The 72,089-nt window shown below is 39.1% G+C and overlaps 1 protein-coding gene across 3 annotated transcripts; it reads right to left on the reverse strand.

Annotated features, from left to right (window-relative positions):
• Positions 1 to 2,910: 2,910 nt before the first annotated feature.
• On the reverse strand, positions 2,911 to 47,419 carry PDPN (podoplanin). Of its 3 annotated transcripts, none has more exons than XM_012545642.3 (6): positions 46,939 to 47,419; positions 15,764 to 15,849; positions 11,456 to 11,579; positions 7,159 to 7,194; positions 5,941 to 6,046; positions 2,911 to 5,299 (listed from the first exon to the last, which is right to left on the reverse strand). In XM_012545642.3, the coding sequence occupies exons 1-6, from the start codon at positions 47,003 to 47,005 to the stop codon at positions 5,293 to 5,295; spliced, it is 426 nt and encodes a 141-aa protein (XP_012401096.1). In that variant the 5' UTR covers positions 47,006 to 47,419; the 3' UTR covers positions 2,911 to 5,292. The 3 variants fall into 3 exon arrangements, with proteins under 3 accessions (XP_012401096.1, XP_012401095.1, XP_012401097.1); XM_012545641.3 differs by having other exon boundaries at positions 5,935 to 6,046; positions 46,939 to 47,417; XM_012545643.3 differs by lacking the exon at positions 7,159 to 7,194 and having other exon boundaries at positions 5,935 to 6,046; positions 46,939 to 47,405.
• Between the last annotated feature and the right edge of the window lie 24,670 nt (positions 47,420 to 72,089).

The following is a 72,089-nucleotide window of genomic DNA, read 5'->3' on the forward strand; positions in this document are numbered from 1 at the left end:
AAGTGTTTATTTATTGAATGATTTGATCCTTACACAAAACCTTTAAGGTTAGATGTTATATTATAATATAAAGTACATAATGAGTATATGTATGTATAAATTAAACATACATATACAAGATTATACTATCACTCCTGATGGATGTGGCTCTCTTCAACAATGAGATGATTCAGACCAGTTCCAATGAGGTTGTCATGAAGAGAACTATCTGTATCCAGAGAGAGAATTGGGGGACTGAGTGTGGTTCACAACATAGTATTTTCACTTTTTTGTTGTTGTTTGCTCACATTTTATTTTCTTCCTCATTTTTTCCTTTTTGAGTTGATTTTTCTTGTGCAGGAAGACAATTGTATAAATATATATGCATATATTGGATTTAACATATATTTTACCAAGTTTAACATATATTGGATTACTTGCCATTTAGGGGAGGGGGGGAAAGGGGAGGAAATTGGAACACAAAGTTTTGCAAGGCTAAATGTTGAAACATTACCCATGCATAGTTTTTGAAAATAAAAAGCTTTAATAAAAAATATAAAATATACAAAATAAAATATTTACTGATAATAAATCAGAATTTTGAGACCCTTCCATTCAGTTATGAGATCTCATGTGGAGCCTCATAGTTTAAGAAGATAGGTAATATAATATAATATATATATTCCATGTACTATATTGCATTATATATGACATCATATTATACTATATAATAATGCTATATGATAATATATTATAGTATGTATTATTACCATTTTACAATTTTAAAAACCGTAAGGTTCAGAGATTGTTGTGTCTTGTCCATGATTATGTATTAAGTATCACAGAAAGTCAGAGCTGGAAGGGACTTATAGGCCATTTAGTCAAAATCATACCTAAAGAAGAATCCTCTCTATTTCTTGCCTGACAGCCAGCATCTTTCTGAAGACTTCCAGTGAGGAGGCCATTCCTATTGAACTAGGACTTTGGGAGAGATCTATCAAAAAGATTTTTCCTTATTTTTAACCTAAATCTGTCCCACTGTAGCTTCCTCTCATCACTCCTAGTTATACCCTCTGAGATCAGGCAGAGCAAGGGCAATTCCCTTTTCCAACCTGGTGACATGACTCCTGAACCATACATTGGTCGTTTCCGCCCTGCCAAAGGGATGGAAACATTTTGTCAGGAAGCTAAACTCCATCCCAACATCCTCTCTCTGTGTCTATTTCCACCTCTGCCCAGACTGTTCCAAATATCATAAATCTTCTGATATGACACATGTAGAACTTTGTAGAGATTCCAGTCATTGGACAGAAAGGTGTGATGTTTGGGGACCACCAAGAAGAAAATGATGTATGAACATTTCACTTGGAAAACAAAATGTTGACCTGGAGGGGGTGGGTCTGTTTGAAGAAACTCTCCTTCAGGAGGCAAAAATCACAGAACCCCAGGATTTCAGACCTGGAGAAGATCTCATCCAAATCATACTTAAATAAGATTTCTCTCTAAAGATTGATCATCCAACCTGTGTTTGATGAGCTCCAGTAAAGAAAATTCTCCTATTTCCCAAGACAGCCCACTTTACTTAGGATGTTTCTCATTATTAGGGCATTTTCCTTTATATCAAACCTAAATTCACCTCTTCCCAACTTCTCTAGGTTATTTTTGCCCTCTAAGGTTAAATAGAAAAAAAAAACCTGATTATCCTGCTATGTGACAAACCTTTCAGATGAGATATTTATTATGTCTCTTTTTCTGCAACCTGGGTTTCCCCCATAATAACTCTAAGTCTCCTTTTCCCCAAGCCAAACAACCCCAATTCCATCCACTGTTTTTTATATCATATTGAATTAAGAGCCTTTAATCATTCAAAGTCCTTCTGTAAGATTTTCTAGCTTTTTGATGACTTTCCTAAATTGTGGTCCCCAGAATGAAATTATCTATGTATCTATGTATCGCTTTATCAATCTATTGATCTATCAGTCTATCTATCCATATATGTATATATGCACACATACAAATATGTACATATATGTATATTTACATATACATAGTAGAGATAAGGATATAGGAGAGTTGGTAAATTTAGAACCCAGATCTTATTATCTCCCAACCTTTTATGGAAGTCTACTCAATAGCAAATAAGTAAGCCTCTGATATTTTAATTGAATGAATTGAGATGAAAATGAGCCTCTGATATTTTAATTGAATGAATTGAGATGAAAGTATAATTGAAGAGAGAGAACCTGTAGAGGATGGTATCAGAGAGATCAAGGAGCTCAAGGAGCTATGTCAATTTAACTAGCAGTTTAACTTACTAGGAGTTAAGCAAACAAAATAGTTTGTGTCCTAAAATATGCTACATTCTACTGAAAGGAAATATATAGTCTGACTTGGGCCTTTTTATTAGAGATATAACTAAGACAGGACAACTGAGGCTTTGACACAAAGTAATGAAATTTAGAGCGTACCAGTTTATATATATCTGAGCCTCGTGCCTTAGCTAGCAAAAACTGTCAGTCAAAATATCAAACTTGCATATTAAGTGATTCTAACTTTTCCACCAAATAAAGAGATGTCCAAATTACTACCATCCTCTTCTGTCTTTTGATCGGGTTTTAATATGGGATCTGGCTCACATCCTGGAATATTGTTGGCTTGGTAGACCATGATGTAAAACTTCCCATATACCTTGCTTCCTTTACTCAGTGGAGTGAGACCTAGACAATAGGCTTGGTGAAATGTCCTTTTGGATATTTTTGGCTTCTTAAAGGCATATAAATTTGTCCCATTCCATGATTACAAATGATAATTTGATTTCTCCAATTAACATGGCAAATTGTAATGTCATTCATAATTTTATTCTGAGATAGTCCCAAGAGTGACTCCCTCCCACTCAAAACTCCATGGCGATTCCCAATAAATACACAAATCTCCACCATACATAACTATTTGCTTTATTTGAAAATATCTACACTGTGTTAAACAGTGTTAAGAAACCCACTGTCCTGTCCCAGCAGGCACTGGGTCCAGTGTATAACTTGAGATGGACTCTTTTATTTTTTCACGGAGTGGGGAAGAGAAGAAGAAGGGAGAAGTGGTAGGAAACAAAAATTTTAAGGGAATTGTTATAAATCACTAACCAGAAATGTGAAGGGTGGGGGAGAGGGAGATAACTCGAAAGACATAGTGTTTATAAGTTCTTCTTTCAACCACACTTTATTAGAGCATCTGCTCCCATCTCTTGTGTGCTTAATTTGTAATACGTTGGTGATAGATAGATTTACCCCAGAGTAGATTATATAAAATAACATCCAAATGTTGGCACAAAACCAAAAACCTGGGAGAGGAACAAGCTAAATTTCTCAAGCAATAACTTCTCATTCTACATCAATTTACTGGACAAGTTGAAGAGCCTAGGTTTGAAACTATATCCAGTCATTCCAAGATGAGTGTCAATGAATAAGGATGTCTTTAAAAAAAAAAATTAACTCAATTGACCTTCAGAAAAGGGTGTGCTGCATTTGTCAGTATTGAGATGATGAGTTCTAATGAGGAAATTTAACTCACTTCTCAATATGTGAGGTCAACAAATGAAGGACTGGGAAAGCTTTTTTCATTTGAATTTTATATGCTTTGAAATCTTACAGCTATTTAAAATTCGACTCTCGCTACACTCATTTTCCATTTCATACATTTCTCCAATGTGATAAAAGTCAAGGAGGCAAATAAATGTAGGAAGACTGGTACATTCTGCTGCTTACAGTGTACGCCAGTACAAGGGTCCTTCATGTTTTAGAGATATGTAGCAAACTATTTTTAAACTTGAGTCATGTTAGCTACTGGCAGCTTTATGGCTGCAATGTATGATCTAGCCCAGCAGGGCCACATGCTAAGGATCAGAGGGGTTATAGTGATGTGGTATTGGCAGGCAATCAGAAGCCAACCTTCCTTTAACTAGAGAACCACCCTGGGCTCATTCATTTCAAAGCTACAGAGGTGGAAGGCAGTCAGCTCATAACATCGAGCCAGCAATTCCTCACTGGAGAAACTTCTTAAGCAGCCCAGGAGGCCTTGGGGAGTGATGGGGGAAGGACTGTCTTTCCAGAATCATGGTTTTCCTGTTTACTAACTCCAAAGGCTGACTCCATGAGGGAGTCTTTGAAGTACTTTGTTCCAACCAAGTAGAAACAGCTGTTCCCTAGATCACAAAGGCTTAAGATGCTTTTTGATCACTGCTTGTTCCAAATTCTAAAGAATAAGGAATATAAGGTTTTATGCACCTCAGTCCACCAGAGAATCTAAGAACACCTGTTGGGAAACAGCATGGTACAGTGGAAAGAGTTTTGAATTTGGAATTTGGAACCCCCACCTGGCTTCAAATTCTAGAGCTGTCATCACTTATTACTTTGTGTAATCTTGAGTAACTCTCTTGACCACTCTGAGCCTCAGTTCCCCCACTATGAAATGAGGGGGTTGGGCTAGGTAGCCTCTAAGAATGATTGCTGACATTTCTAAGGTTTGCAAAATGATTTACCTACATTTTCTCATTTGATCCTCATAACTGGCTTAGTCAATGATATAGGTAAGCATTAGCCTGGGAAATTCAGTTGACCTCAGTTTCCTCATCTGTAAAACGAGTAAGTTGGACTAGGTGACCTCTATGCCTCCTGCTTTCTAAGTCTATGACTCTATTTTCTCATTTTAATAAGGAAACTGAGGTTTAAAAAGATGAAGTCATTTGCTCGTGGTCACATAGCTAGTATCAGAGGTGGGGTGCAAACACAGGGTTCTGTCCATCCTGCCCCACTGACCCCACAGGTATTTCTCTACTTCTAGAACTATGATCCAATGACCCATTTACAAGCAGTACAACTTGAGTAGAGTAAATATTTCCACATTCCTTTTTGCTTTCGATGGCAACCCTCAGGTCGGGGTTCCAAATTCCAAATTCAACAACTTTCTAGCATCCTAGATTCGCATGCTGCTATTTTGGTTGCATATGGACTCATCAATCATTGTTTCCTTATTTCCTATCCACTGTTAGTTTTTTTTTAGCCATGTCACCTACTTTTACAAAGTGTATATATAAAAATAAAAAATGATTTCAAAATAAGATAGATTTGGAATCACAGGCTGTAGGAGCCTTCTTGTTTTCAGCTCAGGAACCCTTGCAGAGTTTTAGGATCACCACGGATTTAGAACTGGAGGAGCAGCTCTTCCATGGATCATTTTCTCATGTGGGTACAGAAGCTAAAATAGGAGCTCTCTTCAAAAAATAAAATAGTTGGCAGAAGGACATAATTCTCCAGTCATCTATGGCCTATGGAAAAATAAGAACAAAGAGATTGTCAAAGAGATTGGCCGATTGTGAGTATACCAACTAACCTATAAATAGAGAGTTGAATTTGGACTCAAAAAGACCTGGTTCAAATGTTGCTTCTGATAGTGACTTAGGTAAATGACCCTATTCAAATCATTTCTCTTCTGAGGGTCTCAGTTTCCTTATTTGTAAAATGAGAACATTTGACTAGATTACCTATGGTTTCTTCTATTATTATATAATCCACATGATCTCTTTCTTCACTAATTATCTATTGTCTGATACTATGCCCTCCATGCCTTATTTCTGATACTTGGTCATATACCAACCAAACAGTGAAAAATTTCCAGGCCCTCAAAATAATAAATTCAGAGGAAACTTGGGCAACTGGATAGCACAGAGAAAAGAGTACCAAAAAGGTCCTTTTGTCTCCATTTTTATAGAATGGAAAACCAAAGCTTAGAGGAGCTAAGGGATTTGCCCCAAATTATATAACTAGGAAATTTCAGGGACAGAATTCAAAAGCAGGTCTCTTCCAAATCCAAGCCCAGTATTCTTTCTACTTCACCCCAGGGATCTTTAAATAATTACACTAATCACACACATATCATGTCAGTGTATATATATTTACTTACGAGTACCTGCCCGACATTTTCCTCACTACTGCAATGATGATTCCAGCAATGATACCAATGGCGATCACGATTCCCAAAATGATTCCCACTAATGTTACAGTTTCCAAACCTCCTAACATAGAGAAATAGAAGCAAAAAAAGAAGCAATATTGGTAATTTATCCAGAACAAGATGGAGAAGAATAATATCCATGCACTAGCAATATATTGAGTAAACATTCTAGTCCAAAGCGTGGATGGATTTATATTAAATTACATGTGGTAGGATGTTAGGTTCACAGGTAATCATAGCAGCAAATTTCCAAAATGTGTTATTGTCCTCTTGTCACCCATGTTGAGATTGAAAATTGGGGCATAATACAATGGCTGACCTTGAGCTATAACAAGATTCTTACGAAATAGGCTTTTGTCTATTGAGTTTAAAGAACAGTATCTCAACTCTGCTATTAATTATTAGGAAGAATTTTTATAGGGCTATTAAAATAACCCTGATTCTCTAATAACCAAAAACTATCATCTTGGGCATTTAAAGCTGTTTCACATCTGGCTTCTGTTTAACCTTGGAGACTTATTTCACGTTATTCCCCTTTATATTCACTCCTTATTCCAGCCAAATAACCCCATCTGCTATTCCCTGAACTAAACATTCTATCCCCATCTCTGACTTCTATACCTTTGCTCAGGCTGACCCTATGTGTAGAATACACTTTCACCTCAACCTCTTAGAATTCTGAGCTTATTTTAAGTCTCATCTGTGGTACCAGCTCCTACAGGAAACCCTTTAGTAGTCTTTTTCTTTTTCCTGAAATGAGTTTATATTTACTTATCTGTGCAAATGTTCCATCCCCCAATGGAGTATGAACTCTTTGAGGACAGGGTCTTTTTGGTCTTTGGAGCCTTCCATACTTAGCACAAAGTCTCAAACAAGAATCAAGTCTTGAACTGCTTGACTAGCCCTCACTGTAATGGTTTGAATTGAATTATTGAATTCACAACAGCTGCCACAAAGCAGAAAGATTTTAAAATCTTCTAACTTGTCTTTTGATTAAAAATATAACTACCCAGAATTTGCTTTGTTTCTTTTCTGCCATTCAAATGATCTTTCTTCCAAAGGGTAAATCTTGCCTTTATAGATGCTCTAATGTGCTTCTGTTGATAAATACAGCTTATGAATATAGATGATGACAAGAATAGTGGTTTCTTTGAGTAACCCTTTCTAGCCTACCTTTCTCAGTTGTCTTTGTCTCTCCACCCACTTTCTCTGTAAAGAGAGAGATGTAACAACAGAGTGATGTTAGAAAAAACTGGGATTTAATCATAATTAGAGAAGAAATTTACTTCAGAGCTTTGCAGATTAGGTAGAAGACAACAAAAACAGGAGTGAGGAAAACATTTGCTAAGGAAAGTGCAATGGTAATTTTAAAAGTATGTTACCATTCATTACTGGTCTTAATTATTAATGATTTGAATTAATCACAAATGATTAATGATTTACAGTTTATAAGATTTAAAACTAGAATGAACATTAGAACATGAGAGTGACATTAAAACATGAATACCAGAGGTAAAAGGACACTAAATGACAAAGGGAGAAAGGATGCTTGAATGTGAAATGTCTGGGAGGACCTTAGACTTAGACTTAGAACTTGAAGGAACCTAAAAACATAGAACATCAGAACTGTTCTGTCTTAAATTATAAACTGTTCTAGCAGGGGATTAAGTAATTTACTCCCTTCATTTTCCTTTCTTAAGGAGTTTTTCTTCCTAAAAGCTGATAATCCTTTAAATTATACGTTGTTTATTCTCAACTATTTTAGAAGGTAGGACAATAAATCTAGCATATATTTTATTGTTTGATTTTTTTAGAGTTAAAAAAAGAAGCCATAGAAGTGGTCATTAATTTTCAAGGTCATATAATATTTTTGGCAAACAGGACTTAGAAACTACATCTCTTGAATAAAACTCATCATCACTAATAGAATTCTCACTTTTTGAGGTATGAAGTTTTAAATTCCCATAGTGGGAGATAAGGGAAAAATTAGAAAATCCAATTCTTCCCCTTGAGATTATTAATATAATAATAACTGACATTTTTTAAAAAATTAAATTTCCAAAGAATATTACTTTTATTTTCTTGTTTAAGCCTTTCAACAATGCTGTAAAACCTTATAAGTGTTACTACCTCCATTTTACAGATAGGGAAACTGAATAATACTAAGAGGGGTTAAGAGATTTGTCCATGGTATTAAAGCTGGTTAGTGTCAGAGGTAAGATTAAAGCCAGATTTTCCTGGCCCCAAACTTGTCTCTCTATTTAGGCAGCTTGATGGCACCATGGACAGAGTGCTATGCTTGGATTCAAGAAGACAGAGTTCAAATTTCTCCTCAGAAATTTATTACCTGTGTGGCCCTGGACAAATAATTTTTATCTGCCTCGGTTTCCTCAAATGTAAAATGGGAATAAGAATAATACCTGCCTCATAGCGTTTTGTAAGGATAAAATGAACAGTACTTGTAAAGCACTTTATGAATTTTAAAGTGTTATATAAATGGTTGTGTAGGTTATACAATGGATAGACTACAATCGTATAGGGAGGTGGTGAAAGACCTGAATTCAGGAAGAGCCTCAGATACTAGATAGTATCTGACTCACTGTGTGAGTCAAGTCATCTTGCTTTCTTTTCTTCCTCATATGTAAAAATGATCTGGAAAAGGAAATGGCAAACCACTCCAGTGTCTTTTCCAGGAAAACCCCAAATGGTTCATGAAGAGTCCATATAAATGGTAGCTAGCTATTATTAGATTAAACTTGCAGTCTTAAAGGACTAAGGACACTAAGTAATTTAACTATGGTCACACAATTGCTTGAAGGTCTTGTATTATGCTAAGGGAGATGCTCTTCAGAACTAATCAATGATTTCCAAAAGAAATAAAAGTTTTCCTTGGCTGCTTTCTTCCTGTACTTTAGCTCCATTTATGTGTCTGAAAATCCCCCTAGGCTATCTCTCCGTGGATTTTGTTTGTTTTTCCAATCAGGTTGGTCATTGTCACTTTTCTTTTCCCCTTGACCTCATCATGTAGTAAGTTCTTAACATCTGTCAGATGATTCTTTAGTTTATTAGCAGATGGGGAAACAGATTCATCAAGACAAAGTTTTTGCTTTCTGAATCAATGCAAATGCACAAATCCAAATCCTGCTGTCTATAGAAAAGGGAAAGCAAGGATGCTTTAGATTTAGGCTGTCTGCATCTGAATGGTAGTAGACCCGTTCCCTCCAAACTCTTCAAATGATCTGAGGACATGTGGTCCATTTGAGAGACCCTGACGTATGATTATGCCATTCATATTTGAATGAAGATGATCTGTGGCCAATCAACACAAAAAATTGGAGTCAAAGTGTAACAACCTCCATATACCTGAGAGTGGCTTTGCATATAGATCTTTTGGTTTACAAAGTGTTTTCCTTACAATAAACCTGTGAATTAGATATTACAAGGATGCCCGTGCTTATTTTAGAGTCAAGGAATATGGCGTCCTTGGTCTTTCTCCAAAAGCATCATTCAACTGACCACCCCCACACGTTTGCACAGATTGTGCACCATGTCTGGGATGCACAGTTTCTTCCTTTTTTTTTTTTTCAAATTTTTAATTCATATTTCTCCAGTTTCCTGTTCCCTTTTGAGGTTTCAACCCATATGCTAATGCCTGTTAAGCAGTGAATCACACCAGATTTGAAATCAGGAAGACCTGGGTTCAAATTTCAGTTTCTGATACTAGTTGTGTGGCCATGGAGAAGTTGCAACCGCCCTGAACTTTAATTTCTTCAACTGTAAAATGGGTATGAAGAGTGTCCGTAGTGCCAACTTCCCAGGGCTGTTGAGAGGCTCAAATGGGAGAATATATGTAAAAAGCTTTGTAGATGTTAAAGCTCTATATAAATGCCAGTTGCATTTTTTTCTGGAAGCTTTTCCGAAATAGCCTAAACCAGGCAGTTAGGGTTGTCTCCTTCCTCAAATTGTTATGCTTGACCTGTGATTTCATTGGTCTATGCAGGAATTGGCAAACTAGTGTCCACAGGACAAATCCTTCCTAGTTATTTAAGAATGGTTTTTATGTTTTAAAATAAAGCTTTACTTTATTTATTGGTTTGTTTAACCATTCTTAACTACCAAACAAAAAGAACAGAATTTGGCCCTCAAACCATAATTATTTTGTTTACCCCTTGTCTAGGGAATTTCCAGTGAGCAAATTTCCATGGATAGAATAGACGGGTGGGGGCTCAGAGGGTCATTGGACTAGTCAGACATTGGGGTTCCTTCCAATTCCAAAATGACAATCTTGTGATCCTATAATTTTGGTTCCTTTCTCAGTTCTATCAGTTTCTGAGACTTTGGGGAAAATCATAGCCAATGAAAGGTAGTTGGGTAGTATGAAAAAGGCAGTCTCTGGAGTCTCAGGATCTGGGTTCAAAAACCAGCTTCTTACTACTTGTATGAGCTTAGGTATATAATGTAACCTCCTCATCTGTAAAATGAGAAGATTGGATGAAAATGTTGGACAAGAGAACCTCAAAGGTCTCTTCCTATTCTTATTCTATAATTCTAGGACTTCAGTTTGCTCCTCTATAAAATGGGATTGGTCAGTCTTAATAAGCACTTACAATGTTCTGGGCAATGGGATATAAGTAAAAGAATTATATATCTTAATACCTGAAGCACTTACCTCACAGGGTTATAGTGAGGACCAAATGGTGGGAGGCAAATTTTTACAAATGAAGAATCTGAAGTCTATCCCATTGGAAAAATGATAGGGTTATTTACTTTTTGTCTTTGTCTTTGTTTGGCTAGGATCTAGCAAAATGTTTTATGTATTATTATTTTTTAAAATAATAGCTTTTTATTTTAAAACACATGCAAAGATAATTTTCAACATTCACCTTTGTAAAACCTTGGGTTTTAAATTTTTTATCCTTCCCTTCTTCCTATCCCCTCCTCTAGACAACAAGTAATGCAATATATGTCAAATGTATCCAATTATTCTATACAGATTTCCACAATTATGATGCACATGAAAAATCAGATCAAAAAGGAAAAAAGTGAGAAAGAAAATAAAAAGCAAGCAAATAAAAAGGTGAAAATATCATGTTGAGATTCATACTCAGTTCCCATAGTGCTTTCTCTGGATGCAGATGTCGCTTTGTCTTATGTATTATTATTACTGCTCATTTATTCTGTTGTTTCCAACTCTTTGTGATCCCATTTTGGAGTTTTCTTGGCAAAGAAATGAGAGTGATTTGCCATTTCCTCCTCCAGCTCATATTGCAGATGAGGAACTGAGGCAAATAGGGTGATATGACTTATCTAGGAGCATATGGCTAGAAAGTATCTGAAGCCAGATTTGAACCCAGGTTTTCCTGACTCCAGACCTGAAGTGCTCTACCTACAGTACCACCGAGCAGCCCTTTACATATTATAGCAAGTACTTAATTGAAGCTTTTTTTAAACAAATAAATTGGTTTCTTACCACTTGGATGGTCAGTTTCAACCCTAGAACTCGTGGAGTTCTCTCTGGTGTGGACTGTGGGCTCTGGAGTAGGTTTGTCCTCAATTCCTGGGGTGTGGAAAGTTGTTGGGGTTCTTGTGGGCGGCTGTGAGGCAGATAAATGAGAAAAGCAGGTAGAGAGTCAGTAAGCAGCCTTCCAGAAGGACGAAGGAGACTTTTCTTTGTATTATTTTCCGTTCTTGGGGTCTGAGTTCCACTGACAGTGTCACCTCCGCCAGAATTTTCTATGGCATTTATCATCTATATCAAGCATCTGTCTCGGTGGGACATGATACAACAATTCTCACAGAAGAAATTTTATTGCAGGATTAGTTTTTTGTCTTTTCATGTTCTTCCTCAGCTGATTGTAAGCTCCTTGAGGACAGGGATCATGTGTTACATTTTGAAAATATCAAAGCAAAGGAAATAATTTTTTCCCCTCCAGAACATTACCATTACTATAGGCTTGTTCTCTGTGGAAATTCATCTAATCTCATAATGCTTAGAGAACCAGACACTTGTAGCATGATTGATAGTTGTCTTTAAGAGCAGTATCTTTAAGAGCTAATGTTTTTCAACATATTTAACATGTATTGGACTACCTGCCAGCTAGGGGAGAGGGTGGAGGGAAGGAGGGGAAAATTTGCAACAAAAGGTTATGGAAGGGTCAATGTTGGAAAAATTAGCATGCTTATGCTTTGTAAATAAAAAGCTTCAGCAAAAAAAATAAATGAAATAAAAAAGTACAATTCTAATAAAATAAAAGAGCTAATGTTGTTTGAGAAAACTCAGGCTTCTAATCTCAGAACTCTGAGAAATAAAGGCAATCTGAAGCACAAAAAATGAAATAAAATGTCAAGTCAAGACACAAACATGTAAGTACCTACCATGTGCTAGGTACTATGCTAAGCATTAGAAACATAAAAAAGGCAAAAATGGTCCCTGCCCCACTCTAATGGGGGAGACAACATGTAAATAATCATGTAACAACAAGCTACATGCAGGATAAGGAGGAGATAAGTAGCAGAGGGAAGTTACTAGAAGTAAGAGGGATTGAGGAAGGCTTCTCGAAGCAGGTGGAAATTTAGTTAGGACTTGAAGGGAGCCAGGAGATGGAGAGGAGGAGGGGGAGCATGAAGTCTGGATAGAGGGTCTTATTTGAGGACCTGCAAGGTGCCTATGTCTCACTGGATCATGAAAGGGATGCTGTAGGAATGAGAACAGAAATGTAGGTGATGGGGGGGCAGTAGAAGGGCTTTGAACACTAAGCAGAAGATCTTATATTTGATCTTCTTCAGAGTAGTTATTTTCACAGAGCAGTGCTCAAATATTTGTGGGTAGTTTGAAAGTGGTGAGATGGAGAAATTATAGGAGTAGAGATCAGAATTGGAAGGGCCCTTTGAGGTCCACCTAATTCAATTTCCCTTTTTTAAGAATGATGAAATCTGGAAGTCCAAAAAGGTAACTTACCAAGATCACATAAGTAATTCTAATTGAAGATTCCAATCTAGTTTATAGGAGGGACTCTGAGGGTTAGGAAATGAAAGAGTGTATCCCAGACAGGGGGATCAGCCTAGATAAAGGCATAGACATGGGGCTGTCCAATCCTCTCAGTTTAAAGGTGAGAACATCTGGACACCCAGAAGGTTGAGTGTTTTGTCCATGGTCACAGAGGTAGTGAGTGGCAGAGCTGAGATTTGAACCCAGGTCTGCCGAGTCCATTAGACTACACACACACTTATTCAAACTTATTCAGTTTAAAAGGCAGTGGGTAGTGTCCCCTTTAGAAAAGATGTTCACTCCTATTGCTCCTCCTATCCCACGGGGAGGTCAGAGGGCTTTAAGCCAACTTGGAATTGGAATTCCAAATGGAATTCAACAAGGGTTGCAGTTATGCAGCCACGCCAAGGTACACAGTGGTTCAGGATAATGTTATGTGTGAACAGTCAAGGGCCTCTCTCCCTGAGTTGGAATCAGACAAGAAATCAAAAAACTTAAAGTCATGAAGGACACTACCCCCCCACCCCAATCTACTTTGGATCAATGGTGAGTGGGGAAAGACTAGGGGTCCTTCTCTCACAATTAAACTTAGACCCCTTCCCCTCCTCCATTTCGCTCCCTAAAGTTCAAAGTCAGTGAATAGTTATGGACAGGAAGAACAAATCACAGCCCTGGAAAATCCCTTCTGCGCAGGGAACTCCTCTGAGACCTATGCAGTCAGTTATCCCAGAATTTGAGAACTAGAAAGATTCCCCATGATCATTCCATTCCCATACCTGAAAGGACCAATCTACAACACAGCCTTTGCTTGGTCTCCAAGAGGAGAACCTCTGAACCAGCCCATGCTACTTTGGGACTATCACCATATCCATACTCATACGCAGACTGATCCCCATGCCTGGGATGCACTCTCTCATTTCCTAACTCTCAGAGTCCCTCTCATCCTTTAAGAGGAAGTGGAAGCATTATCTATTACATCAAATCTCCCCTGCTTTATCTCCTTAATTGCTAGTCCTCCCTTCCAAACTACATTGGATGTATTTGTATTTGTTTATTTAATCAATTGACATTTATTGGTTACCTACTCTGTGCCAGGCACTATATACTAAACAATTGGGATACAAAAAAAAAGGACAAAAGACTTACCCTACCCTGAAAGAGCTTAATGGGGGAACCAACATGCAGACAAATCTACATAAAGCAAGTTATAGACAGGGTTAATAGGACATAATAACAGAGAAAAAGCAGTGGAATTACAAGGGTTTGGAGAAGACTTTGTGTAGAAGATGGGATTTTAATTGGGACTTAAAGGAAGCCAGGGGAAGTCAGGAGCATCTTGGAGAAAGGAGAATATTCAAGACATGAAAAAAAACCCGGAAAGTTACCCTGAAGCAAGGGATGGAGTGCCTTGCCTATGGAACAGCCAGGATGCTGTTCAAAGAGTGTGTTTTGGGGTGTAAAGTCAAGAAGATTGGAAAGGTTGGAGGCTATCAGTTTATGAAGGGCTTTGGATGCCAAGCGGAGCATTTTGTATTTGTTTCTCGAGGCAACAGGAAGCTACTGAAATTTATTGAGTAGATTGAGTGACCTGATAGGATCTGTGTTTTAGGAAAATCACTTTAGTGGCTGAATGGATTGGAGAGGAAGGAGATTTGAGGCAGGCAGACTCACCAATAAATCCAGGTGTAAAGTGGGAATCTATACCAGGATGGCAGGAATGTCAGAGGAGAGAAGTGGACACATTTGGGAGATGTCACAAGCCATGGCAACAGCATGGATATTATATATAGATTTATACATTTATATATAGAGACATACATGTATTATGCATGTAAGTATATATTCCCTATATATGCCCAAACACATATATCCCTGCATATATATATATATATATATATATATATATATATATATATACACACACACACACACATACATATGTGTGTGAGTGTATACTTGTTAGCTCCCCTGGTTAAACATCAGCTCTTTGTACAGAGGGATTGGTTCATTCTCCTCCTCTCCTTCCTCTTCTTCTTCTTCTTCCTCCTCCTCCTCCTTCTTTTTTTTTTTTTTTTTTTTTTTTGTTGAGACAATTAGGATTAAGTGTTTGAGGCTAGATTTGAACTCGGGTTCTCCTGACTTCAGGGCTGGTGCTCTATTCATTGCACCACCTAGCTGCCCCATTTGGTTCATTCTTTATATATCCCCAGCATCTAGCATGATTTGTTGCATGACAGATGCATGACATTAAAAAATAGTTGATATAAATAAAAAACATAAAAGTTGATCTATTGTTAAGAAATTGTTTTGTGGATTTTTTTTCTGGTATCAAAACTAAATTTGTCTCCCTGCAGCTTTTCCCTTTCCTTCTTAGTTCTTCCCTCTTGGATTAGAAAGAACAAGTATTTTCTGACTTCTTCATCACAGCGCTTCATTGGATTATAGAATTAGATTTAGAAGGGATTTAGAGACCATTGGTTGTGACTTTCTTACTTTATAGATGAAGAAACTGAGGTAAAGAGATTACAGATTATCAGGGTCACACAAACAAGTATGGGAAGTAGGATTTGAAGCAAAGTAGCCCATCCTGACTCCAAGCCCCATGCTCTAGCTACTAGGTGATACTATCATTTTTTGGATACTGGAAGATAGCTATCTTATCCCCCTTATCTGAGCCTCCTTAGAGAGCCATCCCATTTCCTTGCTTTCTGTTGTTTCTCAATCTAGTCTTCAATTCATGGAATTAAGCTTGGCAAGAAAATGAGACGGTGTAAGGTTGGTGATACCCACCAGAGTAGGTGCATCTTCAGAGGGATAAGATTTCCCATCAATGGAATCTATTGTGGTCGCGGCATCTTCTGGCAAGACTGTGCTGTCTGGGGGAGAAAGACAGAGTCAGGATTCCAAGTTGGAAACCCTGTAAGCCACTGTTTGGCTTCATCTGAAAGATTCCCCACCCTTCTTCTTTGGGACATTACACTTCTCTCCAGTCATTTCTTTGACTCTCTGCTGTTCCAGGAGCCTGACTAGCATTTCCTCAGACCATTTCCCCCAACACTATTCAGAAACCTGGAGAACTGGACAGTACCTCAGAGGTAATAATACACCAATATTGTAAAGACCTGTGATTTCTTTAGTGGGAGAACCCCTCCAACAATGCCTCTATGTCTTTTTCCCTCCCTACTTCCGTTTCTTTCTTTCTTTCTTTCTTTCTTTCTTTCTTTCTTTCTTTCTTTCTTTCTTTCTTTCTTTCTTTCTTTCTTTCTTTTCTTTCTTTCTTCCTTCCTTCCTTCTTTCCTTCTTTCCTTCCTTCCTTCTTTCCCTCCTTCCTTCCTTCTTTCCCTCTTTTCTTCCTCCCTTCCTTTTTCCTCCCTTCCTTCCTTTTTCTCTTTTCTTCTTATTTCCTCTTTTCTTTCTTCCTTACTTCTTTTTTTCTTCTTCACTTTTACATTTCTTACTCTTTCTTTCTAAGAAAATCACAGGATCATAAGATAAGAGCTAAAAAAAGACTTCAAAGGTTAATCCACTCTTTTACAAAGGAGGAAACTGAGGCAGACCGCAGTCAGGTACCAAGCTCAAAGTCACAAATGCAGGGCTGGGAATTGGTCCTCTAACCCCAAAGCTAGCATACTTTCCAATGAACCACATTGCCTATGAGGGTAGCACCCCGTTTTATAGATGAGAACACTGAGTGAAATGGATCTGTAATATACTGTAAGACATTTCCTACCCAACCTGCTGTTTTGTGGCCCTGGTTTCCTGTTCTTGTCCCCACGGTCTGGCTCCACTTACTAATGCTTGACCTGTACACACTCCTTATTGCCTCCCACATACCAGAGCCAAGCACTCTTGGTTCCCTGCCCATGTGAGCAAGATCTGTTGCACTCTCCCGGCTCCAGTCTCCCTGCTTGATTCCATTTGACCCCATCTGCCCCAGATCTCCCTCTCTGACAGAACTGTCATCAGAGTGAAATAAGTGAAGCTTTTCTCAGGGCCCCAGATCGGGTGGAGCTCATGCACTCCCTCCCAATATAAGTTCTCTGAGCCAGAATCTTCAAGGCTCTCCATCCTCTACCAGCTCTAAGACATCTACCTCTGTAGTCCATGTCCCTTTGTCCAGCCCCAGTTGTCCTCCACCAAGAGTCCATTGCATTACTGGCAGCCATCTCCTGGGTTTCTTTTTGCTCTTAGCACTTATATTATACATTATATAATTATAGTTTCTATATAATATGAAAATATAGTTTCATATTATATATTATAGTTTCTAATATAGAGGACATGCTTAACAAATATTTACTTGACTGTCTCCTTTTGAATTCTCCTCTCCTTGTGACACTTTCCCTCCCTACAGCCCACTTAAGAGTGGACCAACTTCCTTTTTGAGCCAAGTGTAGCACAACTTCCTGTCGGTTCCTACTCCATACCTTTCTCAGATGTCCCCCATGACATGCTCTGTATTCCAATGTTCTTCTCATATCAACTGAATTTTGTTCAGCACTAAAATTCCTCTCTACAGCTTTACTTTCTTTTTTTTTCCTTTTTTTCTATTATTATAGCTTTTTATTTACAAGTTATATGCATGGGTAACTTTTCATCATTGACAATTGCAAAACCTTTTGTTCCAATTTTCCCCTTCCTTCCCCCCACCCCCTCTCCCAGATGGCAGGTTGATCAATACATGTTAAATATTTTAAAGTATAAGTTAAATACAATATATGTATACATGTCCATACAGTTATTCATCCTGTACAAGAAGAATCAGATTTTGAAATAGTGTACAATTAACCTGTGAAGAAAATCAAAAATGCAGGCAGACAAAAATAGAGGGATTGGGAATTCTATGTAGTGGTTCACACTCATTTCCCAGAATTCTTTCGCTGGGTGTTACAGCTCTACCTTCAAATTGAACATGCATTTATTAAGTGCCTAGAACTTACATCTTACTGCATTGACTTGGCCAGGGTCACACAGTGAGGAGGAGGTGAGATTTTAACTCAAGACTTCTTAACTCTAAATCCTGGGCACGGCCATGATGCCTTTGTCCTTGGCTTTTCACTGGCTCCATCTGGAGTGATCTTGGCTCCTGGAATGGAAGGCTTGAACCCTCTTGGATCATTTTCCTCTCATGAATGGGGGAGAAAAATGAGACCCTAGTGGTCCAATGACTGTACATAGCAATCACAGAGAAGCCTTCTGAGCCCTGCTGAGTGAGGACAGATAACTTGCCCTGGGCTTTGAGAGGCAGGATGGCATAGCGCCCGTGCCCAGGGCCTGCAGTTAAGAAGCCTTGAGTTAAAATCTCACCTCCCCCTGACGGGGTGACCCTGGCCAAGTCAGTTCAGTGTCCTCAGCAGAGTAAGGAGGAATTTGGATTTAAAAATCTTCGAGGTCCCTTTTTGCCTTAAATCGGTGACTCTACAACTTCATTACAAACAGAGCATGTGCCCACTTGAAGAGTTAACAATCTGACTCATGATCCTCAGCCCCCTCCCCTGGCAGGGGCAGGTTCCCGAAATCCCATGACCAAACCATCTTGCAAAACAGGGGAGAAACCACGTGCTTTGAGGGGGAGGAGACCTCTGAGTCACACAAGAGCAGCTGGGACTGTTAGCACCTCAGTCCATTGAAAGACATTTTTTTCTCCTCCTCAGCTTCCCTTATAAATATGCTTAGAGACAGCCCAGCTCAAGACAAGAACTAATAAATATTTGATTGGAACTTTGCTGGCAGTGAATAAAGGAACACAGTCTCTGGAGTCCTCCCTGTCACTGCTTTTCATTCTGCATTCGATGCTCTAAATCCCCTCCCTGAAGATGGATGGCATGGGATAAGACATCTGGGCGTGGGGATTTATTTGTAGTCTCTGAGGGGAAGAGTTTCATCAGGAGCCACAGTCAAATAATTGTTAGGGGCCAAGGATGGCTTCCCTCCTCTCCCTTCCCCCATCCCCATTCACCAGAGGTCAAGATTTGGCTGCCAGAGGGATTGATGGGTCCCGTTGAAGACAAATGTCTAGAAGAGCTGCTGACTTGGGAGGAGGGGAGGAGACTAGTTCCTTGGCAGACAAGGCCCCTTTATTTAGGAGCCAAGCATCTCATTGCCCTCCTTTTCAAAACTAGAGTTCTGAGGCTGTCATACCAAACAATGAATTTTTAAAATATTTTCTGGAGCTATCTGTTTGAACTCTATGACTTGCTTGTCAACTCCTCAATTGCACAGAAAGAGCAATATAAATATGCACGTTTATAGAAATATACCCAGCTAAATAAGCATGTGCATATGGGAAATCAGTACAGCCAGCCACATACACACACACACACACACACACACACACACAAACCCTTGAACTTAGAATGCTGAACTTGAGATCACCAGACTCATGTTTAAATCCTGGTTCTTGTCACTTACTCCCCATGTACACTTGAGAAAGTCCTTGGGACCTGAGTTTCTTCATTTAAAAAATGAGGGAATTAGCTTCTTAAAAATTCTCCCCTTTTTGCCCAAGAAATTTTTACATGACCTCAGGTATATATATATATATACATACATACATACACATACATACATACATATATATACATATATATGTATGTATATAAATGACATATTTATGGATAATAAATTACAAATTGGCTTCTTAAACTTTTCCCCCTTTTTGCCTAAGAAATTTTTACATAGCCCTAGGTCTATGGACTTATAAAAATAGGTATATAAGTCAAATACTTGTGGATAATAAATCCTAATTTCACAATCCCCACACTTAGTTATGAGACTCCATATGGGATTGTGATCCACAGTTTAAAAAGCTGGAGGCTAGATGACCTCTGCGTTCCTTCCCACCTTAGAACTATTATCTTGGAACTCCATGAGCCTCTTGGATAAAATGCTGGATTAGAGCTAGGGAAACCTGGGTTTGTTTGAATTTTCTAACAATAATTTATTTATATGTATAATTATATCAATTAAATAATATATAATATAAATAACACAAAACAAGAAAATAAATAAATATAATAGTATATACTAATTTATATATAATAATAATAATAATAAAAAATCCCAACAACAGCAAGCCGTAAACAACAGATCAATAGACTCGAGGCCCTAAATACAACTGTCTTTTTCTGTTTTTCATACATGTAAATTTTTGTACTTGTTGGGATTGGTCAAGTTTGGAAAATAAGAAATAAAAATTAAAATCTTGATCAAAAACCCAAATTTGTATTTGTCTTTGATGTCTGCTAGCTACACGACCACAAGAAAGTTACCTTAATGTCTCAAATCATCAGTTCCTAAAAGCAAGTGGTGTGCTTCTACAGAAAGAACACTGACTTTGCATTCAGAGAACCTATGTCTGAATCCTGGCTCAGCAGCCTGTGTGATGTTAGGAAGTGGTTTGGACTTTCTGGAACTTAGTTTCTTCATCTGTAAAAGAGGGGGACTAGTTGACCTCTAAGGAGCCTTTGTCCTCCAAATCTAGGCTCTTAAATAATAAATGTAAAGCATAAAATATTTTGTAAACCTTTAATCACTCTATTAATGTGAGCTATTATTGTTATATCACACTATCTCTCCTATATGTATAGCTTATCACATATACTATACAATATATGAAAGCAGAAAATATAAATGCATACACACATATACATAAACATGTGGGTACATATACCTATATAGGTATATACACGACACATATAGCTGCCTATGTGCAAATGTACACACATATATATTTATATATCTATTTACAAACATATCTAAATATATGTCTGTAAATAAGAACAAATATAAATATTTATTTGGAATGGAATATTTGTAAATAGGTGTAAATAAATAAATAAATATATAAACAATATCCACACAAGCCTATAGGTATATGTGACATACCACACATTTATGCAAATATAAATGCACACATATATACATGTATTTTTAATCCCAATTCAGAATGGAGCAGGTTAAAATACTAGCCCTGGAAACTGGGTTGGGGGCTCTGGTATCACTCCCTGGTCTTTCCCCTCCTATAAACACACTCAGTAAAGAACTGCAGCTCTTGGATAGACAAAGACCGGTTCCTGAATGATAGACAGGATTAAGGGGTGTCTCTTTTGTCTCCATACCCTCCATTTTTCTCTTGGCTTCATGGGAACGTTGCTCTTAATGAGAGATTCCCAACCCATCCCTCAATGATTATAGTCCCTGCTGTCCTGGCTTTAAAGGTCCCTGCTGAGCCACAGCTGCTGGATTTCAGCCTGCCTTTCCATCTTTTCCCTCTCCATTGTGGAGTTTGGGTCATTTAGTGTAGCTTTCCTGCTCAAAACCATTTTCCCTCTTTAAAACAAAATAAATAGCCTTGGATGCTTCTAAGAGCATCAGCTCCCAACAACAAGCCGTGTATGTGCACATTAGCATCCAGGGTCAGTACAGCTCGTTCTAATTCTCCTGTACCCCACTCTGTCCCTGCTTGTGGGTGAGATCTCATGGAAATTTTCCAGTATGGGCCCAATCTCCTTTACTAAATCTCTAATTCTGAACTGTGTTCTAATGGGCTTGGGGCCAATCGGACTTTTGGTCTGTGTATAATGTGATATCGTAAGCTTGTTGAGAGCAAAACTTGTTCACTTCTGCTTTGAGATCCATCCCAGTGCCTTGCACAGGATTATGGAGTCTCAGGGTCCCAGATCTAACTAAATAATCCCACCGCCTTCTTTTGATATTGAAAGCTATTTGTCCATGATCAAAAAGGTAGTTATTGTCAGAATTCTGACCCAGACCCTACCATCTCTTTTGTTTAATAGAAGATGAAATACATTTTAATGAGAAAAATATTAGGGTAAATATGATCACGGGGAAGGGTTGTTTGAGAACAAACTTTGCAGTACTTTGGCAAATCTCTTTTTGTATGAATATTTTAATTGAGAATAACTGATCTGTTGACTAATATTGGTCCCTGAAGACTTCTGCTTGGAAATCTTGTTATCCAAGTTTACATTACTGTAAGTCCTTGAAAGTAATGACACTTCATTTCTTGAGTATATTCCCCAAACTAGGCTGATTACTAATTCAGACTTGGACATCCCCTGGATAACAATACTGGAAATCATGCTAGGCTAGGAATCAGAAGATCTAGGTTTGAGGTTAAGCTATGATCCCTATTGGTTGCATAATTTTGGACAAACTCTGTCCTTCCTTATCTCTTCTTATGAAAAATGGAGACCAAAATAATTACATAACCCATCTCATAGTTCTGTTATGAAGGAGGTACATTCTACATTATAAAGCACAAAGCAAATTGTTCTTCTCTCAGCTCTTCCTCAAACTTTCTGTATGATTTTGGACAAGTCACATCCCCACTCACGACATCAATTTCCCAAGGAAATGAGGATGATAGATTTAGATGATGTCTCATGTCCCTTCTGGTTCTGACTCAAGGAAATGCACCCTGATAGACTGGATAAAGCACTGAGTTTCAATCCCAACTCAGATGCTTCTTCTCTGGGCGATCCTGGGTAAATCATGACATTTCTCTGGGCCTCAGTTTCCACTTCTGTAAAATGATTTTTTATAGCTCTAAATCTTTAATTCTAAAAGAAGGGTCCAGACAGTTTTCTCACTGAGCACTAACAGGAATTCAATCTTTAAAGACAAGGTTCTTAAGCTTCTCTGTGTCAAGGACCCCTTTGAAAGTCTGGAGAACTCTCATCTCAGAAGAACATTTTAAAATACGTGAAATACATAGAATTACAAAGGAAACCAAGTAAATTCTTAGAAAATATTTTTTGAGCTCAATTCATGGACCCAAGTTAAGAACACTTGCTCAAAGACAAATAACACTTATCCTGAAAAAGCAAGAATCAGAGCAGTGAAAAAATTTTTTTCAAGTATAGAACAAATTTAAACAAACCCATCGAAAGGTTTTCCTGACTAGTCCAGCATTTTATCAACTAGGGCTCATGGAGTTCCAGGATAATAATTCTAAGGCTGAAAATAAACCCAGAGGTCATCTAGCCTTCAACTTTTTAAATTGTGGGTTGCCAACAATTTTGTAAAAAAGCAGAGTTGGGAAGGAGTGTAAGACAAAATAGTTTCTGGTGTCCCTTGTGTCTCAAAATCTATAATCATGTAAATCAATTAATCTTTCCAAGCCTCAGTTTCCTCATCTGTAAAATGAGAGGGTTGGACCAGATGATCTCTAAGATCTCTTCCAGATCTAAACTGATATCAGTGCTTAAGTCTTATACCCTCTTGGAAGGATGCTTTAAGAATTCTTCTTCCTGTCTGGGCCATGCTCCATTTTCATGTCTAGCTGCTCTCAAACTTGCCTGGAGTTTGAAAAAAAGACTTTACTGCTGCATGCAGCTGTTGTTTTGAAACAAACTTGGTCCGAACGAGGGCCTGCCTTCATCTCCCAAGTACCACGCTCCTGATTCAGTGACCATCTTTCAGGCTCAGCATTAAGCTCAAGTTGATTTTGCCCAGTACGCTCGGGATTGCCCCTTGGACACAACAGCGCTCTCTTTGTCAGCTTCTGCCTGGGCTGCTTCCAGCCCCTCTGGTCTTTCCTCAATACAGGCCCCTTTTCTCCTGCCTCTCATAGACTGACCATTGCGGGGTCACTTGGGGGATGCTGTAGGGCTCACAGCACCCCATGAAGAGAATATGGGGAAGAGGGGTGCATAGGGCAAGGGTGGTCAAGAAGGGAGGCCCCTAAATCTTTTCTGGGAGCCTCAAAGCATTCATGTCTCAATATTGTCATTGCAACTACTTCCAAAGACTCACCAACAGTTTAGTAGGGAGCTGGGTAGTATAATAGAAAAGGTCTGTTCTGGGAGTCAAGGGAACTGTTCCAGGCCTGCCTCTGCCACTAACTCACTGTAATCTGGGACTAGTAATTGCTCCTGATAGTTGCATTCTCTGGTTCTCAGTTTAATGTAAAGTCAGGAAGGAAAGGTTGGAACAGATAATTTCTAAGGTCTCTGCAAACTGTGTTCTAGCCCCTTCTAGCAACCAGCTTTGACATTTCATGTGCTAATAGTCTTCCCAGATCTGACACTCTGTGTTCTAAGACCCTCCCAACTTTATAGTCTGTGTTCTAAGGACCCTCCCAGCTCTGACAGCCTGTGTTCAAAGGGCTCTCCAAGCTCTGGAATCCTGGGTTCTAAGGGCCCTCCAAGCTCTGACATCCTGGGTTCTAAGGGTCCTCCCAGCTCTGGCCTCCTGGGTTCTAAGGACCCTCCCAGCTCTGACATTCTAGGTTCTAAGACCTTTTCTAATTCCAACATCCTCTGATTCAGTTTCTGGGTATCTAGGACTGTCATTCTGGCACCTCTAAGGGAAAAGGTGACTGTTGCAGACCTGTTCCTTTCAGAATGATTTCATTCTTCAGCCTCTCCTCTAAAGCTCCTGGCAGCCATCTTTACTCTCCCCTGCCTTATTTTCCTAACTGCTGGCAGCCAATAATTCTTCCTGCATCCTGATGCTCTAGACAGACTTATCAATATTCTTCCAACCTCTTCATAGAAATCTATTTTTTCTCCAAGTCCTATTCATTCCCCATCCCTGTTATTATTAATCACACTCAAGAAGACATGTGTGTTAGGTGACTGTGTCTCCTCTTTGCCATTTTCCTCGTTTGTAAAATGAAGAAGTCAAGCCTGGATGGCCCCCAAATCAGGATGAGAATTTCAGGGAAATTCAGTCACTGAAAATCCAGGTAAACAAGGACAGTGATATAGAAGCCAGGAAATTGTTTTTAAAAGGAATGTGCCACTGAGTCTCTTTAAATTGTAGCTTCTAAAAAGTTCTCTTGAAGATCACAAATCCCTGATAGGAACTCTAGAAGTGAGGCAAAGGAGATTTAAGGTTCAAGGATTAGGAGTCTTGGCTCACTGAAAATAATAACTGACATTTTCAGAATGTAATATAAAATTTTCCAGGTATTTTATATGTTAGTTCATTTGAACCTCAAAATGATCCAGCGATTTAGGTACAGTGGGTACTATTATTTTGCATTTCACAGAAGGGGAAACTGAGGCTCAGAAATGTGAAAATGATTTGCTAACAGTCACATGACTAAAAATTGTCAAAGGTAATATTTGAACTCTGATCCTTCCTGACTCAAAAAATCTAGCACTTCACACACTCTGACACACAGTGTCTCAGATGTGAGAAACTGATTTTCATGAAAATCATAATCTGCTGACAAGCAAAATTTTTAAAATTTCATATAGGCAAGGCAGGTACAGAGTTAAATACAGAGTTAAACACAGAGTTTGGAAAACCTGTGTTCAAGTTCCACCTTTGACACAAATTGGTTTTATGATCTCTGGTCTGTCACCAACCTCCCAGTGCCCCCAGAGAACTATCTAAGACAGTAAGGTGACAAGAAGTTGCCCTTATGCTTTGGAGAAAGGAAAGGAAGAGAAGAGCACCTACTATGTGCTAAGCACTTAAAAAAACCCAAACTAAATATTATCTCATTTAATCCTCACAACAACCCTTTGAAGTAGATGCTATTATAACCCCATTTAATAGTTAAGAAAACTGAGGCAGATAGTTGTAGGATAATTTGCTAAAGGTCATGCAACTAGTAAGGATATGAGGCTGTATTTGAACTCAGGTTTTCCTGACTCTAAGCCCAATCCACATGAACAGTTCTCTATAATGATGAAATCACAAATGTGATTGAAAAAAAAGAAAAAGGAAAAGCACTTGCTTCCTTAGAATACTGGCAAGTCACTTAAGCACCTTCTGCCTCAGTTTCCTCATCTGAAATATGTAGTAGCACCTTTCTCCTGCTAAGGAATCTAAGGAGAAAATGATGTAAGCTTTTCAAACTTTAAGGAGCTATATAAATGGTGCTGATTATGATTTGTATTTATTGCTATTGTTCAGTTGCTTTAGTCATGTCTTACTCTTTGTGACCCCATTTAGCATTTTCTTGGCAAAGATAGTAGTGGTTATTGTTTCTTTCTCCAGCTTATTTGAGAAATGAGAAAACCGAGGCAAACAGAATAAAGTGACTTTCCCAGGGTGACCCAGCTAGGAAGTGTCTGAGATTTGAACTCAAGAAGATTAAAATTCCTGATTTTAAGCCCAGTTCTCTATCCACTGTGCTGATTAGCTGTCTTTTTTTTTTTTTTAAACAATTAGGGTCATGAATTTAAATCTGAAAAGGATCTCATTTTATAGATGAGAAAACTCAGGTTCACATTGTGGAAGGGATGTGCCCAAGGTCAAATAGGTAGTAAGTGGCATTATGGCCATTTGAATCCAGGTCTGTCTAGAGAGACACAACCAACTGTCCATCATCCCAAGTTGTCCTGTGTTAACGAAGGTAGTACTTGGCACATAGGGGCTTAACAAATGGTTATTGACTATTGACTATTGCCTAATGCTATCATCAAAAAACTTGCCTTCTTTCCTGATATTCCCTCATTTCCTTTAGAGCAGAGTTTCTTAATTTGAGGTCCATGGATAAATTTCTAACTTTTTTGGGAGGGACAATTTAATCATTTTATTAAGAAGACCAACAGGTTATTAAATTAAGAAGATGATCATCTCTTTTAAACCAAAGATAATCAGATCAAAGACAAACCCCTCATCAAAAGGTTTCTTGAGACTTATGAGGGGAGACAATGTAAAAGGGAACATGAAAAAATGTTTGATGCTTGACAAAAAAATCAAAGGGGGCAATCCAGTTTGATAACACTGACAAAAATCAAAGACAGAGTTTTTTAACTTGTTAAAAAAAACTTTGATAACTGTATTTCATTATAACTGGCTTCTTTTGTAGTCCTATGCACTTTATTTTTGAATATAGAATATGATTTTGAAGTCCATAAAACAGTATTCTAAACGCTATAGGCTTTCCTTGGCTGCTAAAAGTGGTCACAAGGGTTCAGAAAACCTTGCTTCAGAGTCTGTGCAGCTGGCTCTGAGCTCATGCCGGATCATGGCGTGAGGATGAATGTTTGAATTCCAATCCCATTCTGCCAGGCCCCCTCCTTCATAACTCAACCGCAGTAGGACATGTTTTTATGTCTGTGCAATGTGGATGTTATTCTGAAACTGTTTTGAATATTTAAACATCTTGTGGTTGAACTTACAAAAAAAGGTGGGGGGAACCCTAAATCTTGCGCTAACCTAATTGCATCATCTTCCTTGCAATAAAGCTTCCTGCCAGCTCTGGAAGCAGACCTGCCGTGTTCGTCAACAGAACGAGACAGTGATTTTTAGTTTACTCAGAGATTTCTGAAGTCTGAGTTCCTCTTCAGGCTGTCCAAATGCAACAAAGCAGGCTGTGAAGATGAGAGATCAAACAGCCCTGAAAGTATTTGCTAAGAGTTTTCATGAAATAAAATAGCTGATATAGGTTTATTTCCTTGAAAAGGCTTTAGCTTGGCTCTAGCGTGTTCTGGTTGTCTGCTTCGGGATGACAAATAAAAATAGCACTCATCAACTTCCCCATTCTCTCCATGATTAAATGTTGGAGGGGGGGGGGTCAAGAACAGGGAGCGAAAGATACCTCCAAACAGGCCTTTCCTTAGGCCTCGTGCTAGTTTCTCCTCACTCCAAAATTAGTTTGTTATGTATTTAAATATATATTCTCCAGTAGAATACAAACTTCTGGGGTGGGGGGTGGGGAAGAAGACTTTCACTTGGGTCTTATATAGCTTCACTTAATAATAGCATTTTGAAAGATTTGATACTAAGTAGTACAATTCCTAAGATATTTTTCCTCCTTTCCTTCCTCCCTCTCTCCCTCCCTCCCTTCCTCCTTTCTTCCCTTCCTCCCTTCCTTCCTTCTTTCCTTCCTTCCTCTCTTCTTCCTTTCTTCCCTTCCTTCCCTTCCTTCCTTCTTCCTTCCCTCATTCTTCCTTTCCTCCCTTCTTCCTCCCTCCCTCCCTCCTTTCTGCCTTCCTCCTTTCCTTCCTTCCCTCCTTCCCTCCCTCTTTCCTTCCTTCCTTCCCTCCTTCCCTCCCTCTTTCCTTCCCTTCCTTCCCTTCCTCCTTACTTCCTTCCCTCCTTTCTTCTCTCCTTCCTTTCTTCCTTCCGCAACTGGAATTAAGTGACTTGTCCAGAGTCATATATCTTTCCCCTCTTCCAAACTTCCCTATGACTGTTAAGGCCATCAACATTCTTTTAGTCTTCTAGTTATTTTTCTAGACAATCTAGCCAATCTTAACTCCTCACTCACCCTCACCCCACACATACATTGCTAAATCTAATTACTTGTGCTCTCATGTCCCTGGAATTTTCCCCCTTGTCTCTATTCACAAGTCATTGCCTTATTCAAGTCTTCCTCACCTCTATAGCCTCCTAATTTGGTGCCTCAAATCTCTCCCCTCTTAAATCCATCCTCCACACAGCCATCAAAGTCCAGGTCTGGTCATGTAATTCCTTAAAGATTCAATAAATCCCTATCACTTCCAGGATCAAATATGACTTTCCTCTCATTTCATCTTTTTAAAACTTCTATTTTTGTGAAAGTTTCATAGTGTATGTAATTATATATTTATAATGATTATAATTATATGTGTAATATATATATATTTATAGTATAATATATATAATTTAGTATGGTAGTATACATCCATTTGCAATTTAAAACAAATATATACCTGTTAGAGATCTATTTAATTTTTTTTTTTTTTACTGAGAGAGATGTTTCATTAAAAAAAAAAAATAGATGCAATTAACCTTGGCCTGAAGATTTTCAAAGATAAGGAACCCATTACTTTCCACAGGATCAATCCTGGAGGAACACTGTACAACTTCTATTACTAAAATACTTCTCATTGCCATGTTAATTTGCTGCCATGCTTCATTAACACAGCCAGCAGAGTAAAGGAGCCAAAATGGCTTACCCTATCTGCCACATGAAACATTTCATTTCCCATCACACAATTCCTCCCTCTCCTCACCCCAGCAAGGCTTAGTTCAAATAGCATCTCCTCTGTAAGGCTCTTCCTAAGTTCCACAGTTGTAAGTATCCTCTTTTGGTCTCTGAAATTACTTTGTTTTTACTTTGCATATATTTTTTTGTCTTGACTTATCTCTTTAAACATTGTTTCCTCCCAATAGAATATAACATACTTTAAGAGACAATTTTATTTGCTTAGTACATAGGAAGTCCCTATTGCTTATTGAATTAAATAACTCTCTGAACCAAAGAAAGAAATAAACTTCCATAGTTTCATGAGCTCTTTGGTCTCTATGGGACCACCCACTATAGATCCTTTACCCTCAATTAGAATTTCATCGTTATTGACTCAATCCAAAAAAATCAATATGGTCAAAGTTTATTTATTTGCCATTGAGTAGGTTTTCATAAAAAGTTGGAAAATATAAGACGTGGTACTAAATGTCAAGTCTCTTGTACCCTTGACTCTCCTTCTTTCATAGGCTGAACCAGCCCCACCACAGGAATCAATTATTGCTCTCTGATGGGTTGGCGAGGAGTCCCCTAGAGTCTCGGTACAAAAAATACCCTTCCCTGCCTATGGCTGCCAGACTGACCACTGTCTCCAGACCCAGGTTGTGATCGCTAATGACCCTGGATGGGGCTCAGACTTCACTTTTACAGTCTTTCAGCAGATTCTGGGTAAGCGACCACATGAATCAAAAGTACTTCTATGGCGAATACAGACAACTCCCAAAGAGCAGCATGGGGACAATGAATTTTGGGGATTATCCATGGAAAATTTAGCCCTGGGTTGGCTAACAGTTAGGTGGATGTTCTGGGAATGCAAATTTGTTTTGATTTTAGCCCAAGTAAACTTGCTGTTCCCACAAATCACACAGTGCATTGCATTCACAGATTCATAATATTTCAGAGTTGGAAGAGACCTCAGAAGACATGCGGTCCGATTCAAGGACAGTGGTTGCCCACCTGTGGGCTGCTGAAGACATATTGCAAGGAATCTACCAATGTATATAGTGCCAAGAACATCCATTTTGATCTTTATCCAATAAATGGCCCTTATGTAAACTGAATATATAATATGCCTCATACTTCTGTTCCTTTTTTGTTTGTTTGTTTATTGTTTTTGTTTTTTGATGAGAGAATTAGAGTTAAGTGACTTGCTCAGGGTCAGACAGCTAGGAAGTGTTAAGTGTCTGAGGCCAGATTTGAACTCACATCCTCTTTCCTCAAAGAGTCAGTACTCTAGTCACTTTGACATCTAGCAGCGCCTCAATCCTTACTTTTCAAATGTATATTAATGCTACTGTAACAAATAAAATATAAATGTATTTTGATCATTACTGAATTTATAATACTTTGTCATGATAACAGCAACAAAAACTCACTTATGGGGACTCTAAAGACAGCAAAATGCTTGGGTTAAATGACTCATACAGCTAGTAAGTTAAGTGTCTGAATCCAGTTTTGAACTCAGGTCCTCCTGACTTTAGGGTCAGCAGCCATGTAGCTGCCCCATGTCTTAATAAACATAATAACAATTGTTAGTCTCACTGATATTGTTATTATAAGTATCATGTAACAGTCCTTTAATGTTTACAAAATGCTCTATGTATCTTGTCTCATTTGAGTTTCATAATAGCCTTATATTGTAGCTAACATTCTCTTCCTTTAAATGAAGAAACCAAGACTTACAGAGATTAAGTGATTTACTCACCGTCCTATAACTAGACAGTAGCAAGGACATATTTTCAATCCAGGTCTTTCTGATCACAGTATCTGAACTCTATTATAGAATTTTCTCATGATGTATTTTCTTAACTAATAAATAATAATAATAATTGATATTGATGGGTGCTCTTGTTGTTTATCCTCATACTTGAAGAGGACTGATGACATAAGAATGGTGGGATCAAAATGGTAGTAGCTGTCCTTCATGCTCAAAGGGGACCAAAATGACATCACTGTCAGAGTCAAGGTACAATGTGTCCAACTGCGGTTGATTGGACCGATATGAACTGGGAAGGCAGTTCTATGGTACATAGATCTATGTATGGGCAGAACTATGGTACATAGATCAGGTACAAATAGTCCATATAAACATCTGAGGTAGAGATGTTTCTAAATTTGTGCATCTCACATTTCTTTTGAGCTGTTGCAATTCTACTTTACTACGACAACATAGCACCTACTTTGATATGGGTGTGTCATGCTAGGAAGTCCTGTGCTTGCATCTTCCATATCTTACAATTGATTCCAAAGTTCTTCAGAGAGACCTTGAGAATGTTCTTGTATTATTTCTTCTTCTTCTTCTTCTTCTTCTTCTTCTTCTTCTTCTTCTTCTTCTTCTTCTTCTTCTTCTTCTTCTTCTTCCTCTTTCTCCTCCTCCTCCTCTTCCTCTTCTTCCTCTTCCTCCTCTTCTTCTTCCTCTTCCTCCTCCTCCTTTTCCTCTTCCTCTTCCTTCTCCTCCTCCTTCTTCTCTTATTCCTCCCCTTCTCTTTCTCCTTCTTCTTCTTTTCTTCTTCTTCTTCTTCTTTTCTCTTTCTCCTTCTCTTCCTCCTCCTCCTCTTTCTTCCTCTCCTTTTTCTTTTTCTCCTCCTCCTCCTCCTTCTTCTTCTCCTTCTTTCTTCTAGCTTTTTATTATATATATACATATACATATATATATATATATATATGAATATGTAGTTTTCAACATTTAATCTTGGAAAACCTCGTGTTCCAAATTTTTTTCTCTCTCCCTTTCCCCTACTGTCTGCCTTAGATACAAGTAATCCAATATATGTTAAACATGGTATCACTTTTTCTAACCACTGTGTGAACACTTGCCTTGTATGAGTTCTCTGTAAAATAGCCTTTTAGGCAAAGCTACACTTGGCTTTCAAACAACAGGGTCTGCCCATCAGAGTTGCACTCTTTGCAGCAGAGTGTGACTGCTTGGGCAGTTCAGCCCAAGAGAGAACCAACTGTTTCAAGAGAGAACTCACTGTCAGGTACCTCATCTTGCCAGATGATTTTCTGGATCTTCCTAAGACAATTCAAATAGAAGTGATTGCTTCCTAGCACAGTGCTGGTGGACTGCCTATGTTTATTAATGGAGTGGCAATTGTTATGGGGAGATATGTTTATCATATATGTTATATATGTTTATATATGTTGATATTTAAAAAGGGGTTGTCATATTCAAAAAGTTAAGAGTCCTATCATCATTTGGATTGTCTTCTGCTTTCTATTTCTCTCTTTTGATACTGCTTCTTGAGGGATATGAATAAGTGAGAGTTGACAGGGCTTCTTGCCAGAATCAGCTTAAAACCAGGACCCTGGTCAGGTCACACCTGAAATACCGTGTTTAATTTTAGGTACCACATTTTAGGAAAGACACTGAGGAAAGCTAGAGAGTGCCAAAGGAAAAGTGCCATCTTTGAAATCATAAGACCTGGATTCAAATCCTCATTCTGCTGTGTTACCATAGGCAAGTAACTCCCTTTTTCTAGGCCTCAACTTCCCCATCTGTAAAAGCCTATGATCTGGATGTCTCTGTCTGGGATCTGAAATGCTGTCACCTCAGATTTACCAAGTGCCAAGCCAACTATATGCAGTGTCTTTTCCTGTGTCCCCATCAACTCCTACTGAAGTTGATATTTTATTAGTGAATGATAGCACTTCTGTCCCATCCACCCTCAGTTACTTTAGATGACCTATAAAGTCCCTTCAAACTTTAGATAGGTGAGTCTAAATCCCCCAGAGAAAGACAAAAAGTTTGGGAAGGATGTCTAGTTCATTTCAACTGAAGGATATTAAAATGTTCAATCTGGAAAGGAGAAGGCTTTCTGTCTTAATTTCTTTGGAGGGCTGTCATATGAAAGAGGAAACAGCCTGTCTTACTTGGTTTTGAAAGGCAGAATCATGAACAATGGATCACAAAATTGGGCTTGATAGAAAGGAAAGCCTCCTTACAATGAATGCTGTCTCCAAGTAGAACCAATTTTCTTGGGAAGTCTTTGATCCAAAAGAACATAGATTTGGAGCAAAATGGCACATTGTAGGTTATCTAAGACAACCTGTTCTTTTTGCAGAAGAGGTTATTGATGTGAAGTAACTTGCCCAACGTCACACAGGTAATAAGTGATAAAGCCAGAATATGAACCCAGGCGCTCTGGCTTTAGTTTCCTCTGTAGTGGAGGTCTCAAACAGAGACTGGATGACTACTTGTTGGGTTTGTCATAAAGGGGCCTCTCCTTCAAGTGGGTACAGATTTGACTATTTGGCTTCTGGGATCCCTTCCAATTCTGATTCTATAAGAAAGGAGAGCCCCTTCCCAACTGGAGATTAGATTTCTTGCCCACTGTTTAACTGGTAACAACATGCCATACGTTGTGTCAAGCTCAATCAACCCCCAGTGTGCCCAGTCACGCAATGAGAGTCACAGCACATTGTACAATGCTTCTATGTGTGCCTGCTTCAGGAAATTCAGTTGACACCCTATTAGAACTAAGGAACACAGGTGAGGCAAACATCACCCACTTCTGGGCAGACTTTTGGTCTTTCTATAATCTCCATGTATGGATTTGGTGAGACTTCTTGGAAGGGTCTAAGGTTAGAACCAGCCATACAGAAACTACTAAAGGAATATTATTCTGAGAACAATTTCATTGACTTTCTTTTTCTGAAGACACTTTCTTCAAAATGTAGGATTTTTTTCATTTTTATTTTGTAGCCACTAAGTCTTTTGAGCCTCATGAGAACCATGTAAGGTAGCAACTCCAAATATTATTGTTGTTGTTGTTAACATACCATTATTATTACTAATACTATTATTATCATATCCATCATCATCTGAGTCAATAGAGTGAATAAAGTGTTGGACTTGCAAATGGGAGGTTGTTAATTAGTCATGTCTGATTCTATATGACTGTGGATGGCTGCTCATCAATACTGTCCATGGGGTTTTCTTGGCAAAGATGCTAGAGTGGTTCACCATTTCCTTCTCCAATGGATTAAGGCAAACAGAGGCTAAGTGCTTTGCCCAGAATTACATAGCTAGTAAATATCTGAGGCCAGCTTTTAACTCAGATGTTTCTGACTCTAGCTCAGTACTCTATCCACTGAACCACCTACTTGTCTCTGCAGTTGGGGAGACCTGAGTTCAAATTTATTCTAGCTGTGTGACTCAAAATTTACTATATTTCTCTCATCTTCAGTTTCCTTATCTGTAGGAAAGAATAATAGCTCCTATATCCCAGGATTGTTGTGTGGCTCAAGTAAAAATAACATATAAAACATTTTACAAGTGATAAATCACTATATAAATGTAGCTAAATCATTGGTTCAGTCACATCCAACTCTTCAAGATCTTGTTCTGAGGTTTTCTTGACAAAGACATTGAAGTAGTTTGCCATTTCCTTCTCCAGTAGATTAGGCAAGCAGGATAAAGTGACTTGCCCAGAGGTACAAAATTAGTAAGCATCTGAGGCTGGATTTGAATTCAGGTCTTTCTGATCTGCCCAGCTGCCTCCATTATTATTACATGTTTTCTCTCCCAAGAAAATGTAAACTTTTTGAGGACAAGTACTGTGTGATCCTGGTTAGGTCAATACTTGGTTTCTCCATCTGTAAAATGGGGATAAAAGCATCTACCTCAGAGTTGGTAAATAAGAAGAACCAAGGCACTTTGTAAACCATAAAACATTGTGTAAGTGTTAGCTATCATTTATTATTATTATTATTATTATTTTGTGCTTTTTTTAATGCTTAGTCTCTAGCATGGTGCTCACAATGGGCACTTAAGAGATACTGGTTATTTTCATTTTACAGATGAGAAAACTGAGACTAACTTGTCCAAGGTCACATGGCTGAAAAGTGTTTCCTTTGGGAATTGTCAGTGGGTTTTCCCACATCAGAGGGAGAGCAATGGGGTCCAGTGGCAAAGAGTACTGGACTTAAAGTCAGGGGACCAGTATTTGAATCCCACCTCTGTGTGATCCTGGGTAAGTCCCTTAATTTCTGGGCTTCAATTTTTCCATCTACAAGGTTATTCAGATGACCTCAGAGGTCCTTCCCAGCTCTAGGTGTATAAGATTCCTAAATTATATGACAACTGGCATAAGGAATAAAAGGGAAATTGAATTCTTATAGCTAAAGTTGGAACATATCAAAAAATAAAAAGGCATGTATCAAGAGGTGCCAAAGAATAAGAGATTTAGATTCAAATTAAATTACTCCTTAAGTATCTCAACTCTGCTCCCTACTAGCTGAGTGATGTTGGGCAGATTACTTAGAATTCAACAATCTCAGAGTGGGAAGGGAGCTCAGTATCTTCTTGTACATGCTTTCTTGCAATGTCTTCCCTGACCAAGAACCCCCTTTAGAATCTCCCCGGCAAGTGGTCAGTTACTCCTCCAAAGGCAACCAACTGCCTCCCAAGTCACCCAATCCTACTTTGGGACACATGACATACTCATGCTGAGCCGAATTTAAGGCAAATGGAAATGTCGACCATAAGTGAACCATGCTCACAATAAGCAAGATTAATGTGCTTAGTTTAATCATCCATTCCCCTATAACATTCTCAATCTCATGCTCTTAAAGCATAGAATGTCTTACCCGGAAGGCACCTTAGACATCAACTAATCTAGTTTGTTTTGTTTGATAAAGGAAGAAAGGAGGTCTTAAGGGTCCTTTTACAGAGTTGAGAACAAATTTCAGGAGTCTGGCTTCTCAGATCAGTGCCCTTCCCATGGAACTACAGCACTTCTAACTTAAGGAAGTGGAAGAATTTTAATGAGATACTTTCTAGACGTATGGGGAACTCCTGAGTTAGAAATTATTTCTGTACCAGGAAAGAAACATATATTATATGGTCTGTTGACAGGGGAGTCTCCTTTTGATATTTGAGTGAATTTTTTTTTTGCTACAACTTTGCCTCACTATTCATACCACGAGAAGAGAAAAACCTGTTATTCCTTGATAAGAGGATATAACTTGGTACTTACTGGAAGTCATTTGAGACTCTCTTATACCCTAGAGAATATGCTAAAAAAATGTGTAAGGTGAGGATTGGAAAATACCTGGCTAAAAATGAGATCTTGAATGCTCAGAATTTGTCCTGACTTGATAAGATCTAATACCTGTGACTTAGATCACCAGCACAGTATCTTTCCCCAAGCTATCATTTCAAACACAGAATTTTCCATTAGAAGGGACCTCAGAGGCCATAATGTTCCTGATGAGAACTTGTACAGGCTCTGTCCAAAGACCTTCTACCTCCTGAAGCAGCCGTTCCTCTTCTAGGAAGCCCTAATTCTGGTCAGTTTTGGTTGATATCAAGCATATAAACTTGGAGAGAACTGAGCTTTGCAGGAACTAAGAGAGAGCCTACTCCCTTCCCAGACTCAAGTGGGTATAGGGCAAGTATGCCCCTGAGATGGTGGGGGACATGTTTATATTTTGTTCTTTCTGGTTCTTTTTTTTAAATAGCCTTTTATTTACAGGTTATATGTATGGGTAACTTGACAGCATTGACAATTGCCAATTTTTCCCCTCCTTCCTCCCACCCCCTCCCCCAGATGGCAGGATGACCAGTAGATGTCAAATATATTAAAATATAAATTAGATACACAATAAGTATACATGACCAAATCGTTATTTTGCTGTACAAAAAGAATTGGACTCTGAAATGTTGTACAATTAGCCTGTGAAGGAAATCAAAAAATGCAGGTGGGCAAAAATATAGGGATTGGGAATTCAATGTAATGGTTCTTAGTCATCTCCCAGAGTTCTTTCGCTGGGCGTAGCTGGTTCAGCTCATTACTGCTCTATTGGAATGGATTTGGTTCATCTCATTGCTGAGGATGGCCAGGTCCATCAGAACTGGTCATCATATAGTATTGTTGTTGAAGTATATAATGATCTCCTGGCCCTGCTCGTTTCACTCAGTATCAGTTCGTGTAAGTCTCTCCAGGACTTTCTGAAATCATCCTGTTGGTCATTTCTTACTGAACAATAATATTCCATAATATTCATATACCACAATTTATTCAGCCATTCTCCAATTGATGGGCATCCACTCAGTTTCCAGTTTCTGGCCACTACAAAGAGGGCTGCCACAAACATTTGTGCACATACAGGTCCCTTTCCCTTCTTTATAATCTTTTTAGGATATAAGCCCAGTAGTAACACTGCTGGATCAAAGGGTATGCACAGTTTGATAACTTTTTGAGCATAGTTCCAAATTGCTCTCCAGAATGGTTGGATGTATTCACAATTCTACCAACAATGTATTAGTGTCCCTGTTTTCCCACATCCCTTCCAACATTCCACATTATCTTTCCCTGTCATTCTAGCCAATCTGACAGGTGTGTAGTGGTATGGCAGAGTTGTCTTAATTTGCATTTCTCTGATTCATAATGACTTGGAGCATCTTTTCATATGGCTAGAAACAGTTTCAATTTCTTCATCTGAGAATTGTCTGTTCATGTCCTTTGACCATTTATCAATTGGAGAATGGCTTGATTTTTTATAAATTAGAGTTAATTCTCTATATATTTTGGAAATGAGGCCTTTATCAGAACCTTTGACTATAAAAATATTTTCCCAGTTTATTGCTTCCCTTCTAATCTTGTCTGCATTAGTTTTGTTTGTACAAAACCTTTTCAGTTTGGTATAATCAAAATTTTCTATTTTGTGATCAGTAATGATCTCTAGTTCTTCTTTGGTCATAAATTCCTTCCTCTTCCACAGGTCTGAGAGATAAACTATCCTGTGTTCCTCTGATTTGTTTATAATCTCATTCTTTATGCCTAGGTCATGAACCCATTTTGACCTTATCTTGGTGTACTGTGTTAAGTGTGGATCAATGCCTAGTTTTTGCCATATTAGTTTCCAATTTTCCCAGCCATTTTTGTCAAACAGTAAGTTCTTATCCCAAAGCTGGGGTCTTTGGGTTTGTCAAACACTAGATTGCTATAGTTGACTATTCTGTCTTGTGAACCTAACCTATTCCACTGATCAACTAATCTATTTCTTATACAATACCAAATGGTCTTGGTGACTGCTTCTTTATAATATAGTTTTAGATCAGGTACAGCTAGGCCACCTTCATTTGATTTTTTTTTTCATTAATTCCTTTGAAATTCTTGACCTTTTGTTTTTCCATATGAATTTTGTTGTTATTTTTTCTAGGTCATTAAAAGTTTTGGGGAAGTCTGATTGGTATAGCGCTACATAAATAGATTAGTTTAGGTAGTATTGTCATCTTTATTATATTTGCTCACCCTATCCAAGAGCATTTAATTTTTTCCAATTGGTTAGATCACATTTAATTTGTGTGAAAAGTGTTTTGTAGTTTTGCTCCTAAAGTGTCTCATTTTCCCTTGGCAGATAGATTCCTAAGTATTTTATACTATCAGTAGTTACTTTAAATGGAATTTCTCTTTGTAACTCTGTTGGATTTTGTTAGTGATATATAATAATGCTGATGATTTTATGTGGGTTTATTTTGTATCCTTTTTTCTGGTTCTTTAAAGTGAATATCATCTGTCAAAACTAATCGATGTTAAGTAGGTAAATGGAATTAGGGCACTAGACATTGGTATCTACAGAAATCTGGACAACACTATTTGGGGCTCACATTAATACCAGCAGAGAAGTAAAACCTACAAACTGCCCTAGGCTCTGAGAGACAGGGACAGAGACAGACACAGAGAGAGAGAAAGAGAGAGAGAGAGAAAGAGAGAGAGAGAGATAAAGAGAGAGAGAGAGAAGGGAAGGAGGGAGGAAGGGAGGGAGGGAGAGAAAGGTAGGAGGGAGGAGGAAGGGAGAGAAAGGTAGGAGGGAGGAAGGGAGGGAGAGAAGGATGGGAGGGAGGGAGAGAGAGAGAGAGAGAGAGAGAGAGAGAGAGAGAGAGAGAGAGAGAAAGAGAGAGAGAAAGAAAGAAACTTGCCCAAGGTCTGATAGGTAGTAATGATAGAGCCAGAAGCAGCTGGCCATATCAGGTTAGAGAAAAGAAGACTCAGGAGAGACTTACTTAGGAGTGATTACTATTTTGCAAAACAGCTTAATCTTTTGAATCTAAATAAGGGGTTAGATCTGTTTGACCCAAAAGAGTTGAATTTAAAGCAAAGGATGAAAGTTTCAGAGAGGCATATTAAAGCTCAATTTAAGGCCTTAAGTCATCAGCATTGGAGCTGTCTGGGAGCAAGACAGGGAGATAGTGAGGTTCCCCTCTGTGGAGGTCTTCAAGAAAAAAATGGAATGGCAACTTGTCCGTGACCTAGCAAGAATCCCTATTCCAATATGGACTGGGCTTGATGGATCCGGAGGTCCTTTCAACTCTGAGATTCAGTCCTCTGGTTCCAAATGAAATGTTCTCTTCCCATATCCCATGGCCTCTTAACTGTGAATCTAATTTTCATAAAGGGATCTGGGGCTTCTTTAGCCTAGGGAATTTTTAGTGTAAAAATTCCCTCTACCAAGGCAGATACACGCTAGGAAGTTGTCTCGGGCTCTAATAATTTAAGGGACTTGCCCAGAGTTACATAGCTAACAAGTGTCAGTAGGCAGAATTTGGTCCCAGAGTTCCTCAATTTCAAGCCCAGCACTTGGTCTGTTGTGCCAAGTTTCCCCTAGTTATCATGATAAGGATAAAATCAGACACATGTTTTTAGGATTTCAGGGCATGGCACAGTAGAGAGCGCATCTGACCTGAAGTCAGAAATATCTGAGTTATTACTTATTACTTATTAATCATGTGACTCTAGGCAAGTTACTTAACCCTGTCTGCCTCAGTTTCCTCATCTGTCAAATGAGTTGGAGAAAGCAATGGCAAATCACTCAGCACCCTGGTACCTTTGCCAAGAAAACCCCAAATGGGATCACAAAGAAAAGGATATGATGAAAAAAATGACAAATGAGGTACTTGGATCAGATGGCTTCTGAGGGCCCTTCCACTATATAAACTGTTGTAAACTGTTGGAATTCTTGAGAAGTCATGGGGATATCATGGGAACAGATATGGCTCACTCGGAGAACCCTGATGAAGCAATCATTTACAGACTGTCTAGTATACTGGAGATGGGTGGAGGCCAGGAGGGAGGCTGGGAGGGAGGCTGGGAGCCAGCTGCTGAGTTTATTGAACATCTCTACCCTTCCCTGGGCGGTCCCTCCCCCACAATGAGTTATAACCTGACACGCCAACATGCAGGAGCTGCAGTGCACAAATATGAAAACTATTCTCAAATAAACCAGTGGAATGTCAAGCCCAGTCCACTCCTGGTAAGAGGATAGCAAACAAGGGCAGGGAGATTACGAGAGAACCTCGGTTTACGCAATTAGATATGGCCTCATAACAGCCAGATTCAACCCAATCTAACAAGAAGTTGTGAAGCACCTACTGTGTGTAAGAGGCTATGTTAGCTCCTAAGGATAAAAATGAAACCGAGGAGGGGCAGCTAGGTGGCCCAGTGGATAGAGCACCACAAATCTGGGTTCAAATCCTGCCTCTTGCACTTAGTATGTGGTCTAGGAATAGCATTGTCCCTTTATGCACCTCAGTTTCCTTATCTGTAAAAAAAAAAAATAGATGGGCTAATTCATCTTGAAGGCACCATCTAGCTCCAGATCGTCATTCTTACAATCCACCCATTCCTTCTCCTTTCAGTTATCATGTGCAGAAATCTGAATTTTATCCTCTGAGTTTACTTAGAGCACAGGATCTTGACCATGGCAATCTTAGGGAAGCTAGCAGACCCCTTCTCAGACTGGGATTTTTAAAAAAAATTTTAATTGAAGGAAATGTGAAATTTCAGTTAGTGGCTACTGAAAATAAAGCTATCTTTCCTCCTCATTCCAATTCAGGGGTACTATCTGAAATCTCTCCATGTTTAAAGACCCAGGGCTTAAAGTGGAGTCGTTTTCAGGGCTTAGCTAAAGGTGGAGACTCCTGAATCAAGAGTACTTAGATTCAAATCTTCTCTCTGAGAAGATATATTTGTTGTGCGGTACTGGGCAAACTACTTTAGGCTTTCTGAATCTCATCTGTTAAATGGACATGATATGTATACATATATTGTATTTAACTTATACTTTAACATATTTAACATGTATTGATCAACCTGCTATCTGGGGGAAGGGGTAAGGGGAAGGAGGGGAAAAGTTGGAACAAAAGGATTTGCAACTGTCAATGCTGAAAAATTACCCTTGCATATATCTTGTAAATAAAAAGCTATAAGAAAAAAGAGAGAGAGAGAGAGAGTTAAAAGGAAAATGGAGAAAGGAAAAAAATGGACATGATAGTCATAGTCCCTATCGCAGAGTTGTTGTGAAGATCTGATTCAAAAATGTTTGTGAAAAGATGACTAATGTGGAAATATGTTTTACATGATTGTATCCGTATAACCTACACCAGAGTGCTTGCCATCTTGGGGAGGGGATGGGGAAGGAGAGAGGAAGACAAATTTGGAATTCAGAATCTTATAAAAATGAATGTTGAAAACTCTCTTTACATATACTTGGAAAAAAAATAAGGTACTATTTTAAAAAAGAAAAAAGAGAGAAAAATGTTATGGAGTTTAGGATTTCTCCTCAAGAAGAATCTGAAGGAAAATCTGCACAGTAGATAGAGCCCTGGTCCTAAAGTTAGGAGGACCTGTCTGACTCCAGAACTGAATTTAAATATGGTCCCAGACACTTAACATTTAGGAGCTGTGTACCTCTGGACAAGTCACTTAATCCCAATTGATTCGGAAAAACAAAAAAACAAAAAATGAAGAATCAGAGCTACTTTCCTATTTTAACAGCACTTCTCTGGATCTGAGGGAGGCACTGAAATAGAAACTACTGATGAGATCATACATTCCTCACATCCCTTCTGCTCTAGGGAAAGGTGAGGCAGCTATGTGATGTATTGGGCAGCTAGGTGGTGGGTAGAGCACCAAGCTTGGAGTCAAAAAGACTCGTCTTCCCGAGTTCAAAGACTCATCTTCCTGAGTTCAAAGACTCATCTTCCTGAGTTTAAATCTGATCTCAGGTCCTTACTAGCTATGTGACTTCTCCTTTGTCTCAGTTTCCTCTTCTGTAAAATGAGCTGGAGAAAGAAATGGCAAATCACTCCAGTATTTTTGCCAGGAAATCCCCGAATAATCTCATGAAGAGTTGGACATGACTGCCAACTATAGTAGATATAGCATCAGACCTAAAGTCAAGTTCAATTGCAGCCTTAGACACAATCGATTGGCTGTCTGATCCTGGAGCAAATTACATTCACAGCTTCCTGTCTCATTTCCTCATCTGTAAATGGGGAAATCATAGCATCCACTTCCAGGGCTGTTGGGAAAATGGATTGAGATAATACATTTGAAGGGTTTTACAGCTTTAAAGTATTATATAAATGCTGGCTATCGAGAGTATTACATGATGAAGAAAGAAGGAGGAATCAAATAAATTGGCTCCTCTCTGTTCAGCAGGGACTTGAACATTCCCAGACAGCTTCCATGTGCTTTAGAACCTTTTCCCCTCTCCCCAATTTTGTGGAACATCCCATTTGGATGAGAGATTCCCAGACTTAGCTTCTGTGTGCTTTAGAACCTTTCCCCCCATTTCATTTTCCCCTCTCCCCAGTTTTGTTGAACATCCCATTTGGATGAGAGATTTGGCTTCTGATACCTGAGGAAGAGCATGAGTCCTGAGGGAGGAAGGCCTGGCTCATTTCTTGCTTCACATCTACCACATCTGCTAGGATGTACTTGGAGCCAGGAGCTCACAGAAGGAACTCCGAGGACCAGGGTGGATAAGCTACTGGGTGTGGAGGGGGGGGGGGAGAATCACGGGTAAATGGATTCATGGTGATGATTAATCCTGAGTGGACAGATACCAGAAAACACATGTGCTCTCTCTGCAAAGAAGGAACTGCAGAATCTGCTGAAATAAGCCTACTCCAGAGCCCCGTAGCCCTCCTGGGACCTCCAGTTCAGGGTCAGGGTGGGGCTCCAGTGATTGGAAGAAAAACAGCAGACTTGGCAATAACCCGATTTGGGGGGTTCTTCTGAATCTGCCCTCACACAGTGTGGCCACATAAGCCCTGGATTATACAATTGGCCAAGGAAGTTGCACTAGGGTGGGCAAGGAGAAGCAGAAGCTTAATGAGCTTCCCGGTCAGCGTTATCGTTCCCCTCCAACCATAGTTTTGCCCAGTAGAGCTGTTCCCCCGTATTCAGGTGGCTCGTGCCTCCTCTCAGGACAATCCCCTGTCTCCCATCCCGGCAGCTGAGCAGACCCAAACACTCTGGTGGCCTCCTCCCATTTCTTTCTTTAGCAGCTGAAGGCTGCTGGCTGAGAGGGAGGAGGAGGAGGAGGAGGAGGAGTTGTTTATAAGAAGCCCAGACTGAACAGCACCTTTGAATTGCAATTTTGCCATCTACTCCCTGGTCTCCCGTGATTACAGCCAGCTCTTCGCCCGATGAACAACAGAGGATGTCTCTCCCCCCCTTTCCTCAGAGGAGCCTCGAATGCCAGTTAATTTGGGTGCCACCCACACGTCCCTCGTCTAGGAAGCGCCGAACAGCTTAATTTGCACATTTTGCCTCCAAAAAGGAGATATAATTGAAATAGAGAAGGGTATGTGTTCCGGGGGAAACAAATCCCCTAAAAATAGTGGCTCCAGAGCCGGTCACGTGGCACCTCTAAACGGAGCTGGTCAGACACACTCTCTTTGAACTGAGCCCGGTGCCGGGTGCTGGGTGTAATTTTCTGAAGCCGGGGTATTTTTGTCCTCGCACAGAATTAGCGAGGGGAAGGCAAGGCCGGGTCATCCCCCACGCCCGCCCGCCCAGCAGGCCCAGGAGGGTGACTGACTGACTGCCTCTAGTGTTCTGTGGGTCTTATAAAAGTGCATGAATGAGCTTCCTGTCTCTCTGCAGAGCAGCTGGGCCTGGGGGGAATGGAGGGAGGTCAGGAGGCCCACCCTGGAGTCTCAGCTCTACCCCACCAGCCCTGTGACCTTAGGCAGGTCACTCCCTCCTGCCAGTCTCAGTTTCCTCATCTGTTAAATAAGAGGAACAGGCTTTATGGAATGGATAAAGGACTAGATTTGGGATACAGAAGTACTGGATTCAAATTCTGCCTTGGACACTCGCAGGTCACTCCCTTCTACCAAGTCTCAGTTGCCTTATTTGTTAAATAAGAGGAACAGGTTTTATGGAATGGATACTAGACAAGTCACTTCTCAGTCTCTTCAAAAGGTAATAAGAGTAATAAATATTTAAGTTCTGGACTCAGACAAAGGGAGACCTGGTTTCTGATATTTACTTGATGTATGACCATGAGCCTCCTTTACTCCATCAGCAATACAGAAGAAACTCATCCATAATATCTACTTGTTGTGAGGATTAAATGAGATATACATATATATGCATATATATGTATAAATATGTATATATATATATACGTGCTTTATGCAGGGCGTGAGAGAAACAATGCAGAATAAGCATTTATATAGCACCTACTATGTGCCAGACACTGTGTTGAGACCTTTACATATATTATCTCATCCAATCCTCATGACAACGCTTGTTGGGTACTATTATTATTCTTATTTTACAGTTGAAGAAACTGAGGCAGAGGTTAAGTGACTTACCCAGGATCACACAGCTAAAATAGTGTCTGAAGCCACATTTGAAGTCAGATCTTTCTGACTACGATGCTCTAGACACTGGGACATGTGGCTGCCCTCCGGGGGCACTGCCCCTTGAACCTGTACCCCAGCAGGACCAAAGCTAGGTGGGATCTTAGAAACCCCTGAGGTCAGCCCCTTTATTTGTTCAGATAAGGTAACTGAGGCTCAGAGTAGCAAAGGGATTTGTCTAAAGTTACCCAGGAATCAAGGAGCACTGATGAAATTTGAACTCAGATCCTATAGTAACTCCCTATCTGGTTTTCTCACCAGAGCAACTCCTGGACTCTCAACATTTTAATTTAATTCTAAAAAAACCAATCATTTTATTCATCTGCTCCATGGTCCATAAAGCTTTAAACATAGAATAATAATCGTGGGAGAGCAATTTGGTGAGTGATTCAGTGGCAGGCATGCTGAGCTTGGGGCAGGAAGGAAGTTCAAATGGTAGCTCTATAGGTGAATCATTTCATGGCTCTGTGCCTCAGTTTCCCCATCTGTAAAATGGGTACAATAACAGCACCTGCCTTAAAGAGTTATGCTGGGAGTCACATGATATATAATCTACATAAAGTGCTATATCAACCTGCAACTTCTATTGTTATTGTCTCAGGACCATTCTTAGGGTACCCTTGATGAAATAAGGAGAAAAAAGGTGACTGAAATAGACTTTTCTAAATCACTTTTAAAGTTTACTTAAAATGCTGGGTATTAAAGGGGAGAGAAAGGCAAATACATCATGATGTCAAGAGCTGAAGAGAGGAGGAACAGCTAGATGGCTCAATGGATAGAGCCCCAGCCATGGAGCCAGAAGGACCTGGGATCAAATCCAGCCTGGGATATTATTTACATAACTAGGTGACCCTGAGCAAGTCACTTAGCTCCAACTGCCACAGGGAAAAAAGCAGTGGAGAGAAGACCCAAACAAAATTCTCCCTGGATACAGTTCTTGAAAACAGGGGCTTCTTTTTGCCTTTTTTTCTCATCTCAAAGGGCTTAGTAGGGTGCCTGGCATATGACAAGTACTTTAAAAATCCTTCTGGAATAACTGACTGCACAAGGTTGTCATTTCTTCTGTTCAAGAACACTTCCTACTTCTAGAAGTAAAAAACGGCTCTTGTTGGCCACTGGGTAATCAATTAACAAATGAGGAAACTGAGTCAGAGAAGTGAAGTGCTTTGTTAATATGTGTCCAGGGCTAAATTTGAGATAGAGCTCACTATATCCAGCTCCTCATTTAATATCAATTCTCCTCTCCACAGACATGTATCCCCACACAGTCACACACAGCCATCATCAGCTGACGGCTTCTGGCTTCTAAGAACTGCAGAGCGGTTGAGCAATTATATGATTATTCAGTGGCTGAAGATAAAATGAAGTCCCACAGCACCCAGAGCAACTTCCCCCTGAAATAACTGTTCAACCTGAATTATGTGGATAATTACCTCAATTCTTCCCTTTACTCTGCCAGTGTAGACACAGCCCCTGGATTTTCTATATATCTCTTTGCCTCACAAGTGCCCCACACTCTAGAGGAGTTACCTCTAATAATAATAATAAATTAATAAATAATAATAATATTTTTCTCGCAACCCCAAAACTAGCCCCACGGACTATTTCGGAGAGAGTGAGAAATCTGGAAGGCCCCGAGAAGATTCCCGGAATCATGGACTTGGAGCTAGAAAGATCTCGGAGCCCGTTCCATCTAACAAACTCATCCATTTTACAGAAGACTGAGGCCCAGGGAAATGAAGTGAGCCAATCGTGATTGTACAGGTCATAAATGGTCATGGTAAAATTTGAACTTGGGTCCTCTGACTTCAAATTCGTGAACTTGGAGAGAGTCAATAGCCCATCCAACAGAGAAGGAATGAGCCTGGTGTCAGGTACCTCTGGATCCTGAATGAAATCTGGCTCAAATCTCACCTCCCGCCCTCCGCTCCCATCACTATTAATTTTCCAAGCTCTGCCTCCCGGGAGGAGGCTACCGTCTTATTATCAGATTCCAAACCGTTTTGTTCATCCCGAAGAGGTCACATAAAAAGTGCCTGAAGAGATGCAGCCAAAAGGCTACCCTCCGGCCCATCCCCTCACCACTCCCAGCTGTCTCTTCGTCTAGGCAGTCAGGATCCACAGCCTTTCCACGATTCTAACCATTTTCCCTTGGGTTCCTCCCTGACCCCAATCTCTTCTTCCTCTATAGTATTCACCATAAAGATAAAGCCCATCTTCTTCCTCTAAAGCAGTAGTCCTTAAACATCCCCTCCCCAACCTCCCCCGATCCCGAGGGCGACTCCAAACAGCCAGGCACAAACAACCCCTTCTCTATAATAAAGCGAGTGGGCTGCTGAGCGCCGGGCCCTGTCAGAGCCTTACCTTCCTGCGCGATCACCCAGAAGGGCGAGCCCCCTAAAACGAGCAGCAAGATTTGAAACTGCCACATGTTCTTCTGCCCGGAGAGCGCAGGACGGGGGGGATGCTTTCTTTCAGGAGTCCAAACCGGTCCGGGCTCCAGCTCGGATGAGTCCAAATCCGACCGGCTGAGGCGGGGGGAAGGAGCCGGGGAGGGGGGGAGTCGGGGAGCGTCCGGCCTCCGAGGATTCCCCTGCTGGGTGGGTCCCTGCCTCCCGCAGAGAGACAGAGCCGGAGCGCAGGCGGAGCGTTCCGGGGACCAAACTTGCAGAGAAAAGTTCAGTCAGCGAGCCCGCGGAGCCTCTTTCTAGCGGGGGAGGGAGCAGCGGTGCATAAGGTGGTCGCCGGGAGGGAGGAACACTAGGACCGCCCTCTCGTCTGTTTGGCCAGTGTGGAAAGCTATGAGCTCAGAGCAGGTTTAAAGTTACAGGGCCGCAGCTGCGCTGCGTGGGTCTCCGGGGAGCCTCGGGCCCTCAGAGTCAGCAGGATTGGGCTGGGTTTGTCTAGGGGTGTCAGGGAAGGGGGTGTGGGGTAGAGGAAGCTCTTGTTTTTCAGCAAGTCTCTCCCTCTCCCCCTTTTAAGGCTAAAGTTTGGTAGAAGGACTTTGACTAGAGCAAGAATATCTCAGGTCTGAGCCCATCCCCAACACCAAAAAATCCGTCGATTTTACAGATGGGGATGTGGTGGCTGAGAGTGAAATCCTGGTTTTTCCAGGGCCTGACTTGTGACAGAGGTCTGATCCCATCCCCCATACACACACACACACACACAAAAGTCCTTTGATTTTAGAGATAGGGATATGGTGGCTGAGATTGAAATTTTGATTTTTCCAGGGCCTGACTCTTGGGAAAAACTTTTGGCAAACTTCTGACTTGCTCTAAAACTCAGTTTCTTCATTTGCAAAATGAGAGGCACCTACCAAATAGGACCCTGAAGGATCCAGATCTTATGAACAGCAATTTTAAAACGTGGTGTATACAGCTACGCCCAGAGAAAGAACTCTGGGAGATGACTAAAAACCATTACATTGAATTCCCAATCCCTATATTTATGCACACCTGCATTTTTGATTTCCTTCACAGGCTAATTGTACAATATTTCAGAGTCTGATTCTTTTTGTACAGCAAAATAACAGTTTGTTCATGTATACTTATTGTGTATCTAACTTATATTTTAATATATTTAACATTTACTGGTCATCCTGCCATCTGAGGGAGGGAGTGGGAGGTAAGAGGTGAAAAATTGGAACAAGAGGTTTGGCAATTGTTAATGCTGTAAAGTTACCCATGCATATAAACTGTAAATAAAAGGGTATTAAATAAAAAAAAAAAAACGTGGTGTATATAACATAGCATTTCCACTTTCTGTTGTTATTTGCTTGCATTTTGTTTTCTTTCTCAGTTTTTCTTTTCCTTCCTTCTTGATCTGATTTTTCTTGTGCAGTAAGATAACTGAATAAATATGTATACATGTATTGGATCTAACATGTATTTCAACATATTTAACACATATTGGTCAACCTGCCATCTGGGGGAGGGAGTGAGGGGAAGGAGGGGAAAAATTGGAACAAAAAATTATGGAAGAATCAATGTTGGAAAAATTACCCATGCATATATATATGCTTTATAAATAAAAAGGTTTAATAAAAAATAAAAAAAAAAACATGGTGTATACTTTTGTTGGTAAATTTCGTGTGTGTGTGTATTTTCTGTATCTTTGAGTGAATCTATACACACACATATATATGTGTGTAAGGTGTTTTTTTTAAACAGAATGAAATTTTTTATGTGCTACAAAATAAATTTAACATTTCAAAAGAAAAACACGTTACCTTAAAATATATCATAACACACATGCATAGACACATACATCTTCGGTGTTTTTTTTTAATTTGATGTGTTTGCCGTAAGCATCTGGGTGGGCTTCTGGGCAAGCTGCCAGACCCTTAACCTGATAAATGAGTATTTATTCTTGCATGAACAGATTCTAAGAGTCAGCTCTAAAGAGCTCAGAAAAACCCCTGGGTTCTGTGATGGTCAGAGCTTTAAAAGACCTCCTTTTGGTCAGCCTCCTTTGTCCTATTGCTGGGCAGTACAAACCCTGACCTGCAGTGGCCTTTCCACTTTGAGGTTCGATGATCCCAATTATATATCATCTTTAAATGATAAAGGGTGGGGATGGAGGGGGTTAGCTTGCACGTGAACCAAAATTCATACTAAGGCGTAAATGGCGTATAGCAGAGCCTTTGTGTGAGAGCAGATTTCCTCTATCCTTCTAGACAACTGCAAGAGCTTTTAAGCAGGATCAGTATGGAGTTGTCTTACAAGGTGTTCAGGGATGGAAGCAATCTGCCTGTCAGAGAAATAGACCTGGAGTCAAGAAGACATGAGTCCAAATTTGCTCTTAGATACTTTATGAGCTGTGTGACCCTGGGAAAGTCACTTAGCCTCTTTTTGCCTCAGTTTCTTCAATTGTATATTGAGGATAATAGCAGCACCTGCTTCCTAGGACTGTTATGAGCATCAAATGAGATAATTGTAAAATACTTAGCACATTGCCTGGCATATAGTAGATACTTAACAAATGCTCATTTTCTTCCTCTCTTCCTTCCTTCCTTCCTTCCTTTCTTTTTCCTTCTCTCTTTTCTTCCTTCCCTCCCTCCCTCCTTTCTTCCTTCCTTCCTTTATTCTTTCTTCTTCCTCCCTCCCTTCCTTCTTCCTTCCTTCCTTCATTCGTTCTTTCTTTTTTCCTTCCTTCCTTCTTTTCCCCAGAGGAAAAGCAATAAAGGTTCAAATCATAAGTTGAGAGATAGGCTGGAGAAGGATGCCAGTGGGAAAAAGATCCCTGCTGTTGTGGAAGATTATTTGAACAATATGGATTTGTACAACAACCTCAGGAGATTAAGTACTATTATTATTATTCCCATTTTATGGATGAGGAGACTGAGGTAACAAAGGTTAAGTGATTGTCCCATGTCACACAATTGCAGAATGATCACATTTGAACTCAGGTCTTCCTAAAGGGTTCATTGATCTACCCACTGAGCCACCTGGAAGCCTCCTTTATTTATCGTACCTTTTTGTTACAATCTGTTTGGACAAGAATAGGTAGAGGATTACCTGTTCAGCAGTCCCAATGTGGGTTTGCCTTTCAGAGGAAGTTGAGGTCACACAATGACACTACTCTGAGAAAGAAGCCATATGAGAGAAGGTTTTCACTAATTTCAACTGCAGTATTATGAGCACCTCATGAGCTTTCCATATTTATTTATTGGCTTTCAGTGAATCTTTTTGATCTTTTCAGTCTCTTTTGTGGTTTGTAAAAATAGAGGCTGTCCTACACACGTCCCTTTGTTATCTTGTGTGTTTCAATGAGAGATGGAGGTTCTTGCTGTCAACATTTGTGGAAATGCAGGCACAAGAAGCTTTGAAAATTTCTTAGGAGTAAACTTTGAGCAGGGACAAGGAGCCAGAGACAAGTTGACCTTTTGAATCATTGCCCAGGACTTAATCTGGCTCATATGACACCAGAGTCCTGGATAAGGGGAGCCTTGGATCCTGCATTTCATGTCCATTATATCATTTGAGTTTTGCAACAACCCTGATAAGTAGGTATTTACTTCAACACTCCGTGATTTTGTCAGTATGGTTCTCTTTCCAGCAATACAACCTATTTACAATAGTATATTGTAAATAATGGTTAGAATTTATACAATGCCTTAAAATGCTATTTATTTATATAATGCTTTAGGGTTTAGACTTTTTTTTTTCCTGTTCCATGTATTTATTCATTTTTCTACTCCACCCAAACATGATGATGCTCCCATCTCTGGGGTATTTTCTTTTTTTAAATTATTATTATTAGTTATTTATTTATTTTTATTATTATAACTTTTTATTGACAGAACCCATGCCTGGGTAATTTTTTTACAACATTATCCCTCGCACCCACTTCTATTCCAACTTTTCCCCTCCCTCCCTTCACCCCCTCCCTCAGATGGCAAGCAGTCCTATACAAGTTAAATATGTCACAGTATATCCTAGATACAATATATGTGTGCAGAACCGAACAGTTCTCTTGTTGCACAGGAAGATTTGGATTCAGAAGGTAAAAATAACCTGGGAAGAAAAACAAAAATGCAAACTGTTTACATTCATTTCCCAGTGTTCTTTCTTTGGGTGTAGCTGCTTCTGTCCATCATTGAGCAATTGAAACTGAGTTAGATCTTCTCTTTGTCAAAGAAATCCACTTCCATAACATTACATCTTCATACAGTATCGTTGTTGACGTATATAATGATCTCCTGGTTCTGCTCATTTCACTCAGCATCAGTTCACATAAGTCTCTCCAATCCTCTCTGTATTCCTCCTGCTGATCATTTCTTACAGATCAATAATATTCCATAACATTCATATACCACAATTTATAGGGTTTAGACTTTTAAAATATTATCTTTTATTTTCACAACAATCCTGGAAGGGAGGTGTTATTAATATTTTCATTTTACAGTGAGGAAATTGAGAAAATAGGTATTGAACCAGTCACTTTTATGACTACACAGCTAATAAGTGATACAGGCAGGTTTTGTGCTCAGTTCTAATTCCAAGTCCAACTCTTTATTCACTGTGCCATTTACCTGCCTTATGACAAGAGATAATTGATAAGAGTTGCTGTAGACATTAAAGGGTATTAGTATTTTGGTCAATTCGGTGCCTAATTATGGCATCAGCAAAATGACAATGAATCATATCTCCCTCTTTTCATTTTAGAGGTGGGGGACTGCTTAACAAAAGCTAGCATTTATATAGCACCTATTATGTACCAGACATTGTACCAATCATTTTCCAGTATAATCTCATTGGATCTTTCCAACGACTTTGGAAGGTAGGTACTATTATTATCCCCATTTTATCGATGAAGAGACTGAAGTGACAGAGGTTAAATGACTTGCTCCAATTCATAGAGTCTAAATTAGAACTCAGATCTTTCTGATTCCAGGTTCACTGCTCTAATCACTGAGTCATCTAGCAGCCTCCTTTATCTATCTGTACCTCTTTGTTGCAATCTATTTGGACAAGGAGTGGTACTTGGATTGTAAAAGTATTATTTTATTTTATTTCTTGAGGTTAAACATGTACAATCCTTTAAAATATATTTCCATATTTGTCATGTTGTACAAGAAAAATCAGACCAAAAAGGAAAAAACCATGAGAATGAAAAAGCTACTCAAAAAAGTGAAAATACAATACTTTGATCCATGTTTGGTCTCCATAATTGAGGGCATTATTTAAAAAAAGGAATAGCATTGGGGTCAAAAAATCCATCTCCTTGCACCTTGTCAGTCCTCGGATGACAGACATAAAATTTACATCTGACTCTATCCTTTTGGCTTGTTGGGAAAATTCGTTCCTTCAGAGCAGCTTCTGTGTCGTATGTTACTCCAAATTCAGTGTGCATTCTGAATTCCTATTGCCTTCTTTCTGCCTTCTCTAGGAATTGGTCTTAAGGTTAAGATCCCACATTAGGGGTCAAACCCCTAATGACAAGGGTACCTAGACTCACAAGGTGCCTCTGGGTAGAAAATTCAATAGCTCAGGAGAAAGAGCACTGGATTTGGATGTAGAATATCTGGGTTTGAATCTAGTCCCTCTTATTTATCATCTGCATGATCCTCCATCACTCAACTCTGGGCCTGAAATGCCTGAAATATTCATCTATAGACTGTGTTTTGGGGGTGCTTATAAATGATCTTGTGGGATACCCTCTCAATTTGCACTCATCTTGCAGGTTGAGTCTGTTCCTTTGGATTCAGAATGTAGTCTAGGAGGTTATACTCCTAAACTATAATTCATAATCCCTCACTAGTGTGCTTCGCATGAAAATTTATGCCAGTAAACCTGTTTAGCTTATGGCAAAAAAAAATTATTAAAATAGCAGCGTCAGAATAATAGTTACAAATCATTGCCACCACAAATTTTTTTGGTTTTCTTACAATTACACACATCATCTGTGAAAAGAATAAGTACAATGAGAGTAAAGCATACATATATATGGTCAAAGCAACTTGCCACTCTATAGTCCAGGGTCCCCATGTTCTTTTTTCTCTTCTATTTAAATCTTCACAAAGGTCTTCTATTGAATAGGTTACCAAGCAGGGCTCTCAGAATCCACTCCTCTGGAACTCTTCATTTCTGATTGCCCAGGATAAGTCACTCTTAAGCACACAGCTGGCTCTTTACTTTGCTACCAGAGATCTCACTCTTTGGAGTCTCTTTAATGCTGTCTCTCTATACCAGTATCTGTACGGAGAGTGTGTGTCTATCTCTCACCCAAATCGTGCTACCGTAAATCTACAAATATAATATCATAATAAATGATAGAAGGGATTGGAATCACAGGGCTATTTATTTATGAGCTGGAACAGATGTTAAAAGACATCTGTTAAAAATCCCTCATTTTTTAGATGAGATAACTGAGATAACATAAAGTAAAATGACTTACTCTATGTCACAGAGATGTTCTTGCTTAGTTGTTTCAGTTGTGACTGATTCTTTGTGACCCCATTTGGGGTCTTCTTAGCAAAGATACTTTATTTTTAACCATTTCCATCTCTAGCTCATTCTACAGATGAGGAAACTGAGGCAAACAGGGTAAAGTGATTTGTCCAGGATCACACAGCTAGCAAGTATCAGTGGCTGGATTTGAACTCAGGTTTTCCTGACTAAGCCCAGTGCTCTGTCCACTATGCTACTACCTACCTATCAAAAGTAAGTGGCAATGAGGATTCAAATGCAAGTCTCTTGATTTTAAATCCAGTATGTCCTGGTGATCTAGTTTGATTGTGACATAGACTACAACAAGGGGAATAATATGAAATAAGATTGTAAAGATAGGTAGGAAACAGATTGAGGAAGGTCTCAAGATCCAGGCTCAGGTGCTTGTATTTTATCCTTAGAGTAAGAAATAACCACTGCAGATGTTTGAGGAGGGGCAGGGTATCTAGTTTAGGAAGATTATTGACAGCTGAATGGGGATGTGTTGGAGAGGGGAGATACAAAAGGAAGGCAAAATATCCTAATAGTCCAGATGAAGGGAAATGAGGGACAGAATAAGGTTGGTGACTTTATCTCCATTTCCTCATCTGTAAAATGGGGATGATAACGTCTCACTAGCCCCCTCACAGAATTATTGTAAAGATCAAAGGAGATAAGATAGGTGAAGTTCTTTCTGAATCACAATAATTCAATGTAACCTCACTGAAAACCTTCAGTTTTTCCATATATCCCCACAACCTAGCATCATCACATCTGGCGCATAGTAGGTATTTAATAAATACTAGTGAGATTGAAAAGAAAGTAATGAATAAATAAATAATAGAATCCTAGACCTTGACATGGAAAGAGACCTAGACCATATGATCTAACCCACTTGTCCTACAGACGAGAAAACTGAGGTCCAGAACTGATTTGTCCAAGATCACATAATGTGGGCTTTACAAAAATAATAATTATTGAAGTTTGTCTTTTAACGACAGCCACAATCTGTCACGGGGCCTGTATTTGAAACCTTTCAACTTGGCAGGGTGCTTGAGAGCTTGGGGTGCACTGGAAGAGTCTTCTCTTGGCCAGGGTCATCTCTGTGCCAGCATGAGGGATGGGGGCGGCCGGGGACTCCTATTTCTGAGGCCCTGGGACTATTGAAATCCCTTAGTCTATGTGACACCAAATCATTCTAGCTTTCCCTATCCAAATGGACTATTGTTTGGGTCAACTCATGCAAACGGCAACACCTAAAAGGGCCCCCGGGACTCAAAGGGGCAAGGATTCTGGGAGCATTTTTGTCCAGGTTGAGCATCAAATGGATAAACTAAGGTTGGGGGAGGAGGCTCTTTTTCCCAATTCAGGCCATGGAGGCCCCACTGCACACAGAAAGGCCCTTTCATGGGTGTTTTCAGAAAGCCCCTTCATTAGGAAGACCCGGCCTTCTGCCTCAGAAAACAATCTGAATGAATGCCTCCCAGTGTGGAAGGAGCCTGGAAAAGTCAAGTAGGGACACAGAGAGAAAGACAGACAGACAGACAGAGGCAGAGACAGAGAGAGACAGAAACAAAGAGAGACACAGAGACAGAAAGAGATACACAGAGAGAGACGGAGAAAGAGAGACAGAGTTGGAAACAGAGAGACAGAGACAGAGACAGAGAGAAGGAGAAAGACAGAGACAGAGAGAAACACGGAGAGACAGACAGAGAGAAAGAGACACACAGAGAGAGACAGACAGAGAAAAAGAGATAAGAGAGACAGAAACAGAGAGAGACAGAAACAGAGACACAGAGACAGAGAGATACACAGAGAGAGACAGAGTTAGAAACAGAGAGACAGAGAGACAAAGAGAGAAAGACAGAGACAGAGAGAAACAAAAGAGAGAAAGAATCACACAGAGAGAGAGACAGAGAAAAAGAAATAAGAGAGACAGAGAGAGACAGAAAGAGACAGAGACAGAGATGAGAGAGACAGAGCAAGACTGAGACAGAAAAAAGGTGTTTGGAGGTTTATATCTGAAATGAGGAGACTGAGTACGCTAGCCATCCATCTTCCAGGGAAGACACTATGGCTCTGAATATATTCTTGGACCTCAGCTTACCTCAAGGGAAAGACAGTCCTTGGAAAATCTTTGTGGCAGCGCTCTCTGTCTCTGTCTCTGTCTCTGTCTCTGTCTGTCTCTCTGTCTCTCTGTCTCTCTGTCTCTTTCTATCTCTCTCTGTCTCTCTCTCTTGTGTATGTGTAAGACAGAGAGAGACAGAGACAGAGAGAGAAAGACAGACAGACGAGACAGAGACAGAGACAGACAGACAGAGAGAGAGACAGAGACAGGGAGAGACAGACAGACAGACAGAGAGAGAGAGACAGAGACACAGAGACAGAGAGAGAGAATGACTATGGATATGTACAGGTATATGTTATCATGTCACTAGCATACCAGATAGGAATTGGACCTAGGATCTTATTGGTATAGGGAATTCCCAGAAGGAGAAACTCCTTCTACCAGGGCAGATTAACACCTCTGCAATTTATAATCTGAGAATATTCCTGGATCACTGAAAAGTTAAATGGTCTGCACAGAATGACAGTCAGTATGCACCAAAGGAACAACTTGGACCCTGTCTCTAAATATACTGCCTGTGCTAGAACTGTGAAAATCTGCTCAAGGATCATTATTTTATGAATTCGTCATTGCGTATGTGTTGGCGTGTTTGTATTGTGAAAAATCTGCATGAAACATATGAAATTTGACTCTGGCAGCAGGCGACAGAATGATCCCAATGACAAAAACTCTCTAGAGTTGATAACAGCTGGGGCTCACCCTCCCATCCTAATGCCCAGCCCCAATCTAATTCAGCAACCATTTAGTAAGCACTCATTATGTGGCAGTCATTGAGCCAGTGGCTGGAGAAAGAAAGACAGCAATTTAAGTCTTAGTCCTCAAGAAGTTGACACTTTTCTGAGGTGGATATGAAACGGACCTAGAAAAACATTAGTCAGGGGATGGGTGAAAAGATCCAGGTTGAAGGCTCTGAGACTACTTGAGAAGTGGACATATTACTCAATCTCTCTGTGTTTGTTTTCATGGCCATATATTGGAGATAATAAAAGGATTTACTTCTTACTAGAAAGATAAATAAGGGAAGGCGATAGGGAGAGTTAGAGACAGAAAAATAGAGCACACACACAGAAAGACAGAAACAGAGGCAAGGAAGGAGAGAGAAACAGAGACAGAGGGAGGGAAGGTGACCGAGAGACACACAGAAAGATAGAGAAAGAAATAGAGAGGGAGACAGAAACAAAAAGAAAGAGAAAGGTAAGGAAGGAAGAGAAAGAGAAAAAGGAAGAGAGGGGGTGGAGAGGGAGAGAGAGGAAGAGAGAAAGAAAAAGAGAGAAAGAGAGGGAAAGAGAGAGAGAGAGAGAGAGAGAGAGAGAGAGAGAGAGAGAGAGAGAAAGAGAGAGAGACAGAGAGAGAGAGACAGAGAGAGACAGAAAGACAGAGAGACAGAGAGACAGAGACACGGACAGAAAGAGAGAGACTTTGAGAGAGAGAGAGAGAGAGAGACAGAGAGAGAGAGAGAGAGAGACAGAGACAGGGACAGAAAGAGAGAGACTTTTCAGGGATAGAGGAAGACTCAAAGAGGACACTTCAGTTAGCCTGGAAGGACAAAAAGGATTCAGAAAGTCAGAGAAGTGGAGGAATGGAGTACCTCCAAAAAGCTGCCCCTCCTCAAGAGCTTAAAAGATCCCAGGGCTCAGACTAGGATTAAGATGTTCATTAGGTTGCTTCCTCTCCTGTTTATTTCCAGACAGTTCTACCTTGGCTGCTCCTGGAGCATGTCCTTTGCTAGGACATGGATCCGGGTGACTCCACAGTCAGGAATCTGATTCAAGTTTTCAGGTTTTCCAATCAGCCAGGAGGGTGGTTTTGGCCCCAACAGGAAAACAGGAAATGGCTCAAAAGTTAATAAAATTGGAAGAAAACAGCTTTTCTGTTGGTGACCCAATACCCCACCTCTGCCAGCTGCATTTTGATACAGGAAATTTGGCAATGGAAAGCGTAGGTCTCTCTTCATGCATTAGGATGTTCTGAAAAAGGGTCTTTGGGTCCGGAGCCTGAGGGTGGGGTGAGTTGGTATTTTCCCCGCTTTCACCACCCAGCAAAGTAGAAACTATGTTCTTTGGATGATCAGGAGATCATCCACCACTAATTAGTTGTGTGACCTTGGGCATGCGGCTTAATGTCACTAAGCCTTAGTTTCCTTAGCCATAAATCGGAGGCATTAGATGTGAACTACTTTAAAATATCAACACATTTCCCTAAGTCCCCAAACGAGTGCACTACAAACCAGAGCTTCTTAAACTTTTTCCACTCCTGAATCCTTTTCGCCCAAGAAATTTTTCTGCAATCCTGGGTATATAGGTATATAAAATAGGTATACAAATCAAACCTTTACTAACAATAAATCACAATTTCACAACCCCCACCTTAAGTTACAAGACCCCACATAGGCTCATAATCCGTAGTTTAAGAAGCTTTGCTAATGTAGAGAACAACTGCACATGTTTAACATATATTGAACTGCTTGATGTCTCAGGGAAGGGGTGGAAAGAAGGGAGGGAGAAAAAATTTAGAACACAGGATTTTACAACAGGTGACTGTTGAAAACTCTCTATGCAGATATTATGAAAATAAAAAGCTTTAAAAAAAAGAAACTTTGCTATATTAAATGTACTAAATGAGAAAATATATGCCTGAGTATTAACTCTTTGCAAAAACAGGGAAGGGATTTTACAATTTACAATTTTACAGATTTTTACAATTTATATTCAAGGAACCTGATTTAAATTGTTGACTCTCATACTTACTATCCAAGAAAGTTTGAGTGGGTCCATTTAGCCTCTCTTCTGTAAAAAATGAAGGGATTAGACCTGGCAGTCTTTGAGATCCCTTCCAACTGCAGATCTATGGCTCTTTTGTGTGTGTGTGTGTGTGTGTGTGTGTGTGCATGTGTGTACAAATGCTCCATTTGCCCCTTGTAATTCTAGGAGGTGACTTTCAGGGATCTCTCAACAACCATCAACTGTGTTCCTCCCAGTGGAAGGAGCCTTTGACTAGAACTACAATCCCATTTAACCCCCCTAACATCAGTTAACTTTCACAAAAAGATATTTATTTCAAAGCCATAGCAAGAACAAAGTACAAACATTTTCCCCGACACCTCAGGAACATCCTCTCCCCTATATTGCCTCAGTCTGTGGAGGAGAAAGCCTGAAACTGAGTTCATTTTCTACCTAGCATTAGTCCCGCCACGTTCACATGCATAAAGGGTATGAATGTCAGAAGAATCCTCACTTCAGTTACTACAAGGCTGAGTCTCAACGACTTCTCACCTCTCGAGGCAATAGTGAGAGCTTCACTGGCTGCCGATCGAGATTCTGGTGTGACAGGGTGTGAAGGAGCCTCTGTTCCTTTTGAATTCATAAGATTAAAGGCACTACTGCCTTCAATAGTCACTGAGCTCCCCCAAAAGATGCTGAGGCAGTAACTGAAACTGACAGCCCTTTTCAAATGCCTCAAAGGCCAATCAAAAAGCTATTCTTTCAACAAGTGTTTAGTCAGCTGGAAATAGTTATAGGATGTCTATACATTCTCCACAGTCTGTCTTTCTCAGCTTCTTCCTTTAAACATCATCCCTGTCCTACAAGCAGATATTTAATAGAGAGATAGTTAATGGAGGAAGACAACATATATAATAGAGTGGGGGCCAGGGAAGAGCATTTTGGTTAGAAAAGTCAAAAGGATGGTGAGTGGAGTCAGTTAACAATCATTTACAGAGCTCCTACCGTATTCCAGAGACTGAGCACTGGAGAGGTACAACATCTCCTTTTCCTAAACAGTTTTAGTTTTTTTAGAATCACATCTTACTCAGCTCTACCCCAATATTTCTTTTGGATTATACAATTATTAATGACAGTTTTAGATATATGTTTTACATTTCCACATTTGGAGGACTGGAGATATAGGATAAAGGACCCACATGTGCCATACAGTATCCCTGCTCTCTAGGAGCTCTTAAGGAGTTTAACAGGAGAGAAAAACCAAGCAAACAATATATGTACAAACAAAATATTGTCTTAAATTGGAGGTGATCAAAAGTTTTTGAGTACTTGATTAATCTACCCTTTCTAGGGATGATGTTACTCATTCCTTGTTCTTTTTTTAAATTAATTTTAAAATTTTTAATGAATTTATTTAATTTAAAAAACTAAATCAATTAATTAAAAACTTAAAACACAAAAGAAAAAAACTTAAAAAGAAAAGATGCCATGTACATAGCAGAATATAGGAGGATTCAAAATATGAAATGATAAATTTCTATTTCAATAAAACCTATATAATAAATATAATATAATAAATACTACACATTATGTGCAGAGCTGGTCACCTATTCTTTGTTTCTTTGTAGGTTTTCTTTTGTTCTCTGCTATGTTCTTTTTCCTTTATTCTTTTTCCCCCTTACCTCCTCTACCAGCAACATACACACACATGCATACACACATACATCCTATATATGTATAAACATTTTTATACATATTTATTTCATAAATATATATTTAATATACAATTAATTTATAAATATATATATTTACATATATATTATACATATTTATCTATGGTCATACATATATACATTCATACACATCTATTACTATCCCTGCTATTTTTTCCTAATAAATTCTACTCCTAATAACTATTTTTACGTCTGTGGTTATCTCACATTTCCTATCTCTGCTGATTCCTTTGCCTTACATTTACCCACCACCTTGTCTAACTATTTACTTAACCCACTTGCCCTCCAAAGATTTCTTTATCCTATTTCCATTATCTACCACCTCATCCCATTCCCGTTAATCTACACTTTCTATGCCTCCCCTTTGTTGTATTTGCCTTACCCTCTTATTTCTTTATAATTTCAAAAGACTTTTATACCCTTCTAGCTATATCTGTATTGTTTCTTCTTTAACACATTCCTGATATCAGTAAAATTCCAGAACTATCAGCCCTCTTTCCCCATGTAATTAATCTGTCAGTTCTTGCTCTTGCAATTTATTTGTATAACATAATTGCTCTTTTTACCTTTTCCTACAGTTTTGCTTTATAGAATCACATCATGCTCTATTCGATCCCAAAATTTTTTAAACTATCCAATTATGAATGACACTTAAATAAACTTAAATATAGGGTTTACATTTCAACATAGAAAACATATAGGTTCTTTTCCCTCTTTTATGCTCTCTCTGGGATACAGACTCAATAGAGACCCTGCTGTTTCAAAGGATATGGACAATTTAATAGCCTTTTGGGTATAGTTCCAAATTGTTTTCCAGAATGATTGGATTATTTCACAATTCCACCAACAATGCATTAGTATCCCAGTTTTCTTACATCCCCTCCAACATTTATTATAATCTTTTCCTGTCATCTTAGTCAATCTAATAGGTATGAAGTGGTCCTTCAGAGTTGTTCTAATTTGCATTTCTCTAGTCATAGAAATGTATAGCAATGTGACTAGAAATGGCTTTAATTTTATCATCTGAAAATTGTCTGTTCATATCCTTTGACCCTTTATCAATTAGAGAGTGGCTAGTACCCTTAATTTTTTTTCTGTTTCCACTTTCCTCTCTTGATCTCTTCAGGATAATTTAAAAAATTATTTCTTGAGGTAGCTTAAAAAATCAGTAGAGTTAGGGTTAAAATAGTAATCATATGGATGTAGCTCTCTTCAACAATGAGATGAACGAAATCAGTTCCATTTGTTAATAATGAATAGAACCAGCTGTACCCAGTGAAAGAACTCTGGGAAATAAATGTAAACCACCACATAGCATTCCCAATGCCTCTATTTTTGTCCGCCTGCATTTTTAATTTTCTTCACAGGTTAATTGTACATTATGTCAAAGTCCGATTCTTCTTGTGCAGCAAAATAACTGTATGGATATTTATACATATATTGTATTTAACATATACTGTAACATATTTAACATGTATTTGTCTACCTGCCATCTGGGGGAGGGGGTGTGAGGAAGGAGGGGAAAAATTGGAACAAAAGGTTTTGCAATTGTCAATGCTGAAAAATTATCCATACATATATCTTGTAAATAAAAAGCTATACCAAAATAAATAAATAAATAGTAATCATATACAAATGAAGTGCAGAGGAAGAATAGACAAAGAGTCATTAGAGGGGTGAGGGGGACTCATAGTTCTGAAAACTTACACTGGGAATAGGTTTAATAGGCAACACTACATGTATAACAAGAAGGGTATTGCACGTTCCAAAATCTGTAAAAGAATAAGGAAGGAGGGAATGGGTGGATGGGGAAGCAAAGGGTTAGGGAAGAAGACAAAGGAGGGATCCTTGGGTGGGGGGAGGTTAAATAATAGCAAGGCAAATTATGGAGAAGAATTTAATTAGTTAGCAGAGATAGGAAAGATGTGTGTACATATGGGATATGGGTGTGTCTATGTATGCATCTACATACATATAAATATATCTTTTCTTAACTGTAGTTTGCATAGAAGTGGAGGGGATGAAAGGGGGGGAAAGTACTAAAGTAAATAAGGTGTGCAGCAGAGAACCAAAGAACAATTTACAAGAAAGTAAAGAAAAAATGGATATTCATGAATATAATTTCTTCTACATATATATACTTCTTGATTTGGTAATTTGTTGTTATATATTTTGAATCCTCCCTGATATTCTGTTGAGCACATGACACTGTTGTCTTTTGCTTTTCTTTATTTTGTTTTATATTCCTTTTCTTTTTTCTTATACAAACAAAACAAAATTAAATAAAAACATAAGAAAAAATAATAAAAAATTATTTCTTGATGATTGATCAATATTCTTTTTTTTAAATCATAGCTTTCAGGTAGCTCAATCAATTGTATGTTTTCTCTTCTTGATCTCTTCTCCAGATCTGTGGTTTTTCTTCTGAGATATTTCACATTTGTTTCTCTTTTTTTTCATTCTTTATATTTTATTTTACTTCTTGGTCTCATAAATTTGACGGCTTCCTCTTGCTCAATTCTAATTTTCAAGATGTCATCTTTTTTAAGATTTTGGACCTCCTTTTTTTTGGCTGACTTTCTTTTCATAATGTTCTGTTTTTCTTTGTTTTTTTTTTTTTATCTCTTTTATTTGATATTTAAAGTCTTTTTTTTTTTAGTTCTTCTATGAATTCTTTTGGAGCAGGTGACCATTAATTGCTACTCTTTGAGGTAGGAGAGGCTTTTTTTTTTTACATCAGTATCCTCCTTTGAAGATGAACTTTGGTCTTCCCTATTCTCCTAGTGTCTTTCTCTGGTTGCGTTCTTTCTTCTTTGCCTGCTCAATTTTAAAAACGATCTGTGGCAGATTGTTGTTGTAATCACTTCTAGTCCTTAGGTAAGGATAATGGTGCCTCTGTCCTCAGGTCCTTCAGTTCTTCTGGCCTTGAACACAAAACCAAGAACTCCATCCTCTTCTAAATACCCAGAGCTAGAAGTATCACTACCCCATTGTTTTTCCACTCATTCGGATGTGTGCTGGTTCCTTCTTACCCAGGGCAACACAAATGATCCTTACCAGTAGAGATTCTCTCAATCTTACCTGACACAAGATGCTCAACTCCCCACACTGTCTGGAGCTGAAAATTCCTGTGGCTGGGGCTGAGACTACCTTGCAACCTTGCTAGCCTCAGAATTCACAGCTTGCTGCTTCAGTGGAGCTAGCCTGGAAGTTTACACTTCATGTGGACCAACCCTCTGTTTGGTCCTGCTCTTTTTTTCCAGATCTTCTCCGATTATTCCAGAAACCACTGTTCTGCGCCTGCTCTTGTTTGTTTTTAATCACTTTACATTTGCCCTGAGGCACAATTTTGTCTTGCTTGTGGGAGAAATCTGGAGAGCTTGAATTTTCTGACTTGCTTACCCATCTTCCCAGAATCCTCTCCTCATACTTCATTCTTGAAGGGGACCAAAGACATCATGGAGTGATGTCATGACTTGTGAGTTAATTGGATTTAAGTGAGGCAGAGTTGCACAAAGCTGTCAGCCTCACTCTGTCTTCCAGTCATTAAAGTCTAGTGGCAAGACAAAAAGTCAGAATGGGTATTTGGTGATCAACTGGGGTTTGCCTGGGATATAGTAGATGACTGTGGCATTTTCAATTTCTTACCAAGCTCTAAATTCATCACAGCACCTACTTTAGCCACCTTCATGGTAGAACAAATTGTTCCCATCTATTCATTCCACCAGGGGAAGTCTTCTCATGCTAGAGGTAGACATCACAATGGACTTGAAGCCTTTTGATTATCCTCAAACTGGTTTAAGCCATCATCTGCTACTAAGTGTGGTCAATGTGCATTCTGTAGTTTCTTAAAGCCACGGGTGAGAGTTGAGAAACAGGTAAACACTAAATATGGATGGTGTTATTTGTTGTAGAGTTGTTTTTTTAGTCATGTGTGACTCTTCATGACTCCATTTTGGGTCTTTTTGACATGAAAACTTGACTGGCTTACCATTTCCTTCTCTAGCTCATTTTACAGATGAGGAACTGAGGTTAACAGGGTGGCTTGACTTTCCCAGGGTAATATAGTCTATAAGTATCTAACATCAGATTTGAACTCAGGTCTCATTATTTCTTGAAAATACTCCCCTGGGTGCACCTCCTTGCCTCACTCCGGAGTGAATATGGTGGGGGAGTGGACGTCCAGCAACTTCTCTGAGCTCCTCTCAAAAATTCACCTCATCAGTTTTCCCCTGGCTACTTTCCTGAACTCAATTAATGATCTCTAGAAAGGCTTAATTCTGCAAGAAGATATCAACTCTAAAACTCTCACCTCCTCAGATCATTTTACACCTCAACCACAGGAGTTTAGTACCCCCAAATGGGGTAACTCCCCCAATCCTCTGCTTCTTAGCTTCTTTTTATATGTTGTCATTCTCCATTAAATTGTGAGCTTCTTGAAGGCAGGACTGTCTTATGCCTTTCTTTGTATCCCCAGCACTAAACTCAATGCCTAGCAATAGTAGGTGCTTTTTCTGAGTCTGATTCTTATACTGACACTAAACCTAGAGTTATAGGATGTCAGCTTTGTTGAAGCTGGAGGGACTCTAGAGGCCAATCTCCTCATTTTTCAGCTAAAAAAACTAAGTCCCAGGTAGATGAAATGTCCAGGGTCACAGAGACAGTATTAGAATAGGTTGTATCTGATCCTCAGTCCTCTGATTCCAGGAGTGATCTGTGTTCAAATCCTGCTTTTAACATTCACTAGCTGTCAGACCAGAAGCAAATCACTTCCTTTCTCATGCCCTCAATATTTTCATGTATAAATGAGAAGAATAATATTTTAAGACCAGAGCAGGAGGGTTCAATAAGACAATACAAGTAAAATGCTCAACAAACCTTAAAGTATTGTATTGATACCAGGTTTTACTAGTATGAGGGTGTGAGGGGGTGTTCAGGGAGAACTAGCACCTCTGGTGGGAGGTCTACTGAGCTCTTTTTAGGGATTCTCATCCACCTTTGGTATCTATCTTCACCCAACTTTCACCTGTAGCTCCAAGAAACTATAACATATGTGATAGCCACACCTTTGTAAAACCAGCAGAGAATTCATTAGATACTTCTCTAACTAATATAAAATAATAGTTCTGACTAAACAAGAATGGCAAATGAAGTCTAGTTCATCAAAGTTAGAGCTGAATATATGTTTTTTCTGGAGTGACCAGATGAAGGGTTCCATAAAGCTGATACAGGTTTCAAAATCAAATCTAATCTCATCAACAAATTTTTATGTCTCCCTGAAAGAGTGAAAAGACAGGCTTATGACGATGTGATTGCCACTTGCAGTAGTTATCATCCCACTGTCATCAGTGTGTGTATCTCCACCATGCCAAATCCTAATGAGAATTTTTTTTAAAAAAGACCTAGAAACTGTCATGATCAGTGTGCTGAAAGAACACAAGCTTGTAATTCTGGATAACTTTAAAGATGTAGAAGGGAATCCTTGGAAGAAATGGCATCAGAAATAGCAACAGCAATGGTCTCTTAGTACAAAGACGTATGCATCTCATGACCTCCTCACCAACACTGGCTTCCATTTATTTGAATGCAATAAAACTTTGTTGATGCACCCTCCCAACAGTACCGACATTTCTCAAACTACATCATTGTAAGAAGAGATAAACAAGATGTGAGAGTGACAATGTGTGATGCAGAGTGCTGGACCAATTATAGAATTATCCTCTCCAACCTAAACATTAGCATTTAACAAGAGTGGGGGCCTTAGGCAAGATAACTATCAGAAGACTCAGTGTCAACAGATTAGAAAACTTCTCTATGTGTGAAGTTTTGTGGCTGACTTGAGAGAAATATGAGTCAACACATAGTTGAAAACAGAGGAACAGAAAAGGAATGAACAGCTTTCAGAGATTTGGTATATAGCACTGCTTTTGTTTATTTGGGCCAGAACATTATCAAATATCAATATTTATTGATGAAAATGATAGGGAAACTCAGAAACTGCTAGATGAAATAGAATAATTTTACAGTTTACCAGCAGGATAGTTTGTCCATCTCTAAGAAAGCAACATTTAACTCCATCAAAAGTGAAGCTTAGAGAGATACAGCATTCTTGCTTAGTAAGAAGGCAAATGAAATTCAGCTTTACACAGGTAGTAACAATCCAAAGCACTTATATGATAATCTGAAGACTATGAGCCAAATACTTTGATCAAGGATACCTTCACTGTCCATCTCTATAAATGAAAAGAAAATAGGTTGCCCTGTGACAATCACAATATGTAACAACAAATTTTCATTTCAAGAAAGCATGTATAATTTATATCAATGACTTCATCTTTTCTTTGTTTCCTTGTAGTTTATTCTTTTGTTCTCAGCTGTACAATTTTTACTTCATTCTCTTTTTCCTCTTTCATACCCTTCACATCTTCCAAAGCAGGTTACAGTTAAGCACAGATATTTGTGTGCGTGTATCTGTATTCATATGTATATATATTCACATGTGCCCACACAAATAAATATATCTATATACACACATGCATACATATAAATATGCCTACACATATAATACATTTACAGATATGTAAACATGCATTTAAAACAATATTAACATGGCTGACATATAATGTATATTTTCCTCTTGCTTGAATCTTTAAGTTTGACTTTGCCTGACATCAGAAAAATACCATGAATTTTAGAAAAAATTCATATAACCTATTGTAAGTCTTTCAAAATTTTCTGTCAATCACTCTTGAATGAAAATCAGCATATTCAAATATGAAAAAATGCAAGTGAATTGGAGCAGTGAGTTTTCATAGTGAGGTTTTGAGAGGTAAAAGGATGAGTACTGAAATTAGTATGGAAGATTCTGGTTCTTAGATTTAATTTCTCTCTGTTTGATGCTTTAATCTCTTTCTTTCTCAAACCACATTTTTCATTAGTGCTCTTTTTACTCTATCCTATATTCACAAAACCACCAATTTAGACGTCTATAAGGCCCTAGATAGTTCTATAGTTCAAGTCATTTATTTCATTGTTGACAAATATACGAAAAATTTCAAAAATTATTTTCCTGAGTCACACAAGGAATTAATAGGAAATATGGACCTTGATATCCAACATTCCCTCCTTTATGCCACAAAAGTTCTTTAGTGATTTTGTTTACTTTTTGTTCAATATAAGAGGCACAATGCTGTTATCCAACAATAATATTCCATTACTTACATATACCCAAATGTTCACATGGACTTTTTGTGTCTTCTAAGGTCATATAGAACTGATCAGCCATGGTCAGACACACTGCACTTTGACCCCAACATTGCTGTTATGAATCCAATTTATTTTGATGGTAGGAATGAACTGGATATTTAGAAGGACAAAATGAAGAGGTAAAATAGGGATCAGGAGTGATAAATATGAAAGAGATTTAGGAGAGCATATAGTTAGCAAGGAAAGTGATTTTTAACAATTAATGATGTAAAAGACAAGTTCCCCAGTGGAACTCACAATTAACCAAATAAAAGTAACACACTATGAGGTGTATCGGGATTTTACCCCTATAAATAAAAACCTCAGGGGTTTGACAATATAACTTGACTTTCTATTGGATACAGTAAGGGACTCCACAAAAGTGAGATTGTAAAGTTGAGTTGACTCCCTTCAGTGTCCTTCCCTGCTTGCCTCAAATAGTAATCATATCAGTACTTCAGGCTTTCTCTGTCAACCCCACCTAGTGACCATTATCAATAATGCTCATTGCTGATAACTACATCATCAGCTCACATTTCTAAAGCACTTGAAAGTTGACCAAAAGCTTTCCTCTGTTAAAGACCTCTTTGAAAATTAATAGAAGTACTATATTCAATTTATAAATGAGAAACAGAGGCAGTGAGGAATGCAATAACTTTTCCAAATCCACACAGCTAGTCAGTATTTGAAGTAAAATTTCTAGTAGGAAACTACCCCCTTCATATGCCCCTTTTGTGAGTCTGTTTCTTCATCTGCAAAATGAAGGGAAGAGCTAATGAAATATAATGAACAGAATATCAGTCTTGGAGCCAAAAACTCTTGGCAAATAACCTCAATTTTTTTAAATAATTTTTTATTTATAAGATATATGCATAGGTAATTTTTTCAGCATTGACAATTGCAAATCCTTTTGTTCCAACTTTTCCCCTCCTCCCCCCCTACTCTTTCTCCCAGATGACAGGTTGACCAATACATGTTAAATATGTCAAAGTATAAGTTAAATACAATATATGTATACATGTTCAAACAGTTATTTTGCTGGATAAAAAGAGTCGGACTTTGAAATAGTGTACTATTAGCCTGTGAAGGAAATAAAAAATGCAGGCGGACAAAAATAGAGGGATTGGGAATTCTATGTAGTGATAACCTCAAATTTTTAATGAAATATCTATATGTAAAGTAAATACCAGGTTTTTGGTTTTGTTTTGTATAGTGGGCAAAATCAGGGACTATTTCCTTATTGTCTTTGTATTTCTATAAATGAGGTGTTTGGTACATGATAGGGGTTCAATAAATATCTCTGCATTGGGTACTTTTTTTCTCTTCTTCCCCAGCTTCTCAACTTCCTTGTGTATGGTTTTCCCCGGATTAGATTGTAAATTCTCTAAGGGAAGGGACTGTCTCTCTCTTTTGCCTTTTTATATACAGTGCCTGGTACATAGTAGTAGGCACTTAATAAATGTTTATTAACTATTGACCTTGTTACCTTGCTGCTCAAAACATCAAAATACTACAATGGTTTCTTATATACTCCAGGATAAAATATAAAATCTTTTATTTGGCATTCAAAGCCCTTTATAACCTTTCCAATCTTCTCACATCTCATTCCTCAACATATACAATGGTGACAATGGCTTCTTGACTATTGCATGAACAAGACCCTTCATCTTCCAGTTCCATGAATTTTCTCTGACTGTCCCCCCATCCCTGAAATGTTCTACTTCTTCATTCAAGCTGCCTACAGGCTTCCTGTTCTCCTTTAAATCTCAGCTAAAATCTCATTTTCTACAAGTCTTTCAGAACTCTTCTTAATTCAAGTGCCTTCCTTCCACTGGGCTTATATCCCAAAGGAGGGAAAGGGACCTGTATGTGCCAAAATGTTCGTGGCAGACCTCTTTGTAGTGGCCAGAAACTGGAAACTGAGTAGATGCCCATCAAATGGAGAATGGTTTAGTAAATTGTGGTATATGAATGTTATGGAATATTATTGTTCTGTAAGAAATGACCAGCAGGATGACTACAGAGAGGCCTGGAGAGACTTACATGAACTGATGCTAAGTGAAATGAGCAGAACCAGAAGATCATTATATACTTCAACAACGATACTGTATGAGGATGTATTCTGATGGAAGTGGATTTCTTCGACAAAGAGAAGATCTAATCCAGTTCCAATTGATCAATGATGGACAGAAGCAGCTACACCCAAAGAAAGAACACTGGGAAATGAATGTAAACTGTTTGCATTTTTGTTTTTCTTCCCAAGTTATTTTTACCTTCTGAATCCAAATCTTCCTGTGCAACAAAAGAACTGTTCGGTTCTGCACACATATATTGTATCTAGGATATACTGCGATATAGTTAACATGTATAGGACTGCTTGCCATCTGGGGGAGGGGGTGGAGGGAGAGAGGGGAAAAATCGGAACAGAAGTGAGTGCAAGGGATAATGTTGTAGAAAATTACCCTGGCATGGGTTCTGGCAATAAAAAGTTATTTAAAAAAATTCAAGTGCCTTCCTTTTCTTAACAACTTCCCCTTTTTCCTTAATATCACTCATTTATTCATATTTGTTTTCATGCTTTTTTCCCGTTAGATTGTGAACTCCTCCGTCAGGAATCGTCTTTTGCTTCTTTTTTGTACCCAGGCACTCAGCACAGTGTCAGACACACAGTAGGCATGTAATAAACTGTTATTGACTTCCTGACTGCCAGGCACTGGCAATCCAGCTGCTTTCCACTATACTCAGTATTTTGCACACCCCTTCTACTTAAGTACTACAAATTATAGAGGTTGAGGGCTGGTGGGAGAATACCTAATGGGCCATGTTTATAGCAATCAAATAAATATTTGCCTTTTGGAGGTAGTCCCTAAACCTCACTGTAATTTGGAGTGACCCTCCCAATAGTCCTGTACAAAGTCTCGCCAGTCAGACACTACTCAGGCTGGAGACCATCTAGGATGACTGACACTCCTCCCAGAGTATCCCCCCCCCCCTATTTTTGAGGGTGGATAGAGTCTGGTTATTCCATCCAGTGCCTCCCCCAACTCCTGCTGCCCCAGCAGACATCCAGGCGCTTAGCCACCGGCATAACGCCCCAGGATTGGGTTTCCTTGCTAATTTTAAGTCTCTGGCCATTCATCATGTACTTAACCCTAAATTATATGTTGGAACTGGGTTTTTCTTAGCCTGAGTTTCGAGTCATCTCCAAGGCAGGTAAAGAAATCTACAAAGGAAGAGAATTTTTTCTTAAAGTCAACCAAGAGCTCAGTGTTTCCTTGGAGGGAAAGACAGCCGGTCTAGCCCCCTAAAAGCTTCTGAGTAGGAGGAACAGGGGTGTCCCATTGGGATTTTTTGAGGCTTGGCCGTGGAAGATCCAAAGAGACCACCAGCCAGTAAGGTCAGGGACAAAGTGACTCTTTGCGGGGGAGGGCGCCCACCGGCTCCCTAGTTCCCCATTGCTCTTGCCAGATTTTTTGACCCTTCCTGGCTATATTATAGGAAGGACCAACTCACACCTGAGTGAATGCAGCACTCCCAACTGCAGTCACCAGAGGGCGCCACAAGTCAATAGATGCTTCTCTGCAAGACATGAAAAGGGAATAAATAGCGACAAGACGGCTTGGTTGGGTCGGCTTCCTGCCTGCCCCCGAGGGATGCTGGGCGACGGGACAAATACACTGTCAACTGAGCCTGGAGACCGCAATTTGGATGGCACACCCTTAGGTGACAATTTCTTTTCCTTCAGGTTTTTTTTTTTCTTTTTTAGCATTTTTTTTTTTTGAATGAGATAAATTAAAATTACAATGTAAACTCTTTGGAGTAAAGATTGGTTCTTTGAATAGCCAGTGCTTTCCCGGCACTTAATGTCTATCCATTGACAGACTGACTTTGGACTATTGTACCACTGCCCCTCCAATAAGATCATGTAGAACTGTGAGGTTAAACTCAAATACAAAAGGGGGCCATTAAATCTCCCATAAGGATTACTGGTAGAAGACCACACATTTACATTACCTTTGTTCTATTGGATTTTTTATTTATTTTTAAATATTTCCCAATTATATTTTAATCTGGTTCTGGACACACTGTCTCTCCTCCTGTTCTACACACAATGTATTTGACATTGCTGACCTTAACTACATTTTACTTAATTGTTTAAACAAAATACAACAGTCTTAAATAATGAGTAATAATAATATTATTATATAATGCATAATAAATGAAATGTATAAATGTAAAAAACTATATAATAAATAAATATAAAAACATAATAATCAAAGGATGCTATTAAGTGGTCTGTTTTGATGGAATCCCAGAATTCTAGAGGTCAAAGGGCCCTCAGTGTTATCTAGTCTAACATGAATGGGAGCCATCCCCAGAGGCTAGAGCAGCAGACTTGGAATAGGAAGATTCCTGATTCCTGAGTTTGAATCCTGTCTCAGACATTTAGCTGTGTGACTCTGGACAAATCATTTAATCCTATTTGCCTCAGTTTCCTCATCTGTCAAATGAACTAGAGAATGAAATATTAAACCATTCTAGGATCTTTGCCAAGAAAACTCCACATGGGATCATGAAGAGACAGACACGATTAAACAACTCAACAACAGTGCAATCTAGTTCAAGGAGCACTAATGAAACCTCTGTTGCAGGGGAAGCTCTGTCAGAAGCATTGGCAATATAATGGCAAAATAAAATGCAGTCCCTGCCCTCAGGAAGCTTATTGGAGAGGGTTAGGGTGAGTAAGCACATCTGT

Source organism: Sarcophilus harrisii, chromosome 3 (genome assembly GCF_902635505.1).
Source record: "Sarcophilus harrisii chromosome 3, mSarHar1.11, whole genome shotgun sequence".
NCBI lineage: Eukaryota > Metazoa > Chordata > Mammalia > Dasyuromorphia > Dasyuridae > Sarcophilus > Sarcophilus harrisii.

Coding starts and splice junctions, on each gene's coding strand:
- PDPN (XM_012545641.3), bottom strand. CDS start 47,005: ATGTGGCAGTTTCAAATCTTGCTGCTCGTTTTAGGGGGCTCGCCCTTC. Junction 15,850..46,938: donor CTGGGTGATCGCGCAGGAAG/GTAAGGCTCTGA, acceptor TTTCTCCCCCAG/ACAGCACAGTCTTGCCAGAA. Junction 7,195..11,455: donor TGAAACTGACCATCCAAGTG/GTAAGAAACCAA, acceptor CTCTCTTTACAG/AGAAAGTGGGTGGAGAGACA.